General features: G+C 31.2%; 7 protein-coding genes across 13 annotated transcripts; 3 read left to right on the top strand and 4 right to left on the bottom strand.

Annotated features, from left to right (window-relative positions):
- Positions 1-2265: 2265 nt before the first annotated feature.
- Positions 2266-6465, bottom strand: LOC118053144 (uncharacterized protein At3g49055). 2 transcript variants are annotated; one of them, XM_035064302.2, is made up of 6 exons: positions 4810-6465; positions 4638-4714; positions 4425-4536; positions 4171-4287; positions 3087-3465; positions 2266-2690 (listed from the first exon to the last, which is right to left on the bottom strand). In XM_035064302.2, the coding sequence occupies exons 1-5, from the start codon at positions 6172-6174 to the stop codon at positions 3115-3117; spliced, it is 2022 nt and encodes a 673-aa protein (XP_034920193.1). In that variant the 5' UTR covers positions 6175-6465; the 3' UTR covers positions 2266-2690; positions 3087-3114. The 2 variants fall into 2 exon arrangements, with proteins under 2 accessions (XP_034920193.1, XP_073267112.1); XM_073411011.1 differs by lacking the exon at positions 2266-2690 and having other exon boundaries at positions 3027-3465.
- A 4255-nt stretch (positions 6466-10720) lies between these two features.
- On the bottom strand, positions 10721-11374 carry LOC140955873 (mitogen-activated protein kinase kinase 7-like). Its single transcript, XM_073411033.1, has 2 exons — positions 11155-11374; positions 10721-10908 (listed from the first exon to the last, which is right to left on the bottom strand). The coding sequence occupies exons 1-2, from the start codon at positions 11372-11374 to the stop codon at positions 10721-10723; spliced, it is 408 nt and encodes a 135-aa protein (XP_073267134.1).
- Positions 11375-18695: 7321 nt separating this feature from the next.
- Positions 18696-23693, top strand: LOC118058227 (E3 ubiquitin-protein ligase RGLG5). Of its 2 annotated transcripts, none has more exons than XM_035070935.2 (12): positions 18696-19104; positions 19180-19498; positions 20514-20598; positions 20690-20830; positions 20947-21060; positions 21156-21253; positions 21840-21919; positions 22045-22150; positions 22246-22373; positions 22476-22731; positions 22929-22985; positions 23111-23693. In XM_035070935.2, the coding sequence occupies exons 2-12, from the start codon at positions 19226-19228 to the stop codon at positions 23189-23191; spliced, it is 1419 nt and encodes a 472-aa protein (XP_034926826.1). In that variant the 5' UTR covers positions 18696-19104; positions 19180-19225; the 3' UTR covers positions 23192-23693. The 2 variants fall into 2 exon arrangements, with proteins under 2 accessions (XP_034926826.1, XP_034926840.1); XM_035070949.2 differs by having other exon boundaries at positions 18705-19104; positions 22479-22731.
- Positions 23694-25064: 1371 nt separating this feature from the next.
- On the bottom strand, positions 25065-35142 carry LOC118058177 (mRNA export factor GLE1). Of its 5 annotated transcripts, none has more exons than XM_035070883.2 (19): positions 34962-35142; positions 34361-34441; positions 33453-33627; positions 33186-33353; positions 32915-33073; positions 32615-32741; positions 32250-32398; positions 31206-31377; positions 30516-30738; positions 29847-29956; positions 29474-29544; positions 29220-29301; positions 28668-28742; positions 28187-28270; positions 27049-27180; positions 26765-26887; positions 26402-26677; positions 26150-26221; positions 25065-25217 (listed from the first exon to the last, which is right to left on the bottom strand). In XM_035070883.2, coding segments are annotated over exons 3-17 (1929 nt in total). In that variant the 5' UTR covers positions 33455-33627; positions 34361-34441; positions 34962-35142; the 3' UTR covers positions 25065-25217; positions 26150-26221; positions 26402-26425. The 5 variants fall into 5 exon arrangements, with proteins under 5 accessions (XP_034926774.1, XP_034926784.1, XP_034926792.1 ...); XM_035070893.2 differs by having other exon boundaries at positions 32615-32735; XM_035070901.2 differs by having other exon boundaries at positions 32915-33058.
- A 6901-nt stretch (positions 35143-42043) lies between these two features.
- Positions 42044-45079, top strand: LOC118058209 (glycosyl hydrolase 5 family protein). The gene is made up of 4 exons (XM_035070912.2): positions 42044-42507; positions 43173-43420; positions 43527-44047; positions 44160-45079. Exons 1-4 carry the CDS (start codon positions 42088-42090, stop codon positions 44687-44689), a joined length of 1719 nt encoding a protein of 572 aa, XP_034926803.1. The 5' UTR covers positions 42044-42087; the 3' UTR covers positions 44690-45079.
- Positions 45080-50752: 5673 nt separating this feature from the next.
- LOC118058219 (cytochrome P450 86B1) lies at positions 50753-52622 on the bottom strand. Its single transcript, XM_035070923.2, has one exon. It carries the CDS (start codon positions 52613-52615, stop codon positions 51035-51037), a length of 1581 nt encoding a protein of 526 aa, XP_034926814.1. The 5' UTR covers positions 52616-52622; the 3' UTR covers positions 50753-51034.
- Positions 52623-63693: 11071 nt separating this feature from the next.
- Positions 63694-67040, top strand: LOC118054148 (protein SIEVE ELEMENT OCCLUSION B-like). Its single transcript, XM_035065615.2, has 7 exons — positions 63694-63996; positions 64102-64209; positions 64400-64848; positions 65077-65186; positions 65325-65467; positions 65583-66074; positions 66278-67040. Exons 1-7 carry the CDS (start codon positions 63793-63795, stop codon positions 66893-66895), a joined length of 2124 nt encoding a protein of 707 aa, XP_034921506.1. The 5' UTR covers positions 63694-63792; the 3' UTR covers positions 66896-67040.
- Positions 67041-71157: the final 4117 nt, after the last annotated feature.

The raw sequence follows: 71157 nt of genomic DNA, 5'->3' as shown, positions 1-71157 counted from the left end.
CATTCAAGAACAAAACATATAGATGTTCAGTATCACTTTGTTCGCGAAGTGGTGGAAGATGGAAGTGTGGATTTTCAGAAGGTTCACACAAAGGAAAACCCAGCAGATGCTTTAACCAAACCAGTCAACACTGATAAGTATATATGGTGCAGATCCTCTTGTGGCCTAGCAGAAACGTAAGCAGCATGGAGATGGCAAGTATTGAAAGGATAGAAGAATCACAAATGATGAAGTGTGAAGACTTGATTCAATCATCAAAGTCTTCAAGTGGGAGAATGTGAAACCAACCAATGTGAAACCAGCCACCTAAGTCAACAATGGTGGGAGTCAACAATGGTGGTGAAGCCATCCTTCCTTAGTCACAAATTGTAGGCACCAAACTTGTGCCAAACTTGTGCCACTTGCCTTACCCCTTGTATTTGCATGGATGTTTGCCTATAAATAGGCAATGCATCCAATCATTGAAAACACATCACAAGAAAGAATTAAGAGAGAGCAAGAGGAGAGTGAGAGAGGGAAAATAATCCCACAAAATTGTGAGGTATTTGTGAGAGAGTAAGTGAGGTGTTTCTCCTAATAATAGAGAGGTTTTAGTTGTTCTCCTATTATTAGAGAGAGGTTGTAATTCCCACATTACTTAGTAAAATCCTTCTATACGTGCCCGTGGACGTAGCCTAATTGGGTGAACCACGTAAATTCTTGTGTGTCTCATTTCTCATTTATCATATCCTTTGCCTTTTGTCTTGTCGGGTTTGCATGCCAGCATCCTAACATTTAGATCATTGGGAAGCTATTAAAGAGGATTATATATGATGTCCCTCCATTACTAAATAATCCAACCATGATCTAGATCAAAAGTCATAAAGAGAGAAAAACAAAGAAATCAAAAGCAAAAGCATGTTTGTTTGTTGCTATTTCAACAACCATTTTTATACGAATCATGTCTCTTAAATCAATAAAAAAAGTCTGGGATTATTTGAAGGAAAAATATGCAGGAGATGAAAGAACTCGTGGCATGCAAAGCCTAAACTTGATACAAGAGTTTGGGCTGCAAAGAATGAAAGAATATGAGACTATAAAGGAAATCTCAGATATGTTGCTTGGTATTGTAAACAAAGTCAGATTGCTAGGAACCACATTCACAAACTCTACAATTGTAAAAAACTTCTGGATATAGTACCAGAAAAATATGAATCTTCAATTACTACATTAAAGAATACAAAAGATCTGTAAAAAATTACATTAATAGAATTTTTAAATGCCTTAAGAGCTCAATAAGAACGAATACTTATGAGGCAGAATCATTAAAGAGCTTTAAAAGCTAAGTATAAGATTTTGAAAAGGACAAGTTTTTCAAGAAAAAAACAAGCTACAAGTAGCAGTAAGTTTCCTGCAAATCAATTTTAGAACAAAGGAAAAAAATTTAAAAGAAATTTTCCACCACATCAACACTGTAATAAGATAGGCCATCCATCATTTAAGTGCTGGAAAAGACCTGATGCAAGGTGTAGTAAATGCAATTAACTTGGATATAAAGCAGTTATTTGCAGAACTAAACCTCAGAAACAAGATGAAAATGCTCAAGTTACTAGTTAAGATGATGAAGATCAAATTTCCGTAACTACGTGTTTTTCAGTTAAAGAAGTCTTATCTAACTTATCTGTGATGCTTGAGTTTCAGAATATATTCTTAGGCGGAGTTGACACCGGTGCCATCACTGTCATCTGGGTAACGGCAGAGATTGCTAGAAATCCAATAATAATGAAGGAAGCACAAGAAGAAATTAGGAGCTCTGTTGGACAGAAAGGAAGAGCAACTGAGGAGAGTACAGATGAGCTTCAATATCTCAAGATGGTAATAAAAGAAACTCTGAGATTGCACCCTCCTGCCCCCCTACTTCAAATCAATGGTTATGACATTTACCTTAAAACACTGATACAAGTTAATGCTTGGGCAATTGGAAGAGATCCTGAGCACTGGAGAGATTCTGAAGAGTTCTTCCCTGAAAGATTTGTTTACAGCCCCATTGACTATAAAGGACAACGTTTCGAGTTTTTGCCATTTGGATCTGGTCGAAGAGTTTGTCCTGGGATACTTATGGGAGTAACAATGGTGGAGCTTGCACTCGCTAATCTCTTATACTGTTTTGATTGGAAATTACCCAACGCAGTAGCCATCAACATGGAGGAGGCAGCTGGCCTTGCCATCTCTAAGAAGATGCCTCTTTTCCTTGTGCCTATCAACTATCCTCAACGGGCACAACCAGATAAAATGGGCTGAATATCACTGCTTTCTAAACATACGTGTTCTTAAATGTCTGTATTACTCTGCTAACAGTTTGTCTTATGTAAAGATGTCTGTGTGATTTACATGCGGTGGAGGATGTTCTGTTGGATGTACACGCACCAAATGAATTATAGAACCCATCTTCTTCAGCCAAAGAAAATAATAATAATTAAAAAAAAAAAATCAGTCTCAAAAAGCTTCAAGTGTGTGCGTGAGTGGAACATATTGTCTTGCACTTTTGTCGACAGGAGTTGAACATTCCTTGTTTTGTTCAGCTGCCTTCTACTAAACTCTGCAACCAGTGTTGAGAACGGATCTTGAGAGTTACCAACAAATCGATTCACTCTGCAATCCTACAGATTGATGTATCCTCCGTGTCCAATGAGATCGATGCCCATCAAAACCTGAAAGAAGAGCTTTAGAACTACCAAAGCACCATCAAAGATGCACACAGGATACGGAGATAGCGACGGGCAACTTGGAGATCTTTCCTTTGACTCCATATAAAGGGATAGTGGAAGACTTGGCATAAGACCTTAAAAGTTGAATCATAATAATGAGGAGAAGAAAACAGAGATTGAATTGAAGAAATTTGACAAGAAACTGCTCCATCTTGACTGTAAAGTACATCATCATCTTGGGCAATGTTCAGAAGTATACAGCAGAGAGTCAATCATGCATGTGCTTGTGCAAATCTTCTTCATTATATGGGAAAAAAGAAAAGAAAAAAAAAGCTAACCTTGAAGAATGAAGATGTATTGACTATCATTTCTATAATTTGGAGAGTTCGTGATACATACACAAAAAAGGAAAAAGGAAAAGAGACGATCATAGGAAGGGTTCGGAAAGCTCCATTTCATTTGAACTCTGTAGTTGTGTTTCGGTATTGCGGTAGCCTACAAAGTCCAGCCCAAGCCACTGCCAAGGCCAACATACATATCTAGGCCCATTTCGGCCCCTCAAATCTTCTCGAGTTTCAAGCTCTTCCAGCTGATGGCTGAGCTCCTCTATCCTATCCCTCAGCCTAGACGCCCTCATGTCAGCCAAACTCAATGACTTCTCAGCAGCCTCTCTTGCTGCCATGGCAGCAGCTGCTGTTTCTTCTTTGAATTTTAACTTCTTCTCTGAGTCTAATATGGCTTGCCTTGCCTCTTCAAGTTCTTGTTTAACTGCCGACAGCTGCAAATACATAATGATTAAGCACAAAATCCAACCAGTACTTCTTCGGAAAGTATTTTGAGTATCAAGATACATAGGGTTTTTTTATCTTTGCTTTAAACAGTTCATCAAGCTGCCTCGCACCATATTAATGTAAACATATTAACCCAAATCCATAATTTAAGAATTAAAAAAGAAAAAAGAAAAAAAGAAGAACAATTATGCCTCCCATGTTTCAATCTATGAGTAGCACCAGAAAAGAAGAGGATTTGGAATCAACGAGGGCTTTTCAACTATAGCTCTCAAGATATCTCATTAGTCTAAAGCCTCTTCTATTCAACAAATGAAACCTTCTCTAGCCAACAATATGATAGAGCAATTATTTCTCACCTACTTTCCTAGAGAATTGCAGTGTCTAACAGAACCTGCTTAATTCTGGTTTTGTAACATATCATTTCTCTGTTGCCTTTAGCTCTAACTAGCTTCTAGTTTAATTCTCATTATTTTATTTTGCTCAAGCTAAACCGCTCTTGCCAATCAAAGAATCATTATCTCAAAAGTTATTTGCAAAAGCACCTTCTGGTATTATTTGGAAATTCAATGACAAAAGTGATTTGGTTAAATTTAGATATAAAGAAAGCGGGTTCCACGAGTTCACACAATCAGCCATCAAATATCAGGTAAAATGTCCAAGCATAAATTTTATGACCAATCTGTTCAACATACCTGAGCCACAAACTCTTGTTCAACTGCTCTACCCGCAGCAGCCTCTTGCTCAGCTGCTACTTTCCACCTTGTAATTTCTTCTTCTGCAGCAGCAATGTCCGTCATAAGTCCTTCAACCTACAATGCCAGAGAGGTGAACTTGGTAATCAGAACTCCAAAACGCAAAAGATTATTTGTCCTTCTGAAGTGTTCCATGGACAGTGCAGTTAACTGCCTGATGTTGAACTGATCTCAGCAAAACATTAACAGCTTACGCTTTCATTTGCCACTCTCTCCTTCTCTTCAAGCTCCTCTATCCTGCGCAGTCTATGACTTAGTTCCTTGGCTTGAATCTCTATATGCTCTTTAAGTAAACTTGACTCTGCCCTTAATACAGGTAACCACAAAACATAACAGCCTAGTCAGTACAAAAATAGAACATGATCACTGTCTACATGCAGCCTTGCGATTACAGGAATCATAAATACCTTAGTTCCTCCACAGAATGCTGCAGCTCAATGATCTCAAGCTGAGATGCCTTAACGATGTTCTCCAAAGCACCGGCCTGTGTGCAACATACAAGCACAACAGCAAATTAGGATTTCAAACATACAAACATAAAAAACAGGATTGAACAAATCAACTCTAAAAGACACTTACTAGAGTGTATATTTCATCACTCTCCGTTTCCAGTGAACCGCCTTTATCACCAGATACCTCACCATCACCAAGGACTTTACTGAATTTGAAATCAATCCCAGCCTCTCTTAAACCATTTTCAGCCACTTGAAACAACTCATTTGTTTTAGAGGATGGATCTAATTTCATCCTCTTCGACAAGGCACTCCTAAGTAAAGTACCAATGTGTTCTTTCTCCGTCATTAATCGACCCACTGTTTCATTCAAATTCTTCACTTCATGATTCTTCTCCTCTACTAAATCCCTTGTTTTTTCAGCAACAATTCTACTCAAATCATAAATTGATTCCATCCCTGCTAAAGAAGCACGGATATTCTCCTCCACATCCGTTTGCTGGGGAAGAAACAGCGACTCTGACACCTCGGAATTCAAATGACTACTGTTAACTATCTCAATAGCATCATAAAGCTGGTCATGGATTTTCGCCACCAAATTCAACTGATCAAACAACAAAGGTCTATGCGATTCCATCTTCGACTCCAAATTCCTCAACTTGTCATCATACTCACCAACTAAGTCCCTCATCTCCGAAGCCTCCTTCTCCACCAAATGCATCTTCTCCAACATCTCTCTCTCGATCTCCGACACTTTCCCCTCTTTCTCAACCACACTCTTCTCTAAACCCTCAATCAGAGTCGTTTTCTTGGCAACTTCATCTCTCAATCCACTGATTGCAGCTTCAAGCTGAGAAACCTCAATGGCAATCTCGTAATTCCTCTGCTCTATCTGCTCTCTCGCATCATTTCTAGATTTTGCAGTGACATCAATCTGCCTAACAAGCTCCTCAACAATCTCATTTGTCCTCTTAATAACTCCATAGGCAACCGCGGGTAATCCACTGTATTTCTGCGACCTAGGCAATCCTTCCGCCGCGAAATTCTTGAAATTACTAAGCTTCCCCGATATCTTCTCAATTCCACTCACTAACATATGCCTCGATTTCTCGGTCTCCGATTGCAAATCATCGAATTTTTTCTGAGTCTCCTCTTTCGACCTGTTCACTTGAATCAATTCATTCGATAATTTCTCGTTAGCTTTCAACGCCTCTTCTTTCTCTCTCATCGCTTCGTCTCTCTGCCTCGAGCACTCGTCTCGCTTTTTGATTGCTTCGTGCGCGAGAGCTTTTAATCGATTGAATGACACTTGAATTTCGGATTTCGAAGCCTCAGCTGCCTCCCGTGCGGCTCGCTCTCGATCGAGGAGCTCGCGGAATTTCTCGACGGAAATATCTTCTTGACTCGGACTTTTCATTACGATCGGCACCGGTTCATCCCCTTCCACATCGCTCAACACCGCATCGGCGTCATCGTCAACGGTGTTCGCCATTTCAGAATAATTCAAATCAAAATTCCCAAACCCTACTGTCTAATAATTATATATAATTTAGGTTTCTTTTTTAAGCCTAAAGTAAAGAGTGATGGAGCAAGCAAGGATTACTTGCAATAAACGGATAACAGAAGGGAAGGAGGAGATGGAATTTGTGACGGATTAGGAAACAGAGGGATTAAGGAAGCAAATTAACGGAAGGAGATGGTATCGTACCTGACGTGGAAGGCGGGGAGAAAGACAATGTGAACAACACAACACAACAGCGAAGCTACTTTTTTCGTACCAACCGGTCTCTTGTCTGTTTTTTTTTTTTTTTTTCAAAAACAAATTTACAACACGAACAGAGAACTTCAGAATTAGTCCTTGGTTATTTGGGATGGTAACGATTAGCCCCTCAATATTTATAATTTTTAATTAGGTCCAGATTATTAAATAACATACGTTATCTTTTCTTTGTTGATGTTATTTATACTGTATAAACATGTCTTTATGCATAATGTACGGTATATATTCGTTGTTTTTTTTTATTCATTTATTTTAAAACGCATATAACTAATCCAAACCATTAATAAAACAACACCATTTTATCAACTGCATCATATAATTAGATTATAATTATGTGACGGGTCCATAGATAAAGACTTAGGAGGCCTAAAGAATATATTTATTTGAATTGGTAGAAAAAAAATACAAATACTCTAAAAAAATCCCCCATATCCATATCAAGCTCATGCCGAACATGGATATGCATTGGATACGTATTAGTAGATACATAGGGATAAAGCAAAGAAATAATAAGAAATCAATTTAATTTAGAACAAGTGGAGGATATTTGGGAGATATAGCTAGGTCTAAATCATTCAAACGTCATGTACATTGCGGGGTAAAAAAAAATTTTTTTTTTTTAATATAAAACAAAATATTCATTCATTATTACCATATTTTTTTAATAAAAAACATTAAATCAAGTAAGGATTGATTTAATATATCCTAATTAATTTAGGGGGTCTAAATGTAATATAAATGGGCTGTAAAAATATAATTTGACTTCGAAAAATTACAAAATGATACTTGTTTTTTTGAAATATTGACGACAATATGTTTAATCAACTCGGGTCAATCTAAATTAACTTGTTAAATTCATGATTTGTATTATAAAATTGTGATAACCTTAAATAAAACAAATTGAAATAAATTATAAAATCTAATTCTGAATCAACCCAATGTTAAAAGATAAGATTGAGAAAAAAATAAAAATAAAAAATTTAATTTAATTTGGATTAACTCCAAACCCTATGACCAAAATTATGAGATAGAGATAATTTCTTAAAAAAATAAATCAAAATAAATTATAAAAATCAGTCAATTAGCCAAATATTAAATGATAAAATTAAAAAAATATAACAAAAAGCTCAAGCTAACTAAGTTAGCCTGTTAAATCTGTGACCTACGTATGATATTGAGATAACCTTTAAAAAAATCAAAATAATTATAAAGCTTGATATTTAATAAATTCAATGTTTAAAAATAAAATAAAAAAACTTAATTAAAAAATCCAAAAAAAATAAAGCTTGTGAGGAAGGTAAGGACCCTCCTCCTTTAGTTTTTGGTTAATAAGTGTATGATACGTGTAGGATATAACATTTTAGTGTTAAATTTGTAATTTGTTTTGAAAAAATATAACCAAATATAGTTTTGAGTTTTGTGACTTAAAAAAAAAACGAACATTTAATACTCTTACTTCAACGTTTTTCAATTAATTATCTATAACTTATAAACTTTTGTTTTTATAATAATGAGAATTGATGCAATATTATGTGATGATATGATCATATTTTATGCAAGAGTTATTTGAAAAGTGAAAAACGCAAGGATCATAGTTTATATATATATATATATATATATATATATATATATATATATATATATATATATATATATATATATATATTTCATAACAAGACATGACATCATTTTTTTATTAAAAAAAAAAATGAGCAGTAGTAATTGCATTTTAAAAAAATAGTAATGAATTATTATATCATTTCATAATACTTATAATAATTTTCAAGATAATTTAATTTTTAGACATTCAAATTTATTTTTAATTTTAAGAAAAATAAAAAAATGATATGTATATACAATTCATTATATTGATTTTTTAGTGCTGGTTTTTATCTACTTTCCAAATATATTTTTTGTATACATGATATAAAATAATTTAAATAATTTAACGTTCCTTCACATATTGTATTTTTAAAATTATCGTATCTTCGTATCTATATCATGACGTAATTATATCTTGTATCCATGTCCATGACGTAATATAGATTGGTAGAGATTAACACTTAACTATGTTAAGCGATTTTTTTTCTTGTGATTAAATCAAATATTTTTTAAAAAAAGAAATAAAAACCATATTTATCATAGATGTTGAAAAAATGACTTTATGGGAAAAAAATGGAATATAGTTTAAATTTACAGGGAAGAAACTATGAAATTTTAAAATTAATTAATCAAATTAATTTTATATTTAGGCTGCGGGGGTCAAGCGTTGTTTCCGTACTCCCCGGTTCCATGACGCTTGTAAGTAGCCGTTATATTTACTTTTCATTTATTATTTATTGATAACAAATTTAGAAATTATTTATTGTGTATCTATTATTTAATTATAATTTATTACTTTATAAAAAATATTATCATTTATAAGTATTTATAATCTTATCATTTTTATATATATATATATATATCATATTATATTAAAACAATAATTAAACACTTTACAAATATATCTATATAATAAAAAATAATAATCAAATTTAACAATATTTCATACTATATTTATTATCGTATGAATTAAGTAAAGTAACTTTTTTAAAAAATACTCACTCATTTAAGTTAAGACAAAATAAATTAATATCCATTAAATTTGTATAGCTGCTTAATTAAATAAAAAATATATATCATTCATCATAGAACTATACTATAAAGTGCTTGGGACAATTTAAAGTTTTTAACAAAAAAAGTTCTTACAATGGTTTTAATTTGAAAAATAACATACTAATATCATTTAAATTAAAGTTTATTGAAAAATAATAATATTATGAATGCATATAAATTCAATAATAGTAATAGAAATGTCATGATTTTTTAAAAAAAATTCCTAATAAACATTCTCCACCATTTAAATACAAGAGGAAATAGAAAAGCTCATAATATTAAAAAATTACTTAAAAATTATTTTTTAAACCAACGTCACTGAAAAATTAACAATAAATAATCAAGTGTTAAAGAATTCACTACGGTGTTCAAACGCAACTCATGCATGCAACAGCAATGCTCTACCCAGCCAACCTCTTCTAATTATCAAACAGTTGTTTTTTTTTTTTTTTTTTTTACGATTTCTTTCTTCGACAGATGATTTTGTTTCTATAAAATTGATTGTCGTAAATTCGTAACTAAGTTAAGAAATAAGGATAGATTTTGAAAATCTGTATTGTCTTGTTTCATGAAGAAGTCTATCCAAACAGAAACAAATCAAAGTTATTCAACCTAATCTATTTTAAGAATTGCTTTATGGATTAAGTTAAATTAGTGTTTGTAATTGTAGTAACAATTAATTTTTTTAAAATATTTTTTATTTGAAAATATATTAAAATAATTAATTTTTTAATTTTTTAAAATTTATTATTTATATCAACAAATCAAAATGATTTAATATTATAAAAAATATTAATTTGAAATTAAAAATTCAAAAAATTTTAAAAGCTTTTTCTAAATTAAAAATAAAACATATTTAGATTAATCTCAACCAATTAAAATAATAATATTATTTTTTTAACATAAATCAGTTTATAAGTTCACCCAATGACTCCAACTTGAATTTTTAAGAACTCAACCTGGACCTGATAGGCCGGGCTGGTATTGTAATTAAAGAAATAGATCGTGTTTAGTATTCATTTTAAAAAATATTTTAAAAAAAAATTGAAAATTTATTTTTTTAATAATAAAATATATTTTTGATATTTTTAAAATAAATATTTTGTAAAAATAAATTAAAAAAAATTAAGTTATAGCTGCTGCCTGCTGTCTTTCTTTTTTTCATGTGTCCATGGGTAGAACTGTTTTCTTAAGTTCTGTACTATTGGTTTCCTGCTTCCATGGCCTCCGTCGGCCCTTTGATATTTGATTTTGTACATTAGAGAGAGAGAGAGAGAGAGCGCGCTCAACAAATGGGTTAGAAATTCCCCTGAATTTATTACTTCTGTTGTAATTAAGCCAAGACTCACAAAAATATTTTGATATTCTAAAGAATAATATTAAAAAAAGAAGCTGAAGAGGACCTTTTATCTCTTTTTTTTATTGGTCCAAGAGCATTTCGAATTGCATTTCAAAATCTTCAAAACTCTTAGCTACTACTGTTGAATGCGTCCTACCTTGTTCTCGAAAAATAGTTTGATTTTATCCTCTACTGTCATTTCCCCAGTTTCTCCCCTAAGCAAACATATAGGGATGTGAGAGAAGTTGCGAGACTGTCCATCTCCTACTCGGTTCCTTCTCCAAGCAACACTTGATGAAGCTGCTGAATTCCTCTGATGCTTCCTCTGAATTCTCCAAAACATATCACCAATACAAGCTCCTTCCAATTAGTGGGTTTCTTCCCAGCTGGGAAAAATGGAAAATGGCCCGCATGCAGCTCCAATAAAGTGACTCCCAAGCTCCAAACGTCACCTGCATACACGCAGCCGGAGCCAAATGTGTGCGAGTCCAGCCTTTCACGACCACGTGTTTGTATTTGAGATGAAGGTTGAGGTTTGGATGTGAGATTCATTAAAAAATTATAAAAAATAAAAAAATAAGCTTTTTATGATTGAATTTTATGCATAAATAAATTGTATCTAATCACAACCTCAACCTCTACCTCAAATATAAACACTCATGTATTGTGATAATTGGTGGCAGCCTTACTAACAATACCATGGACAATCTTGCTGACTCCAAAATCAGCGATTTTCACTTTCATGTCCTTACTAACTAGAAGATTCGAAGGCTTTATATCTAAGTGGACAATATTGTGTTCATGGAGGTTCTTGAGGCCATTGAGTACTTGGTAGGCAATGTGGGCAGGTGAAGCTTCGGAGAAGGGACCATTAGCTCTAAAAATCCCATCAAGTGTTCCTGCATCCATGTACTCCATGAGTATATAGCTTTTTCACCAGCCCGAGGCTCAAAAACCCCGTGTTCCTGCATCAATTTAAGACAATGCCATGATTACCACGTCCTAGAACGCAGAGTTTTCACCTATCCCTTGAATCGTAGTGTCAGACATGGGCTTAGGCAAGTATGGACACAGCGTGCTGCAGTCACTAATCTCTAATTCTGGAAGGGGAAGAACAAAGCTTCGTTCTCAAGCCCTCTCTTCTCCTTCCTCTCTTCTCCATCTTTTCCTTTTCTTTTCTACAGTTTTTTTAGCACAATGATTAACAAATTTGGTATCAGAACCACCTCAGGGCCTTGATTCGACGATTCATTCAACGTATGGAGGAACAGCTTCAGCATCTGCAGAATTCAATGCAAGTTTCTATGGAGGGCATTCAGAAGCAATTTGGTGATCAAACTCAGTGAGTTCAACTTCATATTGAAGCAGAATTCGAAGTTCAAAATGGATCAGAATTACACACGGTATGTCTAAAAAAGTCCACCTTGGAAAAAACTACTTAAAAAAGAAAAGAATTATATAAACAATGGAAAATATAATTTCAATACATTACACGTTATTGATGATCTTGTGATGGTATTTTCTTGGCATGCCACGTGTTTTTTTTTTTAAACAAGATTTTTAGATAATATTAGGATAGATTTGATTAAATCAATTCATAAAATTGTTAACATGCATATATGTGAATTGTCAGTTAAAAAATAAATAAATGCAAAGAGCCAAATTTACCAAAGTAAATAACAAGCAAAGAGGCATGTGAAAATCAATAGGCATTTAAGTAAGTCTTTTTGCACTTGCAAGCCGTCACTATTTTAAATCCTTTATTTAAAATGTTTGAACTTGATATCTCATTAAAAAAAAAATCAGAAAGCATTCCATCTTTATAATAGCTGTAGACTGGTAGCTCGACTGGTGGCAGGTGTTAGAACGCGTGCTGCACTAATTTTTTTTAATATAAAATATGATAAGTAGATGATGATAATGGGTTTTTTAAAAAAAAAATATTCAGGAATAGACTTGACTGTATGTAATAAGATTAATTAATTTAATAATAAAAAATACAATAATGGTAGATAAATTGAACAAAAGAATAACAAAATTAATTATAAACAATAAGCTGCCAATATTATATTCGAGAGGAGAAAAAAAAATATATGTTGAAGACTCATCATTGCTCCATCATGAATACCATCTCACTACTAAAAAAAACTCACTGAATGATTCTAAAAACACTATGAAAGGCTACATGATAACACAGAAAGAGGTTACACGTGTTGCCTAGAGTAATGATCCAAAAAACAAACCAAACAAAATATCATAAAATAAGCATTTATCTCATGTTTATATGTAATTAATTAATAAATTTAATTCAAAAACAATTTTTTTTATATATAAAAAGCTAAATTTAATAAAGAGCAATAAATAAAAAAACTTGAGATAACCTGATTCATTTTTAAAATTAGTGAAAAATCATATAGAAAGAAAATAAAAAAAATAATAGAGCCCGATATTCAACTAAATAATTAAATGATAAAAGATGAAACTAAAAAAATATGACTTTTAAAAAAGAAAAAACAATCAAACCTAGGTCAATCTTCCAAACTCGCAACCTATGAAATCCTAGACTCAGGTTCAGTTCAAGAGGTTTAATTCCTAATTAATTTAATATTAAATGATAAAATTAAAAAATATATATCAATTTGAAAGATTTTGCAAAGAAAAAAAAATAACAATCAAAATAATAATGATCAAATCTGATAAAAAAACTGATGGAGGATGGATTTTTTAAAAAAAATTATCTAAAAAAACAAGTAATAAAAAATAGAGACTAAATCTGACAAATAAAAAATTTAAAGAGGGTTAAATTATATATATAAAAAATCTAATTTTATAAATTATTCTAAATAAAATAAATAACAATAAAAAAAAAACATAAACCAAAAATGAAGGGAAAACAATTTTAAGGGATGCTTTGAAAATTTAGAAGGTCAAATTTGAAAGATCGGACGTATAAATCAAAAGGGAGAGAAAATATTGTCAACGTCAAACTCGAAGTTAGTAAGCTACATATGATGCCTAGGGAGGGAGGGTTTGCCAAAACAATTACAAAACACATAAAGGGAGGCCTTCTTTGGCCCCTTTAAGTTGCCGCATATGCCACCTAAATATGACAAAGTAGTGTACAATACACACACAAACTAGTTTTAATTTTTAAATTATATTTTATATTTTATATTTATTAACATACTAAATTTCTTTTCATTCAACTTGATTGTAACTATAAAACTAAGATGAAAAGACAAAAAAAATCCATGGACACCACTTAAATAAAATTTTCTTTCAAGAGTAATTTAATTATGCTTTAAAAATATAAAAAACCAAGTTGTTTTTGATCAATTTGATAATGATTTATAGACTTATGAAAAGACTAATTTACCCTAACATTCAATTCATTGATTATTTTTTAAAAGTATAAATTTGTAATTACAATGTTGCAATTCACGGTATAATTAAGTTACTTCTATAATGAGTTTTTGATCTCCTTAAATTTTTTTTTAGTTATACTATCTCCTATTTATCAGTGCTAACTATAAGAAAAGCTAAAAAATATGGGGAAAGCTCTATAGCTTTCCTTACAAAACATTATAGAGTGCTACATTGTTTCTCCATATTGTTTTTTTTTTTTTTTCTTGAAGACATTGTTTTTTTTTTTCTTGAACTCATTATTTTTTTTCCTTTCCTTTTTGTTATAATTTTTTTTAAAATTATTTTTGTCGATTTTATTTTTTAATATTAAAATGCTTAAGAATTTAACTTTGTAATTTTATTTCCTTTTATTTTGTATTTCTATGAGATTAGCGTGGTTTATGGGTTTGTCAAGGTAACCCAGTTGCCACAATTTATGGATTTCATTGTGGGTTTTTTTTAATTGAGCTTGAATTTTTTTATAGTTTATTTTTTTCTCATATTATTAAAAAAATAATTTCATAGAAAAATCATGTTATTAAACTTTATAAATTAAGAAAAATTAAAGAGTGTGAGGAAACCACCATTCACCCACACACATTGCACTATGAATGACAATATCAATGTTTTACTTTTTTTTTTTTGTTGATTTCATCTCTTAATATTGGAATAGTTGAGAATTTGATTTCATAATTTGTTTATCTTTTATTTTACCTTTCTATAAGTTTGGTATGGTTTGCAGATTTGCTAGGATAACCCAGGTTGTCATGATTTACGAGTTTGATGAGCTATCTTTTTTTTAATTGAACTCGACTTTTTTATCATCTATTGTTTCTTATATAGTTAAAAAATAGTTTTAGAACAAAGTTATGTTATTAAACTTTATAAAGTTGATAGATCTATTCATTTATTTTGGTTTGTTGACTTGGTTCGCGAGTATGGCAAGTTTAACTATTTTAAATTAGTGTTTTTTTTTCATCTTTAGATGCTGAGTTAATTGGAAATTTAGTTTAATAATTAATTTTGTTTCTCCTTTTATGAGGTTATCGCAATCTAAAAAAAATTTCTCAGTATTGGGTTGGTATTTGATTTCGTAATCATTTATTTTTGTTATTATATAATTAAATAAAAAATAGTTTTTTTTTTAAATTACAATCTCAATGAAGTTTATAACCAAGTTCACAGGTTTGGCGTATTAGCCTGACTTATCCGATTCACAGGTTTGATGAATTTATCCACTGATAGAATTTTTTTTGGTATTTTAATTTTTTTTAATTTATTCTTTTTTGATTTAATCATTTAATATCAGATTGGTTGAGAAATTGATTGCATTATTGATTTTTGTTTGTTTTCTAGAGATAATTGTCTTAAATTAAGTGTCTATTTGTAGGTTGGTACTCAATTTTGTGAGCATATATTTTTATCATATAATTAAATAAAAAAATTATAAAAAAAGTTATTAAACTCAATGGAGTCCATGGCTTGGGTTACGAGGGGTCAAGGCTAATCCAATCTATTATTATCTCAATATTTTTCTAAAAAGCATTTATCATCTTGAAGTTTTTTTTAAAGCTAAATCATATTTTTATTGATCGTCAATATTGCATTTAGACATATGAAATCAATCGATTTAAATCAAAGTAACTCCTATACGGTTTAACTAAAAACTTAAATTAGGTAAAAATTAAGTCGGGAAATTTTAAAATTAATCCATTTGGTTATATTTAATAACATTATTAAAAACTTCTTTATACTTTTACTAATTTTTTTATATTTTTTTTAAATAATCCAATTGACAGTAAAGCATGGGCTTATTTATTGGACAATCAATTACTGCATGCCATGTTGTTGTAAGATTCTAAAAACGATAAAATAAAAAACAAGAAAAAGAAAGAAAAGGCATGCGAAACCAAAAAGAGGCTAAATTGGGAAGTCGATCGTGCTTTCCAATTGAAGAGCGGTACGTGTGTGTGCCTTTAGTAGTTGACACGTCACTGTCTCCTTTCCTTGTGACACTCTTTTTTACACGTGCTAGGTAGACGGGAAACCTTTGGATAGAAATTGGAACCTTGAACAAATTGACCCGTTGACTCATTGGAGCCATTGCTATCGTATATGAAGTTACCAACTTTTTCTGCACTTAAATTCTGAGGACATGACACTTTTAATAATTGCAGTTTTGCTTCTTCTTCTCTGTTTATTTTTTCCTAACTTTAAATTTTGAATAACCAACCGGTAAAAAAAAAAAAATATCTGAGAGCATGATAAAAATTATATTTTAAAATATTTGTTTGTTAGAAAATATATTAAAATAATATTTTTTTTTATTTTATAAAATTTATTTTTAATTTTAATATATCAAAATAATCTAAAAATATCATAATTTTTTTTAAGTAAAATAATTTAAATTTTAGATGAGCATTACTTTAGCCGCACTACAAGCACCTCCAAAAAAAAAAAAGTGTAATTTTTTCTACCAATGAATTCACTTTTTCAAAAAGTTTAGATTTTTTTTTTTTTACAAATGTACTTTCAAATATCAAAGTAGCTTTTTTCTCGTTGAAAACATATTAAAATAAAATTAAGCTATAGCTATAAAAACACACAAAGTCATTTAAATCCAATCCAATAAAACTAAAAAACACACAAAATCATATATCTACGAAACTCATCCTAGTCGTTTTTAAGATTTATATTACAAATTTAATGAGTTAATATATTTTAAACACATAAAATCATATATCTACGAAACACATCCTAATCCACTACTCGTTTTAAAATTTATATTACAAGTTTGATGAGTTAATATGTATTAATTTAAGTTGATTTTGATTTTTTTTAAAAAAATAAAATATCAAATTGAATCTCACTTGGGTTTTGATTCAATTTCCAGATTGTGAATTGACTTATCAACTCATTAAGGTTGATAGGGTTAACTTCCAACGATATAAAAAAAACTCAATTCAGATTAAATTATATAAATTAACAAATGGACTCCCGAGTTTAATAAGAAATAAATTATTGAACTCAAGAAACCCATGGACAAAATTCTGTTAGTCTAAGCTTGTTTGACAGTATGATTGCGGTTGCTTTTCAAATAATTTTTCGTGTTAAAATACATGCCAATGATTTTTTTTAAAAAAAATTATTTTTAATATTAGTATATCAAAATGATTTGAAAATACTAAAAATATATTAATTTAAAATAAATAAAAAATAAAAAAATTTTAAATTATATTTTTAAAATACAGAAACAACTAATCCCACCATATCAAGATGTTTAAAGACATCGAGAGCATGACTTGACATCTCAAATTTAAACATGTAGGGCTGATTCTCCGGACAAGCCCCTTACTTTACTCGTGACTTCGTATTCAATTTTATCGTTGTATTTGACCAATTGGACCTTGCGTGTATACTTTATCCAACTCAATCTATTTTAAAATATTATTACGAATACATCTATCTAAGGATAGATAACCTTTTTAAAATTCATAAAAAATGACAAAATCTCGATGAAGAAAAAACTTATCTATACCTTATATGGAATATCTACCCCACCACAACACTTTTCTTAAATATTAAATCATGTTTGTTTATGTATTTTAAAAATATTTTTTAATTTTTTTTATTAATTTTAAATTAATATGTTTTTAAATTATTTTGATATACTAATATTAAAAATAATTTTTAAAAATAAAAAAAATCATTAACATATATTTTAACATGAAAAATTATTTGAAAAGTAACCACAACTACACTGTCAAACAAACTAAATCTTCATTATAATTAGTATAATAATAATTATCTATAATCTAATAGGGGGTGTTTACTGGAGAAGTTGTCAATAAATATAAAAGGTTTTATTTTTAAATAATAATTCTAATATGTGGAGTTTGAATAATGTGTTTTTGTTTTTTTTTATTTAATTAATTTAATTTGTATTTGTATTTGTATTTTTATTATTGTTTGCTTAAATAAAAAAATTATTTTAATTAATAAATAAATTTAGCAAATGCAACCAGGTAAATGTCTTGGCGTGTGAGGTTAAATATTTTGATTTATAAATATTTCTTATTTTTTTATATTTTTAGTGATTATTTATATTTTTATTTATTTATTAACTTATATAGTTATTAATTTATTTGATTATATGTATGTATATATTTTTTATTTTCACTTAAAAGTTCTTTAACTAAAAAAGAAGATGAAAAAACCTATTTATAAGTTGTTTTTTATTTTTAAAAAATATCCAATCCACATATAAGCATTATGAAGTATCTAGTTTAGAAATATAACTCTAATCACAAGATAAAATTAAAAGTAGTTGACAAAGAAATTTTATAATAGGATTGGGTTATGTTTTGAGTTGAATTGAAAAGATAGATACAATAAATATATATATAAAATATATATTTTTATAATTTATATTTTGAAAATATAAAAATTTACTTTAAAATTATATTAAAAAATTTATTTATATATATATATATATATATCTTTTTAACCAAAATATTTTTTTTTTTTATTTTAACATATTAAATAGAACTAGAGTGTTTGATGTTTTTATTTTGATAAGACCGTAAATATTTGAGAGTATGATAACTTATATTTTTAGTGTTTTTTAAAGGTAAATTTTAATTAAAAAAAATATTAAATAGATATTTTCCACATGTTTTTCAATATATTAATATTAAAAACAAAAAAATTCAAAAAATTATTTTAAAATAAAAAATAATCTAAAAAAACACGAAACACAATACCAAACGCAAACCACCCCCCCCCCCCGGGGCAGCTAAAAGATTGCGTGTACTCTGCCTGCTGTAAATATATTTATTTATTTCAATCAATTGCGTTTTCACTAATCAAAATTCAAAACCCACTTGGCATCGATGCTTTGTTTCTTCTCTCTTCCTTTGGGTGCTTAATCGTGGAAACTTACAGATGAGATGAGTGAACAAGATTTCTCTTTGCAAGCAAAACATTTGTATAGTCTGAGCTGATCACGTCGGTGGTGCCCTGTTCTGTCTTGGAATTGGTCTCCTTTTAAATTTCCTGTCTCTGTTTCGTACTACTTTTAGCCCTTTTGCTTTTCAACTCGGAAACTTCCTTTTAACTCATTTCTTCTTCACCATCTCCAACTCTGATACCCCATAATTAAAAAAACATTCTGCAATTTTTATTTTATTTTTGCATTCCCCAATCTGTAGTTTCTGTGTTAGAGTTTAGTTTCAAGCTTTAAGGTATGATCAACATGTTAAGAAATACAATATATACTGTGATACTGTTTTCTTGAGTTGACTTAATTTTATTTGCAGCTGGAAAGGAGAGATTTTTTTCTGTTTGGAATCAATTGGCTTGCTGATGGGAGGTAAAAGCTCAAAAGGGTCAAGACGGAGAGATTATTCTTCTTATGGTTCAGCCAATTCTTCATCTTCATGGAATCGATATGGATATCCTCCAGCATCATCATATCCATCTCCTCAACATAATCCCTATTGGGCACAACAACATCACCATGCACCTGCTCCTAATCCATCTTATCCTTATGAATCACAAGTGCCCCCCCAACAATCACACAAGAGATTGGACAGGAAATTCTCGAGAATAGCTGATAATTACCAGACTTTGGATCAGGTTGGTTGGACCATCAATTTATTTAATTACTCGTAATTTTATTTTTTTATTTATTTTTGGCGTCTATGTGATAAGACTTTTAAGGGTGGTAGTGACAAAGTGAAAAACTAGACGAACGTTGAATGTTACAGACAAAAAAAAACCTTCTGACACAACTTCAGCTGCTAAGGCCTGTTTTTAAGATATTTTGAGGACCCAGGAGATAAATTTGATCAACGCCTAGTGGGAAATACTGTTGAAATTGGTGACAGATAAAGAAAGAAGTTGAGCCGATGGCTACCATAGAATGGATCCAGGTTTATGATCATTTGTTATAGCTTCTATTTAGGATAAGTCTGAAGAATGTTGTTGACAATGATGTGAACAAGCATGTGGACTTCGACATGACAGCTTGAAATATAACACAGGATACAGTTTATGTGTCTAATAAGACTCGGGCAAAATCACCGAATGCTTACGCTTTACTCGGAGTTTCATTATCTGTAAGCATAAACATGTGGTGAATTCTTGTGTTTGAACTATTGGTTAATAAGTGTGTTTAGTATTGTAGTGTAGGGTGCTTTTCTAAAGTATTATTTTACTTAAAATACATCAAAATATATTTTTTTAAATTTTGATATCAGCCTATCAAAATAATCAGAAAGCACTAAAAAAAGGCATCAATTTGATGTTATTTCATGTCAAATGCATTTTTAAAACGCAGGTTGAAACGCAATGCCAACCAGCCTCAAAATAGTCCCTTGTTATCTAATGAGGATTTCCGTGGGGACATTCCTATGAGGGCAGCTGGCATTGACACTTCCATCTTTATGGTCAGGGACTGGGAAAGGATTAGTGGATGGATACTATAAGCTGGTCCTATATCTTCAAACCTCTTTCTAAATCATTTGCTTGCTTATTTCTATCTATATTTGATGATTTGCTGTAAAATTTGTTGATGGTCAAATGCAAATTTGTAAGATAATTTTAAGTATTCAACATGCTTCAAAGTACTAAACAAAGTCAATGTCCACAGGTGACTGCTGCTCTTGCTCAAGCTGGTTTAGAGTCTTCTAATCTCATTGTTGGAATTGACTTCACAAAAAGCAATGAGTGGACAGGTTTAGTCGTTTCCTGGTTTGTTTAACGTGTGGTAACATTTATGATTCAATCATAAAAGGTATGCTTAACCTTTTCTCAAAATCATATCAGGTGCAAGATCATTTAATCGAAGAAGCTTACATGATATTGGAAATGGTCAAAATCCGTATGAACAAGCAATATCAATTATTGGCAGGACTTTGTCTGCATTCGATGAGGATAACTTAATTCCATGTTTTGGATTTGGAGATGGTAATTTCATGTTAAGCTTCTTCTTTTTTTTTTAGTTTATGAAGAATTCTCTTGAATTATTCTCTGTAGAATTATTTTTTTCATGAGGAAGATGATTTTCACGTTACTTTTTGCAGCATCTACACATGATCAAGATGTCTTTAGTTTCTTTCCTGAAGAGAGATTCTGTAATGGATTTGAGGAAGTGCTGACACGATACAAAGAAATTGTTCCCAACCTTCGGCTCGCTGGTCAGGTTCTGTACATTGTCTAAAAACAGCATCTTAATCAAAATATTTTATCAGGTGGTCCTAAGGCACACTTTGTTTATGTTTTGTTATCGTAGGTCCGACATCTTTTGCACCTGTTATTGAAATGGCCATTACTATTGTTGAGCAAGGTGGTGGGCAATACCATGTTTTGCTGATAATTGCTGATGGACAGGTATTCATGTTTTTTCTTTTCTTTTGAATTCACAGTTTATTATCGTTGAAAGGCAGGTATTTTTTGTTGCTCCGCCTTTAACAATTCATTTTAAAGGTTTTGAGTGCCAGGCAATACCAATCCTTTGAAAAGTTTGACATTAAAGCATCAAAATTGCAACTAATATTTATTATATAAGTACGGTATGGATCCATTCCTGAAGAAGTAAAACTGGTCAGAAGAATTTTCACCTGTTCAAAACTCAAGGAAAAGAAACATTTGCAGATCATACATGCCCTATTTTGCAGAAAGACTGCCTTCCAAGCAGGTCTCTTGGTGAAATATTTTAATCAGTAAGAGGCAGAAGTGAATTGCCTGTTTCCAATCATTCCATGAAGCTGCAGTTGCTTGTGATGGTCATGACATTTGATTGGTGCATGGAAAATGCAAAACAGAAGGATATGTATTTTATATTTTTTTTTGATAATTAGGCAAAACAGTTATGATATTCCTGCTGCACAAAATCCACAGTTTTTCTATATACTTGGCTTGTCAATGCTTTCACTGTACCACTTCCACTTACAAGAAAACTTTTAATCAATGAAAGGTGACTAGAAGTGTTGACACACATCATGGCCAGCTCAGTCCACAAGAGAGAAGGACAATCGATGCAATTGTAAAGGCAAGGTAACACAGTTTAGCTACGTGGGTCTGTGGGAGGGGGGGAATGAGGTAGATGTATATGATATTACATTTTCAATAGCTAGTTTTAGATTTTCCTGATCAATTGCTTACGTGCTTGACAATATCAGTGAATACCCTCTATCAATCATTTTAGTTGGAGTCGGTGATGGACCTTGGGAGATGATGAGGGAGTTTGATGACAACATCCCTGCTCGAGCCTTTGATAATTTCCAGGTAACCAGTAGTTCTGTCATGTAGTTATTCAGACATAGCAGCTCTGCATCTACGTATATACTGACTAGAACTATTTCTTTTCTCTGTCTTGTTAGTTTGTGAATTTTACAGAAATAATGTCCAAAAATGTGAGTCAGTCCAGAAAAGAGGCAGAATTTGCTCTTGCATCATTGATGGAAATACCTTCTCAATACAAAGCAACTATTGAGCTTGGCTTATTGGGGTAAAAACGAAGTCTCCAGTGCAGTGCTTTTCATTGATACACTTAAATTCCCTAGTCATGTAAATTTTTATAAATCTCATTTGTATGCTTCCATGGATAAAGCAGTCACCACACAGGGAATGCACCAGAGAGGGTTCCTTTGCCCCCACCACTTTACGGTCAAACTTCTTCAAGCAAATCGAAAGCTTCCCGTTCAAGCAGCTTCCAGCAGCGTGTACCTTCTTACTCTGCATATGATACACCAGTTAGTGGATATGAAACAACAGCAGAGAGGGCTTCATCTTCATATGACACACCAGTTAGTGGATATGAAACAACAGAGAGGGCTTCATCTTCTAGCTCTGTGTATGATAATCAGGTGTAAAAATTGTTCCAGATACAGTTCATTTTACTGATCAGTATTTTTTCTTCTGTTACATTACTATTAAATCAACCTTTCGTCCTTGATATGGGCGTTAACAAGTAAATAAATAACTCTTGCTTTCAATGTTCATATCCATACCATCACATTTAGTCTCCCATTGCAATTAACACTTTTTTTATGAACTTTGACAGGTTTGCCCCATTTGTCTCACTAATCCAAAGAACATGGCCTTCGGTTGTGGGCATCAGGTGAACCATGATCCTTTTTGCATCTATTTATTTAAAGCAGGAACCATATTCTATATATGATATTTTGTCATGACAATGTGATCATAACCACAAGTACTTTATTGCCACCTCTTCCTATTCTGCAGACTTGTTGTGATTGTGGTGAAGACCTCCAAGTGTGCCCCATATGTCGAGGCCCAATACAGGCTAGAATCAGGCTCTATTAGTAAATCTCAATGCGTTCTCTGAGATCATCTCTGCTCCCTGCATGTTTGGTTCGGTGGGAGCTGAATCAAATGCTCATTATTCTGAATAGCCATTCAACAGTGTTTCTTCAGAAAGCAGGGAAAATAAATGGTTTATAAATAACCTTCATGAACCAGTTTTAAGATTGTGCAGAGTTGATTTGTTTCTTGGTGGATGTATTTTTCGGCGAGGACAAACGGGAAACTAGTTAGATTTATGCAATCTTGTATATATCATGGCTGAGAACTCTGCCAAAGACGTGTGTTTCGTAAGTTGGTTTTGCAAAAAGGAGTTAATGAACTACACTTGGATTAGGATGAGGTAGGTTTTTCTAAGCTGTTGATGAACAAAAACTAAAATCCAATTTTTTTTTTACCATGTATATATCTGTGGTGTTATTTCTGGTTTTGGACAAGGATATTTGTAATTTTTTTTTTATTACGTTAAAAAAGAAAAACCTAAAGGAGGATAGGTTTTACTGTATTTTTTTTTCATATAATATTATTTATTGGAATAATTTTTTTTTTCCTCTAAATTTTTTCAATTTTAAATTAATATTAGATATGTAAAGGATTCATAATTTAAATGTGAATTGTGAGTTTGTTGGGTTAACTTGATTGATTCGAGGTATTTTTATTCCTTTTTTAATGAATTTTTTTTTTCAATTTTATCATTCAAAAGTTAGTTAATTAAGAATTAGCCTAGGTGATTTGTTTTGATTTATTTTCAATGAAGTTATGTCATTTGTTTGGCATATTAATTTTAGTTGACTTGAATTATTTTTTATATTTTTTAAAAAATTTTTTGTTTTCAACACTAGATAAATTGATAATTAGATTTCATAATTTTTTTTCAATTTACTTTCTATTGAGTTATTTAAGTTTCATAATCTAGATCGCGGGTTTTACTTAAATTATTTTTTAAGCTATTTTTTAATTGATTTTTTTAACTTTATTATTTAATATTGGATATATTGAATATTGATTTTCATAATTTATTTTGATTTATTTTATATTGGGTTATTATAATTTCATGACGTGATATGTGAATTAGCAAGTTGACTTGAGTTAACGAATTGTCTTATATAATTCTAATTTTTTTTACTAAAAAAAATTAGCAAATCTGGTATTGGCCACTTTTATTAAAAATGAATAATATAATCTTTGTACTGATGTTGAATTGAAGGTGAATTATTGAGTCAGTAATATTGGATTGGATTTTATGTATTGCGGAGATGCACTTGAGCCCCGTTACCTGGTGTAATTATGCAAACCGGAAAATTAATCAATATATCCTTATAATAAGAAAAACCAAATTAATTCAAACTTGTATTTTGTTGAAGTCTCCAATAGGTCCTTCCATTAGTGATGATTGTATATTAATTAAGCATCCAAAATGCCTTGGCCCACTTTAATTAATGACAAAAAACCCTTTGAAATTATAATGAAAAGTTCAAAAATAGAAAAAGAAAAAGCGTGATTAATTCCTAAAATAACAATAAAAACAAATAAAAAGGAAAAGGGGATGACCTAGAACGAGTTATAAAATAAATAAAAAACTTATTTGATTTTTTTAAAAAAATTGCTTATTCATTTTAATTAGACACCTATTGACGACTACCTTTCTAATCTAAGGACGTGCTGATTAATTTTTCCCAAGAAAAGCATTATATAAGAAATGTCAGAAAAGAAAATCTGGTATTGGCCACTTTAGTTTTCAAGGAAAAAAGAGCTTAACTTCAATGCAAGAATTAAAAATAAAAATAAAAAAACCAGCCGTGACAAGTGATTTAGATAGTGAAATTAGCGGGAAAAACAAATCATTGTGATATGAGCACCCCTAGTCGACGCAAGGACCACATAATCTAATTAACATTACACAAAAAATTTCTATAAATGGCGTTCATTATCAAATATCACAATTCGCATCAACGCAATACATATTTGCCATTATAAGAAACAACAATCGGCAAAAGGTGTGATACTTCCACTCTTTTTTTCCAGCAACCTGCATTCGCCAAGGCAGAGTTGTGAGGAGATACAGCAGCTCTCATATAAAAACATGAAGGACATTGTACCTAATTTCTCCATCCAAACAGATTCACACTCTAAGTGTCAAATTCGGGTCAAATTTCTAATTGCATTTTAACTCCAAGAAGGTACAGATCAATCTCATGAAATTGCAGATTCCGACTGGGTATAAATATGTTAAATGTTCTCAAGATGATAAATCAGCATCAATGCAAGGTGGGGGGCTTTCGCATTGGCTATCTGGGGGTTCCAATATATTCGTTCTGTTTATACAGTGATTGATTATCTTCTGATTAATCGAGTACCGAAACTACATTTATACTCATGAAGCAAATAGAAGATTAATATGATAACTCTGCATTCTATATTATTTATGCAAAAAAGAGCATTTGGGAAAATAAGGATTTTATTTTATGATCAAATAATTTTTTCTAATTGCATGCTTTCTTAAGAAAAAGATTTCAACTCCCATGATAGATGATAACATCAAATCTCTATTAATCTCAGAAGATCCAAGAGATTGATTGTTTTCTAACAAAACTCATTGCAACAAAAACAGACAGCAATTGAAAAGTAGAATCCATTAATAATTTGTTCTTGATAACCAAATAATTTAACCTCAATTAAATGCCACAAAAAATTATTAAAATGATAAATGGGCCACCAACATAAAGTTCAAGTAACTAGGTACTGGGATGGTGGCTAATTATTACTTATTGTGAAGGCTTATTGACATCTATTATAGTTGCCTTGAGCTGTATTTAGACCATACAATTGCATCCATGAAATAGAAAAGAACCACCAACAATCTTATTTCTATGCTACATTGATGATAGTAAAAAATTTCAACAACAATTAAAACTGTTAAAAATGTGTGTACAGACAGATATGCGTGAAAGAGACAAATACCTGGAGGTCATTTGATAGAAGTATGCTTGATTGAATTAATCTTTAGCAGTAATAACTAAAACTTTCTTGTCCCTGTTGATAGATTGAAATTATTGATGTATTAATACCACATTACAGAAAAAATGAAGACATGGAATTAGAGATAATATGGATTAGGAAAGAAGATGTTAAATTGAAGTGTTAAGTAGAAAGAACACAGCTAACTATAAGAAAGTAGACTAATTGTTAATTGGCCGAGAAATGCCATTCTACCTTGTTAACTTAATAGCATGTCAGTCAATAGTAGTAACCTCTACTTGGTTCTGACTCGGGTACCATGACACTAGATAGCAATTGACCCTGCAAGCTCCTTCCTTCAGGCTCCTGGCGGAACTTATTGTCCTCTATGTAAGACTGAATTTCTAGAATTATTGGATTTAGTTCTGAATCCTCCCGTTCTCTCAATGCATTTAGAAAGTCATTTAAGATTATGTGGAGCACCTTCGTAAACTGAGATTTGTATTTTCTGAAGAGAACAAATCCTGCTGTCTGTGGAAACATAGAATTTTCTCAGCTCCATGGGTCCTTTTCTAAATACCACTATACCAAGTACATCAAAAAATTCTACCAACTTACTTGCAGGAAGGCATTCAATGCAACAGCAGTATACATATTGGCAGGGAGAACATTTAAGAACCTTGCAAGCCATGCCCAGCCTTCTTTTGGACCATGAATGTTTGGGACACCCTGCACTTCTGTCTGCAAAGTTACAAGTGACCTGGGTCAGCTGCCACTTATAATGTATGAAGAGGTTAAAATGAGAGCCAAGACATTAATCCTCAATGAGAATGGCCAGGCTGTCATCCTAATAATGCAGACGAAAACTCTTTTTTTATTATTAAGAAAAGAGAGTGGCAAACCTGAACCAGAGCCCCATACAGTTTCATGTAAGATTCTAACCGTTTCAAATAATCCTTCACACTCTCAAGCTTCCCACCATCTTCTCGATGTCCAATGTCTTTATAGTAAGCCTCTTTTGATTCAAAGGTCGACTGAAAATGGAGAGAGAAAAAAGCAACAATAAATAACGGGAGTCGCAACAAAAACAAAGGAAGAAATGCCACAAGTAAATCCTGTTCTCTCATCTTTTACCACTTACAGGCCACTACCTGATTATTAGCCTTTTTACTTCTAAGTTAGATTTCTATCAGAGTGGCAAGAGTGGAAAAGATAATCATTTAAAATTGCTGATAAAAGATTTTTCTGGGACTGTATTTCTGTGAATTTGAAGACCACGGTAGGTAGAACAAGGATTTTTAAAGGATGCTGACGGAAATTGAGGTGAGATTCAAGTAACACTCATGAAATACACATAGGAATGGAGGTCCCTTTTCAACACTTTACCAACTAAAATCCGATGTTAGTCAAACAGGTTCAAAGGTAAGGAAGGGAGCACAAATATAGATAAAAGAAAATTGAAGAGCTTTTCCCTATGGTGACAAATGATTATTGCCACAAGTGATGGGTTGCGACTTGGAAGAAACTTCAGAAAACATTTACTTTGACACAGATTTAACTTTAGGCTCTTCCCAATTGACAATCTCAAGTGTGCATAGCTAGCCACTTTCAGGACACTTTTCAAGATTGAAACTAGAACAGCGATATTTGATAGGTTATCTGAGTAAATCATTTATATAACAGGAACACCTTCATATGTACTGCTATTTGTTAATCAAGATGAGATGTTTGAGAGATAAAAAAATGACTTCATAAGGTCATCCTTTGATCTACTGATGCATGGCAGATTAGAATTCTTTGACGTTAACAAGTAAAGAGCACTGAGAATGTTGATAAATAGACTATGTATCAGCCCAGTAGAGTTTTAAGTTAAGGAACTCTTTCCTCCAGTTCCCAGTCTCTCTGATCTTGCCTTCTGTATTCTATTATATCATTCACAAATGCATGTACCATATACAGGTTAAGCAAGATTCTTTTGATTTTATTTTAATGTATTATTTTAACACATTTGTGGAAAGCTCAAGGGATTAAATGAGTCACCTTTGAGTACACTATGTGCTTTGGGACAGTGTAGATGCAAGCTCTATGGAATTCAGCAAGAAGAAGATCCATTGCTTGTGGGACCTGATTCACAAATAATTAACATGCATGAGAGAACAGAAGATACCCAAGCATAAGGGCATACCTTCTGCTGAAATATGATTAAAACATTCCCTAATCTTCCTTGGAAAGCATAACCCCAACCCCCTAGCCTATGCTTACGTTAAAAATCCTCTACAGACCAATAGGGCCACATCTTCTCATTTTAGAATCAAATGGTGCATTGCAAAGTCACTCAGGTAAACAGCCGCAGTTTGCATGTCTTATTTTCCTTTTCACCATTAGCATCTTCAAACAATCTTCAAACTTACAGAGCATGATAACAACTTAATTTCTCTCACAAAACCCACCCCTGTTTGAACAAGACAGAAAATAAGAAAAAACAGAAGAGAAGAGAACAAGCTAAATTGAAAAGCTTTACCTGTGAAGTAACAAGAACAATGACGTGTCCACACGCAAAAACAGCATTATCAGGACTTTCACAATGGGAAACAACCTATGGAATCATAGACACCAAATCAGGGAAACATATTAGTGTGTCCTTTACTTCCACATTCCGTGATTGAACAAATTACCAAGTAAAATACTGCATACAGACAATAGCTGCAATAAGAGGGCAAAGAACCTAAATGGACTAAATAAATTTTGCATCACAGAGCTTCTTAGCAATATAAATAGAGAAAAGCTTATGTTTTCGAAGCTTGTAATTCACAAGGAGAATGCAAACTATAATCAGATGTATGCACACTTTATCTTTAGCTTTCTTAATTACACATGCTAATCAAAGTGCAGAAATAAAAATTTGCACGTTTTTGTTTTTGTCTTACTCTATAATTACATAGAAAATGTGGAATGCATTCCATCACAATGGATCTATAATGATGTTTTAGGACCCGCTTCCTGAACTTTCTCACCACTAGATTCTCCCAATTACCTTATAAAAACAACAAACAAGACTAACAATCCAGATTACCTTCTTTGCAAATGCCGCAACACTGATTGACTGAGGACAGGAAGGATTCTTTAAAATCTTAACAAGCTCACTTGCCTTTACTCTGTAACAAAATTAATAGAACATTTAAAATATTTTAGGATGCAATAGAAGTCCACACTCATGAATAAATGGCAAATTGGATATATAAGGTCTCTTAAAGTAATCATTTGTTTCTCTTTAGTAACTAGAACAATGAACAGAATACTCAAAACCCAAAAGGGTATCCACCTTACCTAACGTTCTCTGTTATCCCCCTTATTTGTCTGATCAGCCTAGAAATATGCCTCTCATGGTTGCTAAAATCCTAATGAAAATGACACCAGAAAACAAGTCAGAGTATCAAATACAAGATTTTAAAGTTATGAGATCCCTTAAAATCAGATAAGGACCACATTGAAAAACTGGAACATAAATAAAAATCCAAGAATGACCAAAGGAAAAGATGTATGTACCCAATATGAAGGAACTACAATAACAAATTTTAAAAATTAAGTAATTATAAGATCAGTGCCAGAAATTGTAAATCACAATTACAAGCATTTTTTTTTAATGAAGGTAACAGAACATGAGATTTGAAAACTTAACATAACATCTTCTAGCATATACCATATTGGAAGTCATTATCAATGTCCGGTTTGCTTCTTCAAGCTCTTTAAGCTTTAGCAATCTTCCCTGCTCTAAAGTCAGAGCAGTTTGTGCAGCCCTCACAACATCACCTGCAAAAATTGTCTAATTCAATAAAGTGCACAAAATACCAATGATGGGTATTATGAAATGTAAATAGTGAAGCTTCCTTTCTGGAACTTGGCATCATGGTAACATATAAAGTTTTTAAGAGAGAAAATAAACAAACAAAGAGACGAAGAGTCAGGATTGAGACCTGAGGAAGTTGAAAAGGATAGCCAACTGCAAAATGATGGGCATTCTTATATAGAAAAATAGAGGGAAGAAGAGAAGGCATGGAGATCATAGGGTTTTAGGCTACCAGCAATATATTTTCCTTTTATCACTACCAAAATAATATTCTGACACTGGCCTTTACATTTTCCACTTAAAATTTCACACAAAAGAAATATGTGAGAGAAAAATAGAGAAGAATTGGAGAGGTAGGAACAGGGAGGGAGGATAAAATGTTTAAAGAAAAGTTCAACATAAAATCAAAATGGACCAGAAGCATATCTATTTGAGACCCAAATTTCTTTTTGGGCTCTGAAACCTTTCAGAATTCAAAGCACTAGAAATTTGAGTGCTTGCATAGGAATAAAAACAGAATACCTGTTGTTTGTGATTTCTTAGTTCTATTAGATCCAGACCCCTGGGGTTGAAGGTTCATATTTGAAGAGTCGGCATTTAGTTGGGGTTTGGCAGCCTCCTGTTGCGAGGCTACAGCAGCTATCCTTTTTGAGGCTTCAGTAGCTTCCTTTTCAGCTGCTTCCTTTGCTGCTCTCCTCTCTGCTTCTAAAGCAGCCATTTTTGCTTCCTCAAATCTAAGTTTGGCCTGCATTCAGAACTGTAATCAATATGCTGACAAATAATATCTACCAGGAAAGTTATGATAGATATACCACAATAAATTTAATCAAGGTTGGAGTTAAAAAGTTTGATCAAGAATGGTTAACCAATATCATTACAGAATTCCCAAACATGTAATAGAGGTATTTCTTAGAAAACAACACAACACATGCAAACAGCTTGGAAAAATAATTTGCAGGCAACGATACTTATACAGACATGGTGGAATTAAAGAAATACCAGGTCTATCAATGAAGCAGGACTCGCAGAAAATGCAATTCAAAAGCCCTAAACTTCAGGCATGAAGGGAGAGGCAACGAGCTCATAAGCCAAGAAAGGAATGCAGCAAACATTGTACATATATTCAGAAAAAGCATGTAAATTACATGATCACAAATACCATGCCCAGAATTACACAGAAAAATATTAAAAACCCAGGACAAATCAACAAACCTCTGCTTCTGCTCTAGCTCTTTCTTGCCGTAATCTTTCCTCGTGAAAAGCCCTTTCTTTTCTCTTGGCCTCTTCATGAGCTGCATCACTTCTTATTCTCCTTTCTTCTATTTGTGATTTTAGTTCATGATCTCGCTGAATGGCAGTTAAATGATTGTCAAGTGCCTCTGCACTATAACATCATAAAGAAATGTCATAAATCATTTCAGGTTTCTCTAGATGAATTGTCCCCAGCCCCCAGGCAAATTGGTGTGCAATTCACTTTAGACCTTATTTATTGTGCATTCACATTGTGCTAAGCCAAGCCACTGGTGTGCAATCAATTCAATTTAGATACACACATCACAACAGAGGAGTAATTGCATACACAAGATTAGCATGCACTTACTTTGAACATGTCATCATGCCCGGTCCTCAAAATTAGAATCCCCTTTGACACATGACTTGTACTTTTGTACACTCGTTTTTACTAAATTAAGATTACAACTTAGACATAATTTCAACAGGAGTTGATACTTTAATCAACCACCACTTGTATTTCCTGCCATTGTCTAGTAGGAATGTACTTAAATAAAACAATAGCAAACAACCAAACATTTAAAACCTCTAGAATTTCATGACACTTAGATCCCTAATTCATTGGTTACTTCTAGCATACCAACTCCTTTCTTTCTCGGTTTCTGTCTCCATTGAAAATTTCAAATTCCTTCTATCAGAATTATACATTGAGAAGGAACAATATGAATTTTGGAAAGCAGGGAGATTGCATCCACTATGGTCACTAATAATGCATTAAGCTGTCAGCAGCCAGTTTTTTCATTGTAGGTCGATCACACAGTATTAACAAGAAATCGACAGAAATGACTGTAAGGCGTAGGCCAATTAAGAACAGTATCATGACTCCATTATTTCTTATGCAATTCAAAATACAATACAATAGAACAGAATAATGGGCCAGAAATCTAATCATTGAAACAGGATTTTCTAACTATCAACTTACATAGGAGTATAAAGAAATAAAAGAACAAGAAGATGCAGTCTTACATTTTGCGTTGATAGTGAGTATCAAGTTTTCTTTCCAGTTCCTTCCTTGCTTCCCTATACTTCTCAATTCGAGCAAATGCAGATGCAGATTTTTCCTGCTCAGTCATTAATTCTGTCTCTATTGCTGAAAGTTGGTTCCTGATATTCTCCTGCTAATCAAGCGCTTTACCAATGTTAAACACCCAAAAAAAAGTCTCAATAAACCTCAACGCAAAAAAATAATGATAATAAAATAACTAAATAAAAAATCTTGGGCCTCCCTACTTCTCTGACAACTCAACATGGCTGTTATGTATTTATGTAATGAAAACAACATAAGGCACATAGCAACACACAAGAAATGACCGCAATTTAGATCCACACACCTGCACTTGAAGATGATGCTCGTGACTTCGCTCAAAAAGAGCACTTTCAACTAACCCTACTTCATCCATCAAGTAGGACTGAGCATCAAAAGCTAACTCATAATCAGAACTGTCACTGTCACTGTCACTGAAAGACAAGCAAAACACAGCAAAAAAATTGAACCCAGAAATCCAAAATAGCAGATTTACAGTAAGTAGAAAGCAAAGAAACAATTACTTAAATTAAATACTAAACAAATAATCATCCAGATATAATTCATGTAATCAACATTTAGAGACCCGTGTAGTTTAATATCACACCTCGTATAAAGATCATCGCAATTGAACCGTTTTGCAGTCACCATACTTAGATCATGATCCTCCTCCCTCTCGCTTTCTGAAAGCTCAGTCTCTTCATTGGACAAGCTCATGACAAAGGCCATGGGACTTCTCTTCACACCCTTCCTGTTCCAAAACTCTCTAAAAAGAATCAAAACATTGGATTCAAGCGAGAATTCAAATAGTAAATGAATACACAATAATATACAGATGCAACTAAGAGAAACCATAACAAATGGAAAAAACAGAGTACCGAGATTGAACTTTGGTGAAAGGCACAGGAACTGAACACGAGTCATGGAGCTTCTTTTCAAGTGAATGGAGCTCTGATGAAAGAGACTCGAAACTCCAATTGGGTTCGGGGTCAACTACAATGTCGTGCACTTTCTGTGGACAGCGTAGTGCCAATTTAAAAGCTCCCCTGAAAAATTATCAATCAACACAAAGAGAGAAAGAAATTCAATACTTTGAAGCACAGAATCAAGATATTGTTAACTAAGAAAAAGAAGCTGGTACTTACATTTCTTTTAATCCTGCACAAGCTGCTTCAAAATTTTCAGGTTGTGAGAATGAATTGGATAGTCCTCAATTGGGGATAATGGTGCCCTAGGATGCAAGACTGTAGCCACTCCCGGGGGGGGGGGTAATAGCTATACTCTGATTGATGTACACATTGAATATTCAAGCAGTTCACTCTGGACAAAAAGGACAAATTTAACATAAGTACATAGATAGAATTAAGAAATTCAATCTAACTGCAAAGTTAAATCAATCACATGCATAACTAGCCTATGGGTAAGAATTCAGCTTTTTGGTGTGGTTTTTGGCATCTTTTATTTATTTTTTCATAAACTGAAATTGAACCAAATCAAAACCAAATTTTATGAGCCAAAATGGTTTGGTTCAGTTTGGTTGATTCAGTTTTTTCTTCCTGAATCAATTTGTAATCAAATATTTCAATTGCAAAAATCTAAGTATAGTTAAGAAAAGGGTTCCTGGTCACCACAGGTTGAACCCTCATAACTTTTTTGGGAAAACTAAATGGAATTTTGAATCATTAAAAACAGAAATGATATTTAGGAAAGGTAAGCGATTATTTCCACTTTAAATTTTCCTTTCAATTTAAACTATCTGAAGCTTGAAAAAATAATTTAGAAGACTGTCAAGGCAAGGTTGGAGGCCATGCCAACCTTCCCGCTAACCTTAACCAAACAACTATAGACAAGGATAAGCTTTTAGGGAAATAGGTATGCATTTTCTTCTTTAAGAAATAATTTTGACCAATAGTAATAATTCTATCAAAATCCAGACATCTCTTGTAAAGTTGTATCGACATAAACCTTAGTTTTGATGCATTAATTGTGAAAAGGTAGGGAGCGCAAGATATTCAAGTATGTAAGATACAGAAAGCAGAAAACAGGAGTTAACCTTGCATGTTGGGCAATGCTCTTTGAGATGATTAAAAAAATGATCTACGCAAGCCTTGTCAGCTCCTGTAACAAAACCCACCTGCAATTTAGAAATAAAGTGAAAATTTATTGGTGGATATGTGCATACGTATATGCATTTATTCAAGTTTGTTTAACTATATTTACGCATTTTTTTGTTGATTGAAATATGCCTGCCGATTGAAGAAAAATAATCATACATGAGAAAACCCTAGATTTGGAAATATGCATATATTAAAGCTCAAAATAAGTACAAAGCTAAATTTCATCAAATTTCTGATTCTTAGCCATACGAAGTCATAAAACGACGGATAGGCAACTTAAATAAGTGTTTAGGTATCTCCTTTTGTTGCTAAATTGTTTTTAAAAAATAATAATAATCGACATTAGCTTCACTGTCCTAAAATTAAACAGGATTTTGAAATTAGGGCTTTGTAATTTATTTATTTTCACTAGTTAACAAATAAACAGATTGTGTCCACCGAATTGCTTCGGTTCAGTTAAGATATTCCAATAATTTCAAGTTCCGGCAAAAACTAGTACTGAATATCGGTATTCAAAAGAAGGAGAGAGACACTCACACGCAAGGAGAAGAAAACGTCCCAGCTTCACTGAGAGGAAATCTGAAAGACCTTCCTCTAGCAGTAATCTCAGAGCCGATTCCTTGACACACGCACAGGAAAAGAGGAAGCGAGGCGGTGAAAGAGTGTGGAAGAGGACGAGACCGTGATTCGAAAGTGCCGGGGACCCGGGATGGCAATTTACAATGTGGCGGTTTGTTTTTTTTAAACAATTTTTATTTAAAAATATATTAAAATATTTTTTTATTTTAAAAAATTATTTTTATCAACAATTCATTAAGATAATTTTAAATAAAAAATATTTTTTAAAACATTTATTTGAAACGCAAATATGCATTAACCGTTTTTTAATTAAAAATTCAATGAATATTAACTGATTCAATCTTAATTAATAGATATTTTTAAAATAACTATTTTATCTAAAAAAATAAAATTTAATATAAATATTATAAAACTCACTAAAACATAACTTCAAATATACATATATATATATATATATAACATTTAATTTTTTAAATATAATGATATATATAAATATACGTGTATATATATAATATATTAATTTTTTATTTTTTTATTAAATAATAATGTACAGTGAATACTCATTCTAGTATTCAAAATCCAATATATAATTTAATAATATCTAAATTTTGACCAGCGAGCGCACGTTGCCATCTTTATTTGGGGCTCTTATTTATTTTTATTTTTTACTCGTTTTATGGCACATGCTGTGATGCAATTTTGTTTGTGTGATATTCAATTATCAATTTTATTTGCCCCTGTGTGGGATGTTTCAATATCATCCTTTGGTTTGGGTTGTATCAATTAACCCCCTAGGCCCTAACCTCTTACTTTCCCCTTTTTTTTTTTTTTTTTCTATCTTTCCATTCCAGTCCACAAAATAATGGAATTGTTGATTTGAACTCACTTTATTTCTCAATTAACACGTTAGGTTTGATGTTCGAAAAAAGTCTCAATTGAGCCCTCTTATTTATAATTATGATTTTTATACTCGGAAACTCAATCACAAAACCTCTTATATACGTACTTACTTTCACAACAAAGAAAACCTCTTATATAATTATTCTTATTGCAATAATTATATATTCTGATATGATTATAATTTATTTTACTTTACAAATTTAATGGACGTGCACCAACCATTGGGTTATATTCTGTAAAACGGTGTCGGGGTGCAAAGTATTCTTTGTAATTTCCGCCTCCTTTACCAGTGTTGGTATAATTTTGAGGGAGGGGGGATTCAAAGAGGTTGATATTAACTCCAAAAATAAAGATAAAATGCTAACCTCGCCGGGGAGGAGGTGAAGATTTGTGCTCTTTCCATTATTATTTTTTTCAATTTATCATTATTCAGTCCCCCTTTTCCACTCGCATATAAAATCACAGATACATGTCAATTAATTTTGCACAAGGATAGTTACCAAAAACCCCTTGTAAAAAATATTCTTAACACTTAGTATTTTAAATCATTATTACATTTTCATGTTTGGCAATGAGTAATAGGGTATTTTTTTAAAAGTATTTTTTAATTAAAAATATATAAAAATTATATTTATTAAATTTTTTTATTTTTAATATCAACATATAAAAAAATTTAAAAGAAAAAAAAATCAAAATATATTTAATATTTTTTCATAAGAAACAATTGGAAAAGTTTGTTATACAACGATCCAAAACACGCACTCGTGTTTAGCCAGGGGTCTCGAATATTAATATATACATTGTTAATGCTGTATCAGATTGTATGGAAGGTGAGGTTTTAAAAATATCTAGCCGTGTGTTAGAATCAAGGTTAACGGTGGGACCTAACACTGGTCTAATTAAATAAAGAACAACGAAAATTGAGTGAAATTTTTAGTGTTTTATACTGGGATGACTTTTATTTTTAAATTATTTTTATCTGAAAATACATTAAATTAATGCATTTATAAATATATTTTGATAATTTTAATGTGTCAATATAAAAAATAATAAAAATAAAAAAATATTTTTTAATTATAAAATATTATACATCACATTACTAATAAAAAATTCAAATGACTAAAAAAAAAAACAATTCCCTCAGATCTTCTCTTCTAGGATAACACTTAATTCCATTTATAAAAATGATCATTAAAAAATGATTACATAGTAAAATAAAATAACTGCACTTGGGTTAGTACTAAATGAAAAAATAATTAAAAAGTACATTAATTTCTATGTAGTATTTAATATTTTAATAATTTTTTTATTTGAAAAATATATATATATATATATATATATATATATATATATATATATATATATATATATATATATATATATATATATATATATATATATATATATATATATATAACATAGCTATGCCGCTAAAATAAATGGGCTCATAGTACATTTCATACAAGAAAACAAATAACTATGAAAGCAAGCAACATGTATCCTATGCGATCGATAGCCCATGAAGATTTTCAAGTCCACTAAAAACGTTCTTAAGATTTCGATCGTTTCAGCCCATTATTGCCAGTGGCCTCATTGTTTTCGAATACAAGTCTTGAATTCGCTTGGAACAGACCACGTGTTCACCTGTTAATAAATCAATTATAAAACTTTTAAAGGGTATAGCTCAACTAATCAGACCCTAAATTTATTTTTTAAAAGTCATTAATATCAGTTTAAATTTTACAAACTTCAGAGCCACTAAAAACTTATATAATCATTAATTTCAATATCTATGAAAATAGTTAAGATACGTACAAGTTAGTCCAGATAGCTATATTAATCTAAAAATAAAAAATCAATTATCTAATTTTAACAGGCCAATAACACGCACGTTTTCTAATGTTTATTGTAGACATCAAATGATCTCATAATCAAAATTAAAATTTAATTGGGAATTTTTTATGGCGCCTTTTTTAAATAACAAATTAATATTTCGAATATTAAAACTTTACCACCGTAAATTTGTAAATTCATAACGATGTTTGAAAGTATCAAAACCTTATTTTAGGAATTAAGTTTTTTTGTTAACTAATAATATATATCCACCACGTGTATTTATATATTTTTTGTTTATTTTCTAGGAAACCAGAGAGGGGAATATTGTTTTTTAAAATTGACAAGAACGAGTAACAATTGTTTTTTAAAATATTGTTTATTTATAAATATATTAAAATATTTTTTTTATTTTTTTAAACATTCAAAATAATTTAAAAACATAAAAAAAATAATTTTAAAAAAAAACTCAAAATTTTTTTAAAAAATAAAAATTACACCGCGCAGCCATACGCACATCCAGTTGAAAAATAGAAAAGGCAAGCAAGGTGCATGTTAAAATTGACAAAGGAAAAAAACAGAGAAAAAGAAGTGAACCACCATCCTAAAAGAAGAAGAAAAAAGCGAATCATAAATGAATACACTGCCTTGCAAGTCTTTCAAGGATGACGAAGAGGCCACCGCAATCATGCCTTGCTCCTGAAGTGAAAGGGCGGTTGTCGATTTTCTTCGTAGATTGCTTAGCGTGTTCCCAACTACAAAGACCAATAATACTACTATTTGTTTGAAACATGGTTGTAACTTATGTCTTGCTTCAAGCAACTGACCACTTGTTATTATTATTATTATTATTATTATTATTATTATGTAAGTTTCAATAGTACTGAGATTTGTAAAACTCGAATATATGATCACGGGAAAGCAAATATAGGGTCTGACCAGTTAATTTATATCCCTTAGAATTAAGAGAGTGTTTAGTTTGGAGTTGGCTTGGCTTTTTTTTTTTTTTTTATGAGATATGCACAAATTGCATGTATTTTTAGCTCTTGAAGATGTGATTTGTGCTTTAAAAGGATTGTATATTTGAAAAAAAATCATCATATCTCTAAACCAAATACTCACTAACTGAATAACTAGTGTTGTATTGAGTTAATCTTTGCATGTGTTATTAGATAAAAAAGTATGATAACTTTTTTTTTAATTATTATTATTAGATTGGATTAACTGTTTTTATTAAAATACTATCATTTTATTTTTTATTTTATTTTATTAATGTTGAGTCGATTGAGTTTAAATTGAATTTGATTAAGTTAATTGAGATATTTAAAACTAGATTGGATCGATTAAATTTAATTAGATTAATATTTAATTTAATTTAATTAAAAAACTAGTCAAGTGAAAATTATTTGCAAGTGCAAGTTTAGCAAATATGGTTTTAATTGGTGTTGGACAAGATGAAACAATTTTCCTTCCATGATGGATAGGATAATTTGAAGCTGCTTAAAAATGTGTAGCTTGCACTCTTAGGAAAAAGAAAAAGAAAAAAACGTGTAGCTTATTTTTTTGTGAGCGTAGCTTGTCATGTATTTTTTTAATTTTTTATTTAAAATAATTTTTTAATTTTTTTAATATGTTGATAACAAAAATAAATTTTTAATAAAAAATGTTATTTAAATATATTTTCAAACAAAAAAAATAAAAAACAACTGTTATCACTGTACTAAATACACTCTAAAAATATTATACCAAACTACTTTTTTTTATTAGTAATTACAATTTACTAGTTATTATAACGTGATTTTAATAATTTTAGTATTTATCAGTAGAGAGCCATCCCTGTTATCTGAAATAGAGTGACAAAAGAAATTATTTGAAATCCTAATTTTATAAATGGAGTTTAATTTAGAATTTTGTTGTGCTTATAGGAAATGACATCAAACAATTATTTCACTATATGTTCTTTATTATATCTCTGCATTAATAAATAAACTTTCGAATATGCTTGTACTTCGTTTCCCCTTTCCACCCAGTCCCGGCAAGGAGAAAAGAATAATTATGTTTATAGAGTATTGTTACGGTTATTTTTTTAAAATTATTTTTAATATTATTACATTGAAATGATTTAAAAACACTAAAAAAAATTAATTTAAAATAAAAAAATAATTTTTTTTTAATTTTTTTAAAATAAAAAACAAACATGTCTATAACTCCAACAACAATATAACTAGCCCATCAAATATTAGAAGATATCAAAACTCAAACATCTATCTACAAAGTGTCTGTATAATTTGTTTTAGATTGTGATAAGTATTATTTTTTTTAAAATATTTATTTTATTATTTTTTAAAATCTATTTTTAATATTAGTATATCAAAATAATTCAAAAATATTAAAAATTAATTTAAAATAAAAAAATTAATTTTTTTTTTAAAACACGTTAAATCACACAAACAAACAAAATCATAGTTGTTCGAACAGTATGAGTTAAGAAACGAAAAATCTTGGGTGGTAAATAAATAAAATACAATTAATGGATAAAGAAGTAATTCCTTGAAAATCTTCATCAAAAGCTAACTTGGTAAAGAAGAGAATGGTCGCGGCATCGGAAAGTCTCTTTCTTTTGTTGTTTTGCTCTTGTTTCTATTTTAAACTTGACACACAAGATTATTTAGCCTCTCCAATATTTCACTGATACTAATTATTATACATATTCTAAAAAAAATACTGTTTTTCTATAGAAATAACATTATTATAAATTTTGTTAAATTGTTTATTGTAGCGGTATGTAGTGATGATAAAATTATAACTTTCAGGGATTTTTTTTATTTTAGAAAACAAGTATTTCTTATATTTTATTTTTATTTTTTATACTTGATATTTTTATTATTTTAAACTTGTCCTATTTATTAGCATTTTTTTATTCTTATCTTCATGTTTTTTGTAATATTTTTTTAGTTTTTCCTCTTTTTTCTTCTTTTCACTTTTTTTTAAATAAAAATATATTTTTTTTATTTTTACTCTTTGAATATTTATCACTCTACACTTGTTTTATCTATACTATTTTTTTTTGTTCTTATCTTCATGTAGAAATGCCATAATTGTAAATTTTGCTAATTTTTCATAGGTTTATCATAATCTCAAAAGAAAATGTATAATGTTTTTTTTTTATCATTTTAATATGCTAATATCAAAAATAATTTTTTTTTAAAAATATTATTTTAATACATTTCCAAGCAAAAAATACTTTAAAACCTAACCTCTATCACACTACCAAATAGGTTATTAATGAGTTAAATTCTATAAAAACTTATTTGCATTATATCAATAATTTGATATAAAAATACCATAAATTTTGAAAAATCCTTAAATTAGGTTTTGAAGGATATTGTTTCAGATAATTTTGCTTTTGTTTTTTTTTGGATTTTTAACTTAATTTTAGATTTTATATTGATTCTATTTATGATTATGATTCCTTTTTCCTTATAAATGTTGGTTTTCTAAACTATTTAGAGAATTGTAAAATTTCTTAAGAAAATAGATCAAGTTTTATATAATTATTCAGAAATAAAATGCAAATTGAAATTCTTGTATGAATGTTGAGTTTTATATTTTTCGTATTGTTTTTTTTCCCCTGTTTGCATCATTAATAGCAATGTTTCCAAGTACCAGGGAAGTGTGTGCTTAGTGGTGTTAGCCATTAGGAATAAAAAAAAAAAAAAAAAAAACTCACATAATTATTATAAACCACAAGCTTTTTTGTTATGAAAAAAAAAAAGTTTATTTTAAGTTAAATTATATTTTTTATAAATCATCTAAAATATTTTTAACTCGTCAAATTAATTAAATCATGTCTTAACAATTTTCATGGATTAATTTTAAACAATAACTAAATAAAAAGTTATATAGAAAAAAATCAAAATATCTAATTTAATAATAAGAACCTAGTTTGAAAGTTGCCAAGTTTAGTTTTTTTATGGTAAAAGATCTTAGATAAGGAATTACCGTGAATTTAAAATTATTATTAAAATTTATTTTTATTTTTAACATTAACATATCAAAATTATATTTTTTTAAAATAAATTAATTCAGTGTTTTTTATAAGACTTTTAAAAAGTATTTTAAAACTATTTCAAACTCACTTCCTAACACTCCCTAATTAAATTATTATAAACCTATCAGGATTAATTAAATTAATATCTTATATAATTTAACTAAAATCCTAATCCGAATTATGTTTTATTAAAAAACAACTACGTTCATGACTTAAAGGAAATGCGTGCGTTCCCTCGGATATAAATAAGGACATCGAGCTCGACACACGGAAAACCTCCAAGTCAGAACAAATCCACCAATGGATAGGATAGTTTTCTTCTCTGTTCTTTCCATCTTCTCTTTTCTTGTAGCATTCTCTGATGTGATGATACCACAAAAGCATGTCATGGCACTCCCTCTGTCTACTAACTCACGGTGGATCGTGGACGAAAACGGGCAAAGAGTGAAGCTGGCATGCGTGAATTGGGTATCACATCTCGAGGTCATGGTAGCCGAGGGGCTTAGCGAGCAGCCCATGGATGCAATCGCCAAGCGGATTGTGTCCATGGGGTTCAACTGTGTTAGGCTCACCTGGCCAGTTTTCCTGGTAACCAATGACACTCTGGGGTCTCTCACTGTAAGAGAATCTCTCCGAAGCCTTGGTCTGCTCGAATCAATCTCTGGTATCCAGGCCAATAACCCCTCCATCATTGATCTCCCCCTCCTTAACGTTTACCAGGTAATAGCTTTCTCTGCTTAGAAATTAACATTACCTAAAAAAGATTAAAATGAAACAAGATCATGAAAATGTTTAAGCAAGTGGCAGTAGCTACAAGATAATTTACATAATGTTGATTGTCATTTTTTTTTTAATTTAAGCACCAAGTCATCCTTTAAAAAAATGCTTAGAGTTTTCTGTGCTTACGAGGGTTTGAGATAAGAACAAGGTAACTGAGAGAAGAAGTCGGGATGACGATAGATGGATGGTGACCGACGGCGACAACGATGTTTTTAAAGTCCTATATTCTGTAATTTACATTATGACCCTTATCATGATGCTAAATTTCGTTAGTTTAGCAAGGCTTTAAACAACATTATTACATTGGTTTACAAAAAAAAAAGGGCAACATAAGCTGAAATAGTTAATGGTTGCATGTTCAATAATTCTTATTATGTTATAAAAAATTATCTCTGTTGTATAGCCCAAAACTTAACGGGATTTCAAATAAATCAATAAAAAAGGTTAAATGACTCAAAACTATCCTTAATTTTAGGTGAAAATTAACTTGTTCTCTCAATTTTTTTTTGAGTATTATAAACTATTTTTTTGATAAAAAAGAACACTGTTGCACTATTAGTTTAATTTAATTTCCATCTGAGAAATAGAGATTAATGGTGTTTCAGGCAGTGGTATCTAGCCTTGGGGATAATAATGTGATGGTGATATTGGACAATCACATAAGCAAGCCTGGTTGGTGTTGCAGTAATTCTGACGGCAATGGTTTCTTCGGTGACCAATACTTCGATCCCGATCTATGGATCACAGGCCTAACTAGAATGGCGAGCATGTTTAATGGCGTGCCTAATGTGGTTGGCATGAGCTTGAGGAATGAGCTTCGAGGCCCCAAGCAGAACGTCAATGATTGGTACAGGTAATTTGTCCTCGGTGATTTTTTTGAAAAAAGAAATATTATTCCTGAATCAATTGTTGTCTTCCTAAATCGAATGATTTGTTAACATGCTAATGACATGAGCCAGGTACATGCAAAAAGGAGCTGAAGCAGTGCACTCTGCGAACCCCGATGTTATTGTCATTCTATCGGGCCTGAATTATGACAAAGACTTGTCTTTCCTGCGCAATCGACCTGTGAATCTAACATTCAGTCGTAAAATAGTGTTTGAAGTGCATTGGTATGGTTTTACAGATGGGCAGGCATGGAAAAATGGCAACCCGAACCAAGTGTGTGGAAGAGTGGTGGATAATATGATGAGGATATCTGGATTTTTGTTGGAGCAAGGTTGGCCGTTGTTCATGAGTGAGTTTGGGGTGGATCAAAGAGGGGCAAATGTTAATGATAACAGATACTTGGGATGCTTCCTTGGTGTTGCAGCTGAACTTGACTTTGATTGGGCTTTGTGGACGCTAGTTGGAAGTTATTATTTGAGGCAAGGTGTTGTAGGGATGAATGAGTACTATGGGGTGTTGAATTCTAACTGGATTGAGACTAGGAATTCAACCTTTTTGCAGCAAATATCTGCCCTCCAATCTCCTTTTCGAGGTATGGCGTTTATGGCCTCGTATAAGTTCCTTAAATCTGCATCTTGTGCTCTTGATACATTCAACTGTTTTTTTTTAGCTAATCCTTAAGGTTGTGTTTGTGGAAAACTCAGGGCCAGGTTTATCAGAAGTTCATCTACATAAAGTGATCTTCCACCCATCAACAGGTCTTTGTGTGTTGAGGAAATCAATGCTGGAGCCACTGAGGTTAGGTCCTTGCACTAAATCTGAAGCCTGGAACTACACGCCACAGAAGATACTGTCAGTGAAGGGGACATACTTCTGCTTACAAACAGATGAACTGGCTAAACCAGCAAAACTTGGTATAATATGCACAGATTCTAATTCAAAATGGGAAACTATCTCAGATTCCAAAATGCACTTGTCATCCAAGGCCCCCAATGGCACGCCCGTTTGCTTGGATATAGATTCCAACAACACCATTGTTACAAGTACATGCAAATGTTTGAGTAAAGATAACACATGCGATCCAGAAAGCCAATGGTTTAAATTAGTTAATAGCACAACAAGAAGTTCAACCATGACCAAACCATCTACCATGACAAAACCATCGTCACTGATCAGTTCAACCCTCAATTTCCCAGCGAAGGATTTCTCATGGAAGTTCTTAGGCTCAGTATAAACTTGTATAGCAGAAGCTGCCTACGGAGCAATCTTACAAGGTGCTACTTTGGACAATCTAGTTGTTAAATGTCAGGCATCTCAAGTAATATAACAAAAGTCAGGTTGAATTTATGTCTGGCACATTACTTATCTCTACACAGGCTGTTCTATCATACAAGCCCAGTCAAAACATTCTCTCTTCTGTCCATTCTTTGCTCAAATTTAGCTGCAGTTTAGTGCAGGTTTGCTATTTGTATATCTGCATATTGCAGATACTAGCAGATGGATCCAGGCGCAAGAATGTCTGCTATTTAGTAATATTGTAACCAACAGATTGTAGGCTCAAGATTTGAGCACAGCCACTATGAAAATATATGAAAAGGATACGACAGCTTCTAGATTTTCCAAATCCATGCTTTTCTTTTTCTATCCTTTTTTCCCCTTAAAAAAATAGAAATTCATAAGCATTTCAGAAAATGAAAGACAAAAACCAGCGGATTACCTATCCTTTTCTGAAAGATCAACTTCTAATACTATGAAGAATATAAATAGTCTAAACCATATAGTTTTGACACGGAATATATGATCAATAGGAGAGATTATTCAAGTTGCAGAACGCAGGTTTAACCGCAGAAACCATTCTTCCATCGCATCTACTCCACTTTTTTCCACCCTTACTCTTAAAGGAGTGATCTTTATTGATATGAGCTCTGCAATCATGACAAAATCATCGTGTCAGACCATCAAGATGCAACCTTTTGCGGGGAAAAGACAAAAAGAAAGTAGGTTAAGATCTTGCCCAATGCTAGTCCTGTCAAGTGAAATGATTTAACTTAATTACTCCATCTTTGTGACATGCAGCTGTCATTCGAAGATTTAAAATCTATTTGGTATTGCAGCAGCAGTTACTTTTTAAATAATATTTTTGTATCAAAAATATATATTAATGATATTTTTTTATTTTTTTTAAAATTATTTTTGACATCAGCATATTAAAATAATCCAAAAAATACAAACCATATTAAATTTTAACAAAATTTTTTTTTTAAAATTTTTTTAGAAACATAGTTTCAACCGCGTTCTCAAACACTACCGTACTGCTTCTTAAGAAATATAAGCCCCCTGCAACTGTACAAAGAAATTTTGAGCAGCATGTTCACCATTCTCAAACATTATAATGGCTTGGTTCCTAAGACTCCCACCACAGGACGAGGCAACCTTGGCTCAAAGTTGGGGGAGCAAGAACATATTATAACCATTTTCATTTTTTTTTTTCTTTTTAATAGATCACCAAACCAATTTCATAATTAACAATACCAGTTTTCAATATGCAGCATATTATTACCAGAGAACAAGCAACTTCAATTGCGTAGGGACAAAAATTGGTTCCAGAGCACAAAATTGCTATGGATGAATTCACTAACCCTTCTCACTACACACACACACTAGCTTTGATACCCGCGCGATGCCGCGGGTCATTTGCTTTTTATAAAAAAATATTAAAAAAGATAAAAATTTAAAAATCTTGGGTTTTTCTGCAAAGTTATACCAAAAAATCTTAGGTTTAGCTGCAATGCCTGACCTAAGAATAATATTTATAATATTAATAATAAAAATTAAACTTGCATGACCTAAGTTTAAGTAAGTCTGATTGTAACACCTGACCCAAGAATATTGGATGTGGGTCTGGCTATAAGGTCGTGTCATAAAAATATGATAATTAAATAGATTAATTAAAAAAAATCAACAAAAAAATCAACAAAAAGGAAAAAACTAATGAAGAAAAAGAAAACGAAATTGAATTAATTGGGTTAACCCTTTAAACCAGGTTATCCCGTAAAATCTAGGATTTGCGTCATGAAAGTTTGATAACTAAATAGAAAAAACAAATGACAGGTTTACCCAGAATTAACCGGGTTAACCCATCAAACCAAGTTAACCCGTCAAGCCCAAAATACGTGTCATGAAAGTCTGATAATTAAATAGAAAGAAAATTAACTTTAACAAACTAAACTAAATGAAAAAAATAACTCATCAAATCAGGTTAACCCATCAAACCCGAGATTCGTATTATGAAAATATAATAACTAAATAAAAAAAATTAACATTAACAAACTAAATCAAACAAAAAAAATTCATTAAAAAAATTAAAAAGATAAAACAAAAGATAAAAACAGTCATATAATATAATATAATACAATATAATAATAATTATAATGAAAAAACATGGGGAAAGCTAAAGCTAAAGCTAAATTCTCAACCAACTCAATATTAAAAAAACAAATTTAACAAAGATAATTTAAAAAATAAACATGTGGGGAAAACACTACAGCCAAACAAAAATCATGTAAGGGAAACACTGTAGTAATCCATAGTGTTTTTTTTTTTTAAAAAAAAAAAAAACTACAAAGCTAAGTTCTCAACCAACTTAATATATAAAAAAAAACGAGATCCGTGTAATGAAAGTATGATAATTAAATTAAATTTTTTTTCACATTAACAAACTAAATTAAACAAAAAAAAATTCATTAAAATAAAAAAAAACACAGAAAAAAGAAAAAAAAAGGAAAAAAAAAAGTTAAGTGTTTCATTGTGTGCACAATGATACATTATATGTAAAAAACAGAAGAAACAAAAGCGAGGGAAAAAAAAAAAAAAAACAAAGCTGCTACAATGGAAAAACCCACGCGTTAAAAAAAACATGTAAAAAAAAAAAAAAACAAAAAAAAAGAAGGAAAAACTGCTACAGAAAAAAAAAAACCAAAAACAAAAAAAAAAATGCGATAGAAGAAAAAACAAAAAAAAACTGCAAAAAAAAAAAAAAATAGACTATGGACTGCATTGTGCAGTTCACAGTAAAGGGCTTAAAAAGAAAAAGGAAAAAATAAGAAAACAAAACAAAGGCATACGCCACGGGTTATTTTTTTTTTCTTACATAAAAAATATCAAAAAATGTTAAGATCTAAGAGCCTTTGGTCTAGCTGCAACGCTTGACCTAAGAGTAATATTTATAATAATATTAAACTTATATGACTCAAGTTTAAGTGAGTTTGGTTGTAACACCAGACCCAAGAGCCTTGAATGTGGGTCTGGTTACAAGGTCGTGTTATAAAAGTGTGATAATTAAAAAGAAAAAAAAAAACAAAGAAAAAAAAACCACATGAAGAAAAAAACTAATAAAGAAAAAGAAAAAAAAATTGAATTAACTGGGTTAACCTATCAAACCAGAATAACCTGTCAAACCTTAGATTCGCGTCATGAAAGTTTAATAACTAAATAGAAAAAAAAAATTGAAGGGTCAACCCATAATTAACTGGGTTAACCTGTCAAGCTTGGAATACATGTCATGAAAGTCTGATAATTAAATAGAAAGAAATTTAACATTAACAAACTAAACTAAATGAAAAAAATTAATTAAAAAGAAAAAAAGCAAAAAAAAAGAAAACATCTAGTTAACTCGTCAAACCAGGTTAACCCGTCAAACTCGGGATCAATTAACAAACTAAATGAAACAAAAAAAATTAAAAGGAAAAAAAACTAAGAAAGAAGCCAAAAAAAACCCATAAAGGCATTAAAAACCAAAACAAATACAGAAAAAAAAAAAGAAATCGAAAAATAATATATATAATAATATAATTATAATTATAATAATTATATATAAGTATAATTAAAAGGCGTGGGGAAGCTGTAGTACTTTCTCCACGCCTTTTAGAGTTTTTTTAAAATATATATATATATAAAATGTAATACTAGTTTATTGCTCACGCTTTGGTTGCCAGTTATATCTAAATATTTTGAAATGTAAAAAAAATAATATGAAGACTGTCAAAAACTTTTTTGACATATTCGTCATTCATCTAAGATTTCTTCGTGAAGAAAGGTAGAATTTGAGATGAGAATTGTAAAAATGATGTAATGAAGTTGACAGGAACTGAAAGATGGAAGGGCTTGCCAGGAATTGTTTAACAATTTTGAGACTAAAGCTGGTTAAGAGGAACGAGAGGGGGACTCAAACAATGGATCGATCAGTTCAATTAAACCCAATACTCTAGCATTAATCCTTGCTATCAATAAAACCCAGATGGTCAAATCAACGGGTCGAACATCGACCCGTTTCTTTTTTTATTATAAATAATTTATAACTCATTACTCTTGAACTAGCCACTTTCACGTTCTAGAATTATGTTCTTATCAATTTCTTATTATTATTTCTTGTTCATGCTTCATACATTACAAAATATATTTATAAGTTGAACCAATTAGCTAATAGGTTGATCGGGTCCATGTCAGTACCCGATCGAATAACATTGCTAACAGTGACATAAACTTGGAGCAAAAAGAAAACAGGTACATCATATAGTGACAAAATTGGTTTAATGACACTTTTAAACATTCTACAATGAAGCTGCTAACTTGGCCATTAAGTTCTTATGAGTCCACTTCAAAAATAAAAATAAATAATTTAGACTAAAAGGTACAACATAATTAATCACATTTTAAATTTATTTTTTAAAGATTATCAATTCAAGTTTTATAAACTTCAGGGTTATTAAAGCTTTACATGGTCGTTAACTTTAAAGCCTATGAAATTAGTCGAGGTGCGCACAAGCTAGCCCGGACAACTCATATTAACATAAAAAAATAATTTTTGGATTTTGTAATCAATTTATGCTAAAATTTAAATGAATTATAGTGTAATGAGTTTTTTACTTAATACTTTTCAGTTTTTTTTTTTCTTTATTGGGATGCCATGAGAATAACTAATTGCATAATAATAGTAACCATTGCTTATTACAAGTAATTATTAAATTTATTAGTAGCTGTACTTCTACCTCTCATAAAAATATAAAATCTATTATAAAAATATTTTATGAGTCCCATCTTTATACACACACACCGAATAATTGCTTTGCTTGTTACATTACGACTGCATTAGCTTCACCAAGACTCAAATCTTATTTCACTGAAAAAACCTTTTGATTACATAACTATAAGCTAAGTTTTCCTTTTATAAAAATTATCTTTTTTTTAATATTTTTTATATTATTTTAATATGTTGATATTAAAAATATTTTTTTAAAAATAAAAATATTATTTTAAATATATTTTTAAATAAAATATATTTTAAAAATCAACCACTGCAATACTTCCCATACAAGCTTCAATTCATTGTCAAAACCAATAATTATTATTCCCATAAGGGCAATGCATGAAATGTCTAATAATAAATACGAACTCTACTCCTTTGTCTCCTTACTTAGGAAGTGTTTGTTTCTGCGTTTGTAACTGCGTTTTGGCAAATTTCAAATATATTTTTTTTTTTTAATAAAATTGAGTTACGGTTGTACTTTTTGGATCGTTTTGATGTGCTGATGTCAAAAATGATTTTTAAAAAATGAAAAAACATCATTTGCATGTATTTCGGCACGAAAAGCTATTTGAAAAGCAACCGCTACCACACTGCCAAACACGCTCTTAATGTGAAGATTTGATATCCTCCTATTAACTACCTTCATGGCTCTAAAAGACATTGTGACGTAATCGTATTTTTTAAAAAAATTTTATTTTGAATTTTTTTATCTAATAATTTAATTTTTTAATAAATAAAAAATATTTTAAAAAAATTTACTGACACATACACACCTGCATATCAGCTGCTCCATCATCATTAAACTACACGTGAGATTGATTTTGGTGGGGGGGGGGGGACATGATTTTGGCCACAGCAATAATTCTAGACTTGGTCCATACGTCTGAATTTTGGCCAGTGAGTTTCATTTACACCTGCAATAATGAGTTGCTGGCTAATAAATAAAATGAATTAAACTCCGGAAGTTACATCGCTACCACCACGGATCGATAGCCGCCGTGCATCAACATTTTTACTCAGAGCTGCAAATCACTCATTATCCAATGTACAACTACAAATCATCCATTATTCAAGTATACTTGTCAGTATAGTAATTATTTTTCAAATATTTTTTTTATTTTTTAAAAATTATTTTTGACATCAGCACATCAAAACAATTCAAGATAAAAATAAAATAAAAATTTAAATTTTTAAAAATATAATTAACACCACAACATTTACAGAGAAATTGTACATGGAGAGTTCTTGGCTCAAGAGGAAAGACCAAAGAATTCATGTTGGATGTTGAAATGGATGTCCAATATTCAAGATATATAGTACTTTGTGTCGGAACGCTAAACAATCGGAAAACATAGAGGTTGTCTGACAAACAAAACATTCTTAGAGGCTACAGCGTACGTCCCGTAGACTGGAGTTTATAAAGCTCAAGATATGACAACAAAATAACAGAGAGTAAAGCTTTGGAACAACATTCGTCGTGTAAATTTAGCACCGTTATGAAGCAGTAGTGTTCGCCGATCGAGGCATCAGAGTGACCAAAAGTCCATTCTTCATGTAGAGAGTGGTGGTCATTTTTGGAACAGCATCATGGCCTTCAACTACCTTAACTGAATATCTCAACAGGATTGAAGCTGCCACCATTTTCATCTGCAAGTACGCAAACTTCTTCCCCAGGCACAGCCGTGGACCGGCGTTGAACACTGCATATTTGAACTGGTTCTCACTGACAAACCTTCCATCCTTAATCCACCTCTCTGGCTTAAACTCCAAGCAGTTCTCTCCCCATATAGAATCCATCCTGCCCATTGCGAATGTGCAGTAGAAAACTCGAGCGCCCTTCTTCACTATGGAACCATCAGGGAGAACATCATCTTGTACAACTTCTTTCACCTCAATAGGCACAGATGGATACAGCCTCAGGGATTCGGACAACGCTGCTTGAAGATACACCATCTTGTTCAATTCTTCCATTGTGAAAATGACCTCGTTTTTTGTCTGTGTCTCACGAAGGGACACAATGTCATTGATCTCGCATAGTATTCTGTTTTCTACTTGTGGATTGCTGTGTACTAACCAGAAAAACCATGCCAATGCCACTGATGTGGTGTCTCGCCCTGCTAGGATAAAATTTACACACAAATCTCTAAAATACTTGTCTGGGAATTGCAGCTTCTTGCCTCGTCCAGTATATTCAATCTCAATGAGCCTGGACAAGAGATCAGATTGATGGCATAAGCTACCATGCTTCCTGATCTCATCTCTTCTACCCTTCACTGTCTTCTCAGCAAATTCATGCACAATTCCAACTGCCTCCTTCAGCGTCTTCTCGTATCCTACTCCAAAGAACTTCATGGTCTTCCAAATGAAAGGCGGAATCAGGAATCTGAACAGAATCAATTCTGTTGCTTTTTCAAAAGCTTTTGCGAAGGGAACGTCAGGGATATCTAGGGCTAAGCACCCAGGATCAACCCCAAAAGCTGCACTACAAATGTTATCAAATGTAAACCGGAGAAGCACTTCTTGGAGATCAAAACTATCTCCTGACCTTACCAGATCATCTGTCAGCTTCAACAGCTTCTGGTGCACCAGATCTTGCATGGTTTGGAGCGAGTGCTCAATAAACCGGCTTGAATGCATCTCTGCTTTCACTGCCTGCCTTTGTTCCCTCCATAATTCATCGTCAGCATTGAAAATACCATCCCCTAGCAAATCCTGAAACCTCTCTCTGAAGTATTTCCCTTTTGGGAAGTTCTTGAAGTTCGTTTTAAGCACATACTCGATAGTGGAAGGATCAGCGGTCACGATTCCATATGCGCCTCCCATCCACATTCCTTTATGGCGGAAGGTCCCCCCTGCCTTGCTTAAAGCTCTCGTGACGAAATTGTTCATGTCGTTGACGTGAAGGAACATGGTCGGTATGATCCCCAATACAGGCCATAGCATAGGGCCTTTGTTAGTGAGCCTATCGTTTATGCATTGGAAAACAAAGAGTCCTAACAACGCAATAGATACATCCCAAAATGACGAGTGAGTGTAAATCCATTGCGTTGCAGAGGACAGTATATTTTCTGCCATAGGAGGCTCTCTTCTCATGTCAGAAATGGCAGTTTTTGAATGATTTAAAACTTTCAACTCTGCGTATTCTTAATTTTAGAGGTTGAAGTAGGGCCATTTACATTTATGTTACTAACTGCTTAAAGGTACTTAGCTGCTGTTAAGAGTTAAAAGATTGATTTATTTTTTTTCTCAAGGTGCTCACCCTTGTACTTTTGATTAAAATGCCATTAATCCATACGCAAAAATTTCGATGTAATATTTTTCCTATAAACTCTACCTTTTCTCAAACACAAAACATATATTTTTCTACATTTTATTATTAAAGAAATAAAAAAACTCTCTCAAACATGAAGACCATGCAAATCAGATTGATGAATCATACTCTCTGATAACAAGATAAAATGAATATTACAAGGTAGCACGCCACACTCGTGTAAAGAAATATTTTTACTTGTAGATACAAAACTAAAACTATACATGTATAAACAACTTACTAATCTAATAATACAAATTAAACCGCCACTTTATAAATATAAAATTAAAAAATAAGTTTTACCGAAGAATATAAAACTTGATAGATTATCAAAACATCAAGTAAAAAAGTTTCAATTTAAATTTTGTCAAAAACTCTAAATATATGTTCCGAATCATTATTATATACTTAAAATAATTCTTTGAATTTAAAAAATATCAAAATAATATAATTTAAATTCAAATAAATAACTTTAAACAAGACAAATATTATATAGCTCATGTTTTTTAATTCTTAGAAACACAAACAGATACTTTCATTTGTTCTGATAAACACTCTCTTACATCAATTACGCTGTAAATACAGGACAAGAGCAGGTATTTGTCTGGACAGTCTAGTCCAATCCAGACTATTTTCATTTGTTCTGATATGTCCGAAATACTAAACACACAGTGTATCGTCTCTGGCTTTCATGCCCCGGTTTATATATTGGGAGCTAATAATGGCTTGCACTTCACGAACTACGCTTCTGTGCTTCGATTGACAATGTGACAATCCTTTCTATATATTTGCTGGTAATAGATTGTAGAGATATAGAACATCACAGTACTCGTAATAGATTGAAGTAATAATATTTCCATCATTTGTATTTGAAATATAGTTTACTATTTTTTTTGGCTGACCATGCATATGGTCGTTATGATAGTGGTTTCACATTGGTACAAGGTCACTTGTAAAAATCATAGTTATTAAACTCGGTCTAGAGATTGACCCGGCTAAAAAGCCGGGTCCTGGGTTTCATAGGTCAACTTGAGTTAATCTGGATCAACCCAGAAAAATTTTAAAAAATAATTTAAAATTTTAATATTTCATATGAAAAAATTAAGAAAAAAATTCATGTGAATATAGGTTATATATGTTGTAAATAATAATGTTTAAAATAATATTTTTTAAAAAAGTTTATCCCATATTGAAAAAATACTATGTTATGCTTTTAAGTTGAAGTATTTAAATAAAAAAGGTTTTTTATATCACATTGAAAAAACATAATTTTTTTCGCGTGAACATAAAATATATATACTAAAGGGTTTCAAATCCTACATTGAAAATATATTATGTTATTCCTTTAAGTTTAAGTATTTAAACCAAAAAGTTTTTTATCCTAAATTGAAAAAAATATAACTTTTTTTCTTATGAACATATAGTATATATACTAAATGGTTTTAAATCTCACATGGAAAAGATATTATGTTATCATTTTAAGTTGAAGTGTTTAAACTAAAAAATTTGTTATCCCACATTGAAAAAACATAACTTTTTTCTTATGTATATAGTGTATATATACGAAAGGGCTTTAAATCTCATATTAAAAAAATAATTTTTTTTCTTGGGAACATAGAGTTTATATACTAAAGATCTCACATTGAAAAAAACATAACTTTTTTCTTGTGAACATAGAGTATATATACGAAAGGGTTTCAAATCTCACATTGAAAAAACATAACTTTTTTCTTGTGAACATAGAGTATATATACGAAAGGGTTTCAAATCTCACATTGAAAAAATAAAATACTTTTACAATATTTATATAGTGAATTTTAAAAAGTGTTAACAACTAATTAAAAAAAATATTAAAAAAAGGGGTATAGGAAAAAAACCATATTTTTTGAAAAACAAAACCATCAAGTCTCGACTAGGTCGTCCAGGTCATGGGGCGACCCGATAGGTCATTGCATCGGTCAATCTTTTAACAAACTCAGACTAGTCTAGCCACTTGATCGACCCGTCGGGCCGGTCCTAGTTTAATAACTATGATAAAAATTAAGTAATGTTAAATTTATTGAATATTATCTCAAAACATTAAATGAATGAATTTTATAAATAGGATAGATGAAGTTGTTGGATAAGTGATTTTGGAAGAATATTTCCATGTGATTAGCATTATTTAAATACTAATTTTACATCCATGTTCGAATACGGATATTTTGTATCTTATAATGTAAATCTTTTTTTTTTTTTCTCACCACAAAAAGTAATATTGAAATTGATTGTACACCTTATGGTTTGGTTTAGGTAATTGAAAATACTCTTCTCATGGGAACTCTTTAACTCTTATTAAAGAAAGAGATGGGTTTAGAAGTGTATTTATAAGTGTGATAGAAATTATTTTTTAAAGTGTTTTTTTAATAATACTTTTTAAAAAAATTAATTTTTGACATCAGCATATCAAAATTATAAAATAACATTAAAAGAATTCAGATTTTGACGAAAAGTATGTTGAAACTCAAATATAAAATAACACTAATTGATTTTGTCAGTCCATCCCCAACGTTACTTTCCTTTTTTTTTATTTATTTGTTGCTTCTTTTCAGGTTCAGGTTTTTCAATGAAAACAAACCATTATCTTCCCAATCATCCATTTTGAATACTAGCAAATCTTTCAATTTCAAATATCCTTTTCGACTATCAAGTGCAACATTGCACTTTAACTTTTTATTTCATTCTTCTCTTCACAACATATATTAATTTCATAACAATATGACAATAAGTAGGCAACAATTCAATAATAATAAAAAAAAACATACAAAGGCTTTAAAAAAGAGAGGGTATTGAGCATTTACCTTTTACTCACGAGGATCTTGCTCCTCCTGCAATAGATCTCGCTTCAAAAGTCTTCTAATGCCATAACATGCTTTATAAACTGTAATTGTCATATTAATTTACCATATTTCACAATTTCTAAATATAGCTTTTTCATATTTCATTCACGTACACAACATTCATGTTTGAAAAACATATATATTTCCCATGCTTATCTAGTTATTTCAAAAAAAATTAGCCGACTTACAACTTATTTCCACCAATCCATAACAAATTTAACATTTAAATCTCATGATTCTAAACAATGTTGTTACTATAATAACATCTTTACGCATTAGCATAATACCTTTTGACTCCGTCCTTTTTGATGTGTTACATCACTATATGACGCATTAACATTTAGTCATCACCATAATTTTAATTAGTTCGACAACCTATTTCCTTTATTTTCTTCAACATGTGTTTTCGGTAAAGAAAAAGGGTAATCACCCCTTTTCGTTTCTTTCCTCTCCAAACACTTTTCTAAGACCATTACATTTGGCTTTGAAGCCTCGATTATCAATTAAAACACATCTATTTATCTACACTATCTAGGTTTCATCTTTCTTTTTATTGATTTGAACAATAAACAAATCCATAATCATGGAATTCTCTTTAGTAATTCATCACAACTCATCACACACAAGTTCTTTTAACTACTTTTAAACTATTAACTAACAAAACACAATTCAATCCTATCCCCCCTCGTAAACTCCTATTTGGCCGAATGGCCTTCCATAGTATTCCTTGGATTTTCTCAATTCAAATCAATATTTTAGACCTTCATTCTGATTTAATGTACATTAGTTTCTCATTTTCTTTCAAGCTCTTCACATCTCTACTTTTGGTTTAATTTGACCCATCCACACAAATGGAATTCCTTTTTAATTTTTTTACAATAATTCATCACATTCAAGTGTATTCAACCCATATTCAAATAACCAATATATTTATATAAAATAACTAACAATTATGTAGAAATTTACGTCAACTACTCAACTTTCTTAGGCAATCACACATGGCCGACCCTACTCCCACAATGAAAAAAAGTTTTTTTTTTTTTTCATTTATTTAATATTTTGAGTTATTCCTACTCTATTCCATTATAATTACATTAATCCATGTCAATTTCATATCCCCACCAATTCTCATCAAAGAACCCTAAACCAAAATTTACAAATTTTGATAGAATTTGAGTTAATTCTCACTCTAACTTGTTTAATCAAGTTTAAAACATCTTACGTGGTGAAATTATGAGCTTTGAATGATCCCATGTTGAATTTTTATCAATCCTCCTTCTTCATCTTTCAATTTCCTTACTTTCCCTCTATAAACCCTAACTTCTTTTTTTCCACATGATTCCCTCCCTCGTATGCTTAGTTTAGGTGTAATTTCTCCCTAGAACTACCCACTCCACACAACTCTTCTAATTTTTTAGAATCCCACCTTTTTTCCAAGAGAAAAGGACAAAAAATAAAGCTCTTCCTCCCTTTAATGGCCGACAGAATGAACAGCAAACATGGAGGAAGAATGTCTACTTATTTACCACAATACCATTACTATAAGTCTATGACCAATTTTTGTATTTTTAGCTAAAACTTTATATAATGAGAAGGCCTTTTAAAACTCCAATTGACATGCGAGTTTAACCCAAGGTATAAAATTATGTTAGGAGACTCATAATAAAATATCAGCCCGATCTAATAGTCGGATTGAGATTTATATATGATAGTGTAAAAATGATCAGTAGGTCATTTTACCCCAAAAATCCAAATCTTCTTGTTTAATACTTGCATGGATTGTATTGATTACCACTGAATCCTAGGAATTATTTTTTCATTTCAAAACATATTTATTTTGAGTTCTTCTCTATTCTTTTATCTACCAAAACTCATTACCGATTTCGCCAACGTTATGAATTTTAACCAAAAATTCATAAATCTCTTTTCAACTTCCTTAACATCTTTAAATTTGTTTTTGAAGATCATCCTCTCCATTACCCATCATATTTATTTATTATTATTTTTATTTCTCTTCACCCTGAGTTTCCTTTAATTGTCAATGATCTTACTATCTTCAGCCTGATATTCATGTAGCTAGCACAAGGGATATATACAAGAATATTTACAAACAAAATAAAAAAGCAATCAACATAGCAATAAACTAGGTAGGACTGTGTTTGTTAAACCATAAAAGTATACCTTCATAACCTCTAAACAAATTCAAACATGTGTATCTAATTTTTTTTTATCTATAGTATTCAATCAAAGTGCCAGACAATATATGAAAAAGTTATTTCTTAGTAGAGATATGATTTTATGATCTATTTATAGGTCTTGTAAATTTCTAAGAAGACATACTTCATTAGTTTTATTTAAAAAATAAATAAATTATAAATTTAGAATTTGCATGTGCAATCTTTTTTGCTCATTAAAATTACTATGTTTTCTATGTTGTTGTTGTCCTTAGCTTCCATCTACATCATATTTATTTTGATTTCAATCAAACTTCATAAGTTTTAAATTTGTTATGAACTCAATCACATCAATGAAAACCTAGTATTGCATACATGAGAAGCACAAGTTGCTTTTCATTTTAGAATAAATTGTTAACGTATGTATTGTCTCAATCTCATTAAAAAAAAAACTTCAAAGTTAATCAAAGTAAGTTTTCATTGTGTGGAACCTATTTACATTATTTAATAAATTTTGTTTGGTTGCTTTTATTGTCTCTCTTATCCAATATCTCTCATGACAGACATGCAATGAGTTACCTGTTGATTTAAGTTGTTGAGGTTGATAAATAATGCAGCATTCCTGCATCATATGACAGGAAAGAACTTAAATTTTGGCCTTGAAAGAGATTCTAATAATAGATCTCAAGTTGATGTAAAACAGGAAATATAATTAAGAAAGAAGCTGAGGTATTACGAGAGTCGTTCAGTACGCAGCAATGAGCACAGATAGCAGTCACCATCCTATCTCTTCATATATATATATATATATATATATATTGTAAATGAAGTAAATATACAATTTGGACAGCATGCACGTTGATCTATAAAAGCTGACGCCCTTCATTTATAGTCCTCTTTAACCCCATTTGCAGTTAAATGAAGTGAATATACAATTTGTTTGCCCAGAGAGGCAGTTAGGAGCTCCATCGGTGATGCTGAGATATAACTTTCCCAATTCGCCATGCAGTCAACAACATTGCGCATAAGCTCTGACTGAGAATTATGGCCAAGGCCATGAAATTTAACTGCAAACGCTGTCACTTTTCAGAGCTGTGATTGAGAGAGAAACTTGGAATAATTATTTATTAATTATTACAGACGTCTAAATTAATTGTTAGTAGCAGGCTGAGAAAGTTCTCAGATGATGATTATTGAGTGGGGTATGATTCCAAGTTCCACATTTCTAAGGAGATATGTCCAGCAACGCACTAAATTATGTTGAAGGCTCAACGTCATATTTAACTAGTAAAACTTGAAATTTATAAGAAATCTCTGTCATATCCCGTTTTGTATAGATATTATAGAAAATGAAATGAATTTTAGCTTTAGAAAATCAACATTTGAATGGAGATTTTTAATTTTAATTCATAACTAAAACAAAATAAAACCATCTTGCCCGATGAATGAACAAATTAAAGAAAAACATTAGTGCAAGGTTCAAGCCAATTTCATCACGTTCTTACCTTCGGAAGTTTAATTTATTGTCCTGATTGAGATGTTCGAGCGAAATTCTTCCAAGCTTCAAGGGCATTCTGGTTAGGTATAACACATCATCCTTAATTTTCATATATTTCAACTCTTAAAGTTCATTTTCTTTTACATTTTGGTCCTTGCTATAGAGAGATCATCCAACGGAGAAGAGAGGAGAAGAGAAGAGAGAGAAATGTGCAATATCTTTTCCAACAAGAATTCAAGAAAAAGGATCATTGAGTTGCCCCAAATGATATTAATGTCATAACATGCTCATCTGTCATTGATAAATGAAAATACAAGGCAAAAGGAAACTTGGTTTCAAAACTTTGATCTAGTATTTAGGTGTTTAGGGTCAATTTTAATGGAATATAAAGTTAGAAATTAATGGGTTTAAGAAAGTAGTGGGGACACGATCATGTGTAAGGGAGAAAAAAGGTCGTTAAAGTGGTGATAGACAAGACATGCAACGTGCAACGTGCAACATGCAAATGGTAAAAAATCCAAAAAGTTATTGGAGTATTTATTTAATAAAAATTTAAAATACTTTGACATGTTTTAAAGAAAATATTGCATGAGTTTTATAATAAATTTGTAAGATTTTAAAGGATTTTGGCCTATATTTTAAAAATATTTTTGGTAAAAAAATATTATTCACTTTTAATATAAAAATAAAAAACCTAAAAGGGGTTAATATTTAAAATATTATTATAGATAATAATTTTATTACTCGGATAAAAAAACCTATTTAAGGTCAATATTCAAAATATTAATTATTGTAAATAATACAAACTTATTTACCTCTAATATAAGGATAAAATCTTTTATCTAAAATATTATTTAGAGATGGTAGCAACAATTCTAGTTTTACCCCGAAAAAAACCTCAACAATAATGAGGATATTTTATCTTCTCATACCTAGTTCTTGAACTAGAAAATCAGGGTTTGTCCATCATAGTAAATCTGTCATAGTAGGACGGTATAAATAAATATCATCGGACCATAGTAAATAATAAAATATAATGCAGTTCATCTTAAGTAATGCATGATAAGGGTGCATATACTTTTCATGTACGCAACCAATTCCTTATCTAGAATCTATGAAAAAGCTAATTAGGGTTCCTAATAATCGTACTATTAGGTGGTGACTCTCCAACCAACCAAAAGACCTTCCAGAGCCTTGCCCGGGAAGGGTCGTCACAACATCATGCTCTCGTGATCAAAATTACGACATATGATGTAAGAATTTAATTAAGGATCCATTAACTGTTAACATGAAAACATTAGCATTATAGTTTTTACATAATTTTTTAATGGAGAGTAATATAAAACCGTTCTTGTGACTCATATAATAGTTTAACCTTTATTTTATTTAATAAAATTAAGCATATGTAGTAATATGTCTATGTAAGTTTATGTTTAAAATAATTTTAATGGAGATGATGTGTTTGAGAGTGATATAAAATTATTTTTAAACCTCACATATTGATTTAAAATTTTGGGTTAAAGATAGTTACTTAAATATTGAATTTGATATAAATGTGATATTTATAGAAAGTCCTTGTGACTTGTTCCAGCATTCATCTTCCTTCAAGTCTAGAGAATAGAAGGCATCTCCCTTTTCCTTTCCCCTCTTTAGCTTTGATTTTGGGTCCCCATGTCATTATTGTTTGGAACTTCATAAAGTAGGGGATACATTTTGAAGTTGGAGAAGATAAAAAAAATTAAAAAGTAAATCATCTGGAGTGATGTGATTGGGTCATTTTCAAAATCTTCGGAACAATTTAGTTACATACACCAATGTTGATTGGGTCATTGTGTAATGCCTTCAGCATTTTAGTCAATTACAAAAAGAATACGATTTAAATATAAAGATTTTTATGTTATAGTTTCATCATTGTTTTTTTTTTTTTTCATGAGTTGACATATTTGTTATTATATATAAAGATATGAAAGGCAACACAGAAAAAAAAACTGAAATAAAATTGTGTTTAAAAATAATATATAAAATAAAATAACTGTTTTTATACTTTATTTAGTTATAATAAACAAAATAAAACAAAATATAAAAAATCTATTTTACTTTTAAAATATTATGGTTAAACTTATATTTTTTTATAAAAAAATTATATATATATTTTTACTTTGTCCATAAGTATGTTTGACTTGGTGAAATATTAAATGAATTTTATTTATCATAACTTATCGTTTTGACTCATTAGAAACCCAAGGGAAAAATGAAGAATTTATGAAGAGAGAAAGAGAAAAGAAATTACAGAGAGAATTTTGACATGACAAAATGAGAGGAATAAATTACGCAATTATATATATATATTATATATATATATATATATATATATATATATATATGAAATAACATGCTTTTATCTTATTGCACTTTAAAAACATAATATTTACTAAATGTCATTAATCCAAAGCACAACAAGATAGTTGTTGTGATTCTTAATAGCAAAATTTAGAAAATGATGCGCTTTTTTTTTTTAAAAAAGGTGAAATTCAAGATAGTTGTTGTTTGACTTAAAGTACAATAAGGTGAAACTCCAATCATCTTATTTAATTGGTTGATCGGTTTGTAATGATTAATGAAACTGGTCAAGTGATTTAAAAAATAAAAAAAAATCTTAAAACTGCCAACATAGAAGGTTTCAGCAAGAGTTTTGATATCTAGAAATTTGTGATTTGCGTAGTGATGCAGTGACTCCTATATGAAAAAAGACTTCTAGAAACTCCTTTAAAATTTTGAGTGTGATTTAACGATCAGATCAAACGTTATGGTCATTTTGAGCTATTATTTTGGTATGGCGTGATCAGACATCTTCCTGAGCCGAAACATGTCACACTGATCCATAAATACATCTGATAAGCCAATCATGTAATCTATGTAGGGTATATTCTCATTTAGTTATGACAAATCCACACTTGATTGCTTATAATCACCCGTTAGTGCATGTTCAACTACATTATTGACATTGAAAAGTTGAGGATAACTACTGTATGAATAATAATTTTTTAAGATTTTAATTAAAGTCTATTTTTTATTCTATAAGTTGGACAAAAATATATATTTTTACTCATAAAACATATTTGAAAAAAAAACTTCATAAAATTATGGTTTTTATGTGAAACGATGGACCCATTAATACAATTTTATCCAACCAACCGACTAGTTGAGCCAAATGATTGGAGTTTCACCTGTTGTGTTTATCGCACCTAAAAATAACGACATTTAGTAAATGTCATGTTTTTGAAGTGTGGTAAAGTAAATATATGTTATTTTGCTTAATATTTTTCAAATAATGTTATTCCACCAATATTTAACGTTTATTGTGCTAATTTAACAAAAAACAAAACCAAAATTAGTTCATATATAAGGTTGAATTTTGTATTTTATATTATAAAGATGTTTACTCTCTTTTTTAATTATACATCACTATCGAAAATAGCTTCATGTTTATCTTATATTTCATCTCATTTCCTCTTTATTTTTCTATCTCGTTTCTTTTATTTTTAGGACAGAAATCAAATGCCATGAAACGAAGAGAGAAATCCTAGTATGTTTATAATTTTTGTGTTTAAAATATGTTTTTGAAAAGTTTTTATTTTTTTTGTTTTGAATTAATTTTTTTCATGATTTTGTATTATTTTAATATATTAATGTAAAAAGTAAATATTTTTAAAAATATTATTTAAAATACATTTAAAAAAACAATCACTCTGCAATTTAAAAGAATATCTTAAACTTGTATTCAGAGTTCATATTTTATTTTCTTTCCTCTTTACTTGGCAAAGGGTTACCATACGTGAAGTAGGGCAATTAAAGGGATGCATTAATGATCGAAGGTTTTTTTGAAAACTGACAAGACGATCAACATTTATCAGTACCAGCTTTAACTTTAGTAAGGCGAGTTGCTTTAAGCAATACGTCCAATATTCTGGGTTCCTTTTAGTGCAGGATTATGGAAGGGTTTCAGCCCTATAGGACATCTCAAAAGGCACAGCAGCAAGGGACTGCAAAGTATGGATAATGTATCCTGTGGCCTTTCAGCATCAACAGATAACACAAGATTAAAGTTCAATCACCATAACCAGCGTTCGAATCTTCGACTGGGGTTTTCAAGAATTTAATCATTCACATGATAGACACGTCCTTATCCAAAATTACAAAATCTCTCGTGTTGTCACTGTAAAGCTTAAACCCTGCATGAAGCAAGGTATTAGCTCTAGCATCATTTCTTTTTGTGAGACCTATATAAGCCTCGGAGCTAAGCAAATCCATGCCAGCACAAGTTCTCTTTAGTACGATCTTATCACTTAATCCCTTTAGAATTTGAATCTATAGAGTTTACTTTGACCTCGATGGCAGGAGTACGTACTCAAAAGACGAGGGGTGAACGCAACGTGTTTGCAGCATCTGATGAAAATGTAATGATGAAGCAAATTCAGGCCACTCATGCTCCTGATGGCCGTGAATTTTCTGTGAAGCTTCTTCTTCATATTGTTGAGGAAATTTTCCACCGTGCCACCCCTGCCCCGGGCATAACCGACGTTGTTCAGCATCAGGTATATAACCAGTACTGTTTCTTGGACGATGTTGTGCCTATTATATTGATATAAAGTCTGTTTAAGTTGTTCTACTTTTACTAGTTCCGATGACCTTTATTTTAGGGATCCCGTGAAGCACAACTTTATGAATTGGAAGAGAAGGTTCTTCAAAATGGCTTTAATGAAATGATCGATATGCTATCTTACACAATCAGCAAGATTTCCTGCGAGGTAATGAAGCCTTGTTTCAACTAGGTAGCAGAAAAGATCTTGTAGTACGCACCTGGTAACAAAGGCACTGTGCCACGGTGATTGAAGTGTGACCTGATCTAGGCATTTATAAGTTTATGCTGTCTCGTTGCTTCTTTTTTTTTTTTTAATCAAGATACACATGAATATGCATGCTGCATAATTCCAACAGATGTCCTGCAAGTGTTCTGGAGGTGGAGATGCACATGCAACAACTTCAGCAATATTCAACCTGGTATCGAACTACTCATGGGATGCAAAGGTGGTGCTAGCGTTAGCTGCATTCGCCTTGAACTATGGCGAGTTTTGGCTTGTCTCCCAGCTTTTCCTTACAAACCCACTAGCTAAAGCGGTTGCACTTCTGAAGCAATTGCCGGAAATAATTGAACAAGCTGAGGCTTTGAAACCCAAGTTCGAGGCAATTACAAACCTTATCAGGGCCATGACGGATGTGGCCAAATGCATTGTTGAGTTCAAGGAGCTTCCATCTCAATACATCACCCCTGACACTCCTGAAATGTTAACTGCCACAGCGCATATCCCCACTGCTGTTTACTGGACCATCAGGAGTATCGTGGCGTGCACATCACAGATTGTAGGCCTTACTAGCATGGGTCATGAGTATGTGTTTCCTTCTTTAATTTCTCCATAATCTCAAATGAATTTCTTATATTAATCAGAATTGTGTTTGCACCAAAATAACATATTGGGCAAGCTCAGTCTGCTCTTGCAAAAGAAAGTTTTTTAGATAGCTATGAAAATAAGTTTGCACATGCAAGGCATCCATATTAAAAGTAGATTGCAAAAAGGGGTCAAAACTTTCTTTTGCATCTCATCATCTGCTCTCAGGTACATAGCATCCACAACAGAGGCTTGGGAGCTATCAGGCTTGGCCTACAAGGTCAGCAATATTCACAGCCATCTCGTGAAGCAGCTCGCTCTTTGTTTTCAACACATAGGTGAGTCCGTGTCCTGCCCACTCAAATGACTGCAATCAATTATCAAACAATATATTCTAATATATATATAATTCTATATATAAATCGATGCATAATATATGCTGGATGGTGGTGACTAGTGATCTTTTTGTGAATCAGATGAGAAAAGACATCATGAAGCGTATCTAACACTTGTGCGCCTGTTTGAATCTGTCCACATTGACAATATGAAGATTCTCAAGGCCTTAATTTATGCCAAGGACGATCAACTACCACTCTTTGATGGTTCGACCAAGAAAAGGGTTCGGTTATTCTTCTCTTCTTTCAGTCTCTTCTATTCAGATTATATTGATGTTAATCCAATAAAAATGTTAGTTAAAGATCATCCTGTACGAGGGTTTCCCACTGTTATTACAGGCCAGCCTTGATCTACTGAGGAGGAAGAGTGTGCTGTTACTAATTTCTGACCTTGAACCCTCCCAAGAAGAGTTTTTGATGCTGCAACAAATTTACAGTGAGGCGCGGGAGCAACCAGGAAGAGCAGAGAGTCAATATGAGATCGTTTGGCTCCCAGTTATGGACAGATCCACCCTATGGAATGAAACAAACAAAAAGCAGTACGAGGATTTCCAATCGTCTATGCCATGGTACTCTGTTTATCACCCTTCATTGCTAGATGTTGCAGTCATCAGGTACATTAAAGAGGTGTGGCACTTCAACAAGAAGCCCTTGCTTGTGGTCTTGGATCCACAAGGGAAAGTAGTCAACCCCAATGCAATCCACATGATGTGGATTTGGGGAAGCCTGGCTTTCCCTTTCACTAGCTTAAGGGAGGAAGGACTCTGGAAAGAAGAAACCTGGAAAATCGATTTACTGGCAGATAACATCGATCCAGCTATCTCGTCTTGGGTATAGCTTTGCTCTCTTTACATGTATATATTATAAAACTAAAATATAGTCTTCATCTCAGTTCTCTACCGACATCATCTACTGCATACATTTGTCTGTATACTTGATGCAGGTTTATAAACTAAACTACAACCTGAAAGTTGTGTAGGAATCCCATACACGAATTACTCCCGCTTTTTTCAACTAACTAATTCCTAATGCAGATAGAGCAGGGGAAGTTCATATGCTTGTATGGTGGGGAGGATATCGAGTGGATCCGCAAATTCACCGCGACTGCAAAAGCAGTTGCGAAAGATGCCGGAATACAGTTAGAAATGCTCTATGTAGGGAAGAGAAACCCCAAGGTGAAAGCCCGAAAGATTAACGGTGATATTGTAAACGAGAACCTTAGCAATGTATTGCCAGACCTTAATTTGATCTGGTTCTTCTGGGTGAGGCTGGAGAGCATGTGGCACTCCAAGGTGCAACACAAGAGCACTGCAGATAATGATCCCATCATGCAAGAGATAATGACAATGCTCAGCTTCGATGGAAGTGATCAAGGATGGGCTGTGATAAGTAAGGGATCGGATGGAATGGCCAAGGCAAAGGGAGATACCATGTGGAAGAGCTTTGTTGACTTTGAATCATGGAAGCAAAGTGCAGAAGTAAAGGGTTTTCTGCCTGCACTGAATGATCACCTCCGTGAACTCCATAGCCCATCCCATTGCAACCGTCTCATACTTCCAGGGGCTACCGGAAGCATTCCAGAGAAGATTGTTTGTGCTGAATGTGGCCGTCCAATGGAGAAGTTCATCATGTATCGTTGCTGTACCGATTAAGCTTTAATTTTAAGTAATAATGGTGTGTGTGCTATCTACGGTTTGAATCATATTGTATCTCAGCTAAGACAAAAATCCTGCCACAGCCCATCCTATGGCCGCCACTGCTGCTGATACTATCTATGGTGATTGCTTAATTTAGTTCCGGTGTGAAATTTGTCAAGGCTTTTCAAGTACTAATCGGTGTATGTATTGTTAAGGTGCTTATTATTAATGAATACATGTATTGTTTGCAGTAACATGGCAGTCTAGTTTCTAAATGTCCATTTGCTTGCCAATGTTGTCACCATTCTTTCGAGGAGCATTAGAAATGAAACCGTGGCCTCGCTGAAAACGCATGTGAAACAGGATTCAAATCCCTTCAAAATTATCATGTGGGTTTTAACAGCAACTACTAATCAAGATTTTTTATTGCTGAATTTAGACTTCCAATATATTAAACAACTAAATCAACAAAAATTGTTACTCTATAAGCATGATAAGGATTGTTGTTAACCATTTTTTACCCCACAAAAAAAATCAAGAAAAAGAAAACAAAAAATACAAGAGAATAAACATGAAGAATGCCTAGAAGATCATCCAAATTGGTGGTAAAGGACTAAAATGAAAAGTGGAAAAGTTGAAAGACCAGAATGTACAAGATTGAAAAAATTGACAATCCAATTCTGATTGACAAAAAATCAATTTGGTGAAAATATTTTTATTTGGAGTAAAGAAATACAAATTTGGATGAGTAAGGATTTAATGAGGATTTTGAAAAGCTTAATTAATTGTATCGAGGACTTAATTGCAAGAAAAATTAGTTTTTTGAATTCAATTTGGGTGTTAATTAGAAAAAAATTGAAGTTTAGAGACTGAAATCGAACGTTGAAAAGTTTAATTGGTCAAATCATGAACTTAATTATGAAAAAAAATTAAAGTTTGACAGCCAATCAAGGGTTTAATTAAAGAAATTCAGAACTAAGAACTAAATCATAAAAGGCACAAGACTTCAAGGGTTCAAATTGACCAGATCAAGGGCCAAATTTAGAAAATTTAAAAGTTTAATGTTCAATTAAGGGTCCAAATGCACAAATCAAAAATCAAGAACCATGATGAAAACCACACTAAACTTTGGGGTTGATGATTGAGTTTGACAGGGGTGAAATTGCATGAAATTAAGAGTTTTGGAAGCAATTCAAGCTGCAATTAAAAGCAATTAGAAGAATTTGAACTAAAATAAAATCTGTCAGATCCCAAATTAAAAACTTTAATTTAAAGAATTTTAACCTAGATAATGCGTTGTTCACCCATTGTTCATCTTCTTCTTTGATAGTATTAGATGATTGAGTCGGCAACTTCTAGGAGCTCGTTGTAGAGTTCTAGACCTCCAAATGGCTCAAGGGTTTTTAAAAATGAAAGAATAACATCCCCTTTACAACCTTATTTTCATAAAATTAGACGTTTACATCCCAATTCTTCCATAGAAATCTCTAGCATCTTGTCCTTGATCAGCCATCACTACATTTTCAGATTCTAGGCTGATCGAGTTACCACCTTCAAGCAAATAAATATGAAGCTCCAAACCTTCAAATTGAACAATGATAAATCCAAATGAAAGGTGTTTATCACCTCTACAAAGTTCAGGTGATCTTCGAAGACATTTACATCAGAGTTTCTCCTGCAAAGCCTTAAAAGTGGTCAACTCAGTCAACCTTGACTGAGATACCTATATGTATAAAACCACCTAACTTTTTCTTGTGTTCACATTTAAAAACTCCTAGAGGATTTTTATCAAGGGCTATAAATCTTTCACATGAGATCAGAAGGTGAGAAATGCTTGTTTTTTGTCTCTAAAAAAAAGAAAACCACTTAGGCAAAACCATTATCCCCAAAAACCATTGAAAGACAAAGGTTAGTTGTTCACATTTGTCCAAAACACTCTCATTTTGATTAAAGGACTAAGCTTTGATCAATCTTTGAGTGAATCCACCAAAAAACCTAGAAATATCCCTCAAAATCAAAGAAAGAAAAAAAGAGAGAGAAGAGAGAAAAACATAAGGATATACTCTATAGAAAGATCTTATTATAAAGGTTCAAAGACCTGATATAGAAGGTCTAGCAAGTCTTAGAAAGAATATAAAGTGAATGGGAATGAAGGAAGAAAAAGAGAAGGGAAGTAACATCTTGGATAAGGTATAACCATGTGAAAACTCAAGGGTGACGTCCATGTAACCTTCCCATTCATGTTTTTTTTAATATTTACTAATGTTTTTTAATCTTTTTGGCATTATTTAGTGTTTTAGCATTTATGTTGATTGATGAATGAAAATATTGTTTTAAAGATGTTGTAAAGGCTGTTAAGATGTTTAAAAGATGTTTGTGTGTTTGGTTTTGATGAAGTATAGTAGTTTTGGAATTTGTCACAGGTAGCAGTCGGTGTTTGATGGCTATTTCTAGGTTGCTAATGCATGTTCTTTATTTCTAAGTTTAGTTTGGGACTTGTGTGTTTAAAAAGTCAGTTTTAGAGTGAGTTTTGATGTTTTTTTTCTAATAATAGGGCTGCAGTTTTGAAAGTTGAAATTTTATACATGTTCTTAATGATTCGATGATATTTGTTAGTGTTTTTTATTCAAACATATTTTTTTATGATAATATAGTTTATTGAGGTTAAGAGAGCTTAGCTTGAAGGCCTAAAATGTATTTTATAGAATTGACAATGTATGTTTAGTTTTTTCGGACAACCTGAGTTCATGTTCTTCATGTTCATCCAAAGAACATTGTCTTGAGTACTAGTTTCAAATTTTATTTTGATTTTATTTTGTTTTTTACAAGTTTGTATATCATCGTATTAAATAATCTAGGGTTTTTATACTTCAATAACATGTTTTTGTGGGTTTTAACCTTAGAGTTTTTATTTTGAACTGAAACCTGTTTTTGACAAAAATCATGATATTTAAGTAATGATCGAAGCAAATGGATACTTAATTCTTGATCTATGCTTAATTGTGAACAAAACTTTGCTTTTATTGCTTGAAATCTGGTCTGCAAATCATATTATTTGGACTACACCGGAGTCTGCCTTTAGTAGATTATTTCTTTACTAGTTGGGGTTCTTATTATTTTGGACATAGCACGTGGCAATTACTCTCGTCATTGATAAATTTCTCATAATGATGGTCACACTACTGATCGCTACCCTAATTGTTATACCAAGGCTGCTGACTCCTTTACAAACATTGTTGAATTTTTCTCTCAATGTTTTCTGACAAATACATTAGTTGATTGGTACACAGAAACTGGAGCATCTACCTATATGACTCCTGATTCCTTTCAGCTAGACAAGGTTGATGCTTATAATGGTATTAATTGTGAAATAGTTGGCAATGAAGACTCTATTGATTACTCATGTTGGTATTTTCTCCCCATCTCCAAACATCAAACTCTTGGATGTTTTAGATGTCCTTTAACTTTTAAAAAATTTGTTATTTATTAGCAAATTAACTTATGATTACCCTCTTTTTATTACTTTCACTGATAAGTTATTTACCATATAAAACCGCAACACAGGAAAGGTGGTGGCAACTGGTCGTTATGAAAATGATATTTATATACATGAAGATAGTCATTCATCATTTGTTTTTGTTCTTAAAAATAATTCTCAGCGTGCCTCTTATGATGTTTCAACCCGGTTGACTTATTCAAGGGAGATAAATTGATAAACACAATTTTTTAAATAGTATAAATATAATTTTTTTAATATGCATTACAATGGTGAAAATGATAATTTAGAAAATTTGTATTTTAATATGTTTGATACACAACTATTTTAACAATTCAATATGACCCGGTTGACTTGATTGATTTAAAGACAACCCAAATAATTTTTAGTCAATCAAATATCAAAAGATAAAATTAAAAAAAAAATCAATTAAAAAAAGACAAAAAAAGAAAAAACAAACTTCAGTCGACTCTGTTAAACTCGTTAAACTCATTATATGGATCATAAGACTAAAATAATCTCATAAAAAAAAACAAATATAAAAAACATAGATTTTATTAAAAAAAACAAAAAAAATAATCAATAAAAAAATTATTTCAATGAATAGTATTTTGTAAGGTTTTGATATTTTTGCAAGATATATAGGAATAATATTTTTATAAGAGAAATGATATTTTACCATTTTTTTTAGTATTTGTTTTAGAGTATGTAAAACAAGCACCTAAAAACTAAATTAATATATATATATATATATATATTAACTTTCTATTTAGCAAATTCC

This window comes from Populus alba, chromosome 8 (assembly GCF_005239225.2).
Source record: "Populus alba chromosome 8, ASM523922v2, whole genome shotgun sequence".
NCBI lineage: Eukaryota > Viridiplantae > Streptophyta > Magnoliopsida > Malpighiales > Salicaceae > Populus > Populus alba.
The sequence above is the reverse complement of the archived record's forward strand: the minus strand, read 5'-3'. Positions and strand labels throughout refer to the sequence as shown.

Excerpts from the sequence above, each read along its gene's own strand:
- LOC118053144 (XM_035064302.2), bottom strand. The coding sequence starts at position 6,174 with ATGGCGAACACCGTTGACGATGACGCCGATGCGGTGTTGAGCGATGTG. Across the intron at positions 4,537-4,637 it reads CATTCTGTGGAGGAACTAAG|GGCAGAGTCAAGTTTACTTA; the intron begins GTATTTATGATT and ends ACCTGTATTAAG. Across the intron at positions 3,466-4,170 it reads AACAAGAGTTTGTGGCTCAG|CTGTCGGCAGTTAAACAAGA; the intron begins GTATGTTGAACA and ends ATGTATTTGCAG.
- LOC118058177 (XM_035070883.2), bottom strand. Across the intron at positions 32,399-32,614 it reads AGCATCATCTTCAAGTGCAG|GAGAATATCAGGAACCAACT; the intron begins GTGTGTGGATCT and ends CTTGATTAGCAG. Across the intron at positions 29,302-29,473 it reads GGGATAACAGAGAACGTTAG|AGTAAAGGCAAGTGAGCTTG; the intron begins GTAAGGTGGATA and ends ATTTTGTTACAG.
- LOC118058209 (XM_035070912.2), top strand. The coding sequence starts at position 42,088 with ATGGATAGGATAGTTTTCTTCTCTGTTCTTTCCATCTTCTCTTTTCTT. Across the intron at positions 42,508-43,172 it reads CCCTCCTTAACGTTTACCAG|GCAGTGGTATCTAGCCTTGG; the intron begins GTAATAGCTTTC and ends ATGGTGTTTCAG. Across the intron at positions 44,048-44,159 it reads CCTCCAATCTCCTTTTCGAG|GGCCAGGTTTATCAGAAGTT; the intron begins GTATGGCGTTTA and ends TGGAAAACTCAG.
- LOC118058227 (XM_035070935.2), top strand. The coding sequence starts at position 19,226 with ATGGGAGGTAAAAGCTCAAAAGGGTCAAGACGGAGAGATTATTCTTCT. Across the intron at positions 22,374-22,475 it reads ATTGAGCTTGGCTTATTGGG|CAGTCACCACACAGGGAATG; the intron begins GTAAAAACGAAG and ends CCATGGATAAAG. Across the intron at positions 22,732-22,928 it reads GCTCTGTGTATGATAATCAG|GTTTGCCCCATTTGTCTCAC; the intron begins GTGTAAAAATTG and ends GAACTTTGACAG.
- LOC140955873 (XM_073411033.1), bottom strand. The coding sequence starts at position 11,374 with ATGGAGTACATGGATGCAGGAACACTTGATGGGATTTTTAGAGCTAAT. Across the intron at positions 10,909-11,154 it reads AGTCAGCAAGATTGTCCATG|GTGACGTTTGGAGCTTGGGA; the intron begins GTATTGTTAGTA and ends GCGTGTATGCAG.
- LOC118054148 (XM_035065615.2), top strand. The coding sequence starts at position 63,793 with ATGGCAGGAGTACGTACTCAAAAGACGAGGGGTGAACGCAACGTGTTT. Across the intron at positions 63,997-64,101 it reads CCGACGTTGTTCAGCATCAG|GGATCCCGTGAAGCACAACT; the intron begins GTATATAACCAG and ends CCTTTATTTTAG. Across the intron at positions 64,849-65,076 it reads CTTACTAGCATGGGTCATGA|GTACATAGCATCCACAACAG; the intron begins GTATGTGTTTCC and ends ATCTGCTCTCAG.
- LOC118058219 (XM_035070923.2), bottom strand. The coding sequence starts at position 52,615 with ATGGCAGAAAATATACTGTCCTCTGCAACGCAATGGATTTACACTCAC.